At 37.5% G+C, this 72089-nt stretch overlaps 2 pseudogenes; one reads left to right on the forward strand and one right to left on the reverse strand.

Annotated features, from left to right (window-relative positions):
* Nucleotides 1-45120: 45120 nt before the first annotated feature.
* On the forward strand, nucleotides 45121-53156 carry LOC149251816 (cyclin-dependent kinases regulatory subunit 2 pseudogene; annotated as a pseudogene).
* Nucleotides 45343-48499, reverse strand: LOC149251817 (glycosyltransferase family 92 protein At1g27200-like; annotated as a pseudogene).
* Nucleotides 53157-72089: the final 18933 nt, after the last annotated feature.

A 72089-nucleotide genomic window follows, 5' to 3' on the forward strand; every position in this document is an offset into this window, starting at 1 on the left:
ATTTCTCGCCCATCACACCCCACAGAAGGGACTTTTGAAATGAAACACACCCTCTCAGTGTATTTGGGTGAGATGCAACGCACCTAGCCAGTGGAGCAGCTGCAATGATCCTGTTTTGACCAATTCTGAGTAGTTTCTCATGGAGAACTTCTGGGAGAAGCTGTAATCTGTTGACCTTGTTCCTTTAGGGGTTAGAACAACACTTTTAGGGACTTAGGATCCCTTGGTTTATGGACATTTCATGCTTGGGTGCAGGGCACAAAAATGTCTATAACACGTGCCTACACCTGAGACACTATACTTCTCATCATTACCCATCGCTATGAGTATCTGGAGATATTTCTCCTCCAAAGCACTGAACAAACTCTTGTCACCGGTCATGTGGAAAGAAGCTCCACTGTTAAGAAACCAACCACTTCCCACCATGGATGAAACCATGCATGCGAAGAGTGTGAAATCCAACTAAAACTGTGAAGCAAGTGCCTCACCTTCAGATCCTTCCCCGGATCCCTTCTTGGATTTCTTCTTTGGGCAATTAGTAGCATAATGGCCCAACTCATGACAACGAAAGCATCTCACGTTCGACTTGTCAACTTTCTTCCCATCATTGGAAGAACTGGATTCGGAAAGAGAACCCTTCTCCTTCCCCTTCTTCACCTTACTCGCTAAGGCACAGTTCTCCTCATCATGCATGCATGAAGAACTGTCTCTGGTGCTCTGTCTGATCTCCTCTTGTGAAAGATCCGACCAAAGTCTCTCCCATCCTGGAAATTTCTCCCGACCATTGACAGAGTCCTGATAGGAATGCCAACTCTTCGGAAGACCAAGGAGAGCCAAGCTCACCAAGTCCTCATCATCAACAGTCACCCCCACACTTCCCAGCTCATCCCGGCATTGGGTGAACTTCGTGAGATACTGGGGCATACTATCTCCATTCTCACATTTAGATGTTTCTGAGTTTATCCTTGAGCACCATTCCACCAGCTCAAAACTCAACCGCTTCTGATCTAAAATTCGTGAGAACAAAGTATTTCTCGTACAGAGATTGACTGTATGGGCATTCACCAGATATCTCACCTTCCAAAATAAGGATGAATCCAGAAGCTACCTGGCCCGATTACAGACTCTGCTTGAAGAAATAAAATGTAAACACTTTCTGAATAATAGATCTGATGATCAATCCTCGCTTTGATATCCTGTAGAACTTTTTCTACAAATCAACCAGCTCTGATACCATGTAGAAATTTTGAATAATAAACACTTATTCACAGAGATTATCCCGATTATACACTATTGCGGAATACATGCATAATACATAACCTCCTCTATGTTGATCATCAATTTAGCAACATTAAAATCAATGAAACATCAATCACATGCGCACATTAACATAGTATGTAACCCGGGGAAAGCTTACAGCTGAAAACCCCACACTATATGTATATTATAATGATTGAGAACATGTAACAATACATAGTACAATACTCCTCACAAGTATCCAGCACTATCTCCACCTGTTACACACAAAACTAGCTCAGATCTGATCAATCACAGCTCAAATCTCCTCCACTGCACAATCCTGCAAGAGAATGAATGAGTATGGCTGATCCAAACTCCTATTTACCTTGGCTGATCCAAAATCACGTGAGCACAAGCTATAATTGCCTTGGTATTGGCCCACACTGCACAGTCCTCATTAGCATTACTCAAATCCATGCATGTGCAAATCTCATGCACAACTGATAGTCACAACTCACCCTTTCACTTACCTCTAACACCTGTCTCTGTTGAACTGTCCATGCACTGAGTTAACTGATGTATTCTTGAGTTAGTTTATGAGTTAATAATTAGTGAATTAATTAATATTTAATTCACACAACTCATCACTAGAGTATTCTTTAGTTAGACTAAATACAACTAGTTCAACTAAGTCAAACTGAACACAACTCCATCAACTCCACATCCAACTCCACAGAACTCACATGCATGAGTTCTAACTGAAGTCCTCCATGCAATAGCTCAACTAACACATAAGAAACCACGTGATTCCTTTTTTCAGCTGCATGTGCCACATCCGTAGCTCAAACTGAAGTGCTCCAAGAGAATAAGATAATGTTTAGAGTCCAAATATTACTAAGGGCTAATAATATTTGACTGTTTCTATTTTTAGCCTAGCAGTCTAAACATAGACTCTGATCACTCCGCTGTGAACCAAAAATAGAAGTCCGTCTATTTTTCCCAACATGACCAATCATCCATAAACAGCATCCTGCAACTCATAGACCATGATCCATATGTCCAAAAATAGACATAGTTTAAAAATAGACTTTGCGCCAAAAATACCCTTCGGGCCCACTTAGTGAAGGCGACTCCTTTCCACTAAGCTCCATCATCTTGTTGCATTTTCAACACTTTGAACATGTTTGGGTACACTTTGGGATCCCAGAGTCCATTATCTCAGATCGTGAGAATAGGTTCCTAAGTACATTTTGGTCAAGCCTCTAGTTGATGTTGGATACCAAGCTCACTAATTCCATGACCTTCCACCCCAAAATCATGGCCAAACAAAGGTCATCAACATGATGATTGTGCACATTCTGTGCATGTACAAATCGAAGCATGCACACACATGGGATGAAAGCCTCCCATATGTACAAAAAAACTAAAACAAAGCTCTTCATAGCTCAACTGGCCACAACCCCTTTCAGGGGGGACTAGGATTCCATCCACTATGTCCCATTGATGTGGCCATACCGTTTGCAACTACTCAGGTAGATTCGACTCATGTCAAGTCCAAAGCTGACAAGGCTAACAACTTCATTGAGTGCATTCATTAAATCCACCAGTGGCCCATGATATATTGGACAGAGCCAATTCTAAGTATAAGCAACATCATGATCAACATCGGGTGCCACACAAGTACCAGGTGGTTGACAAAGTTTGGTTACATTTGTTGAAGGGGCGCATTGTTGAGCCCCACTACAAGCTTAACCATCACAAAGGCAGTGGGGGACAACACTTTCAAGTTCAATATTCCACCATTCCTTGGCATGCACCCAATATTTAATGCGGATTAACTACAACCATACTTTCCCCCATTGTTGGACACATCTGACGTTGTTGAGCAGCTGATACAAATAGAGATAAACCCAAGATGAATCGAAAAAGCCACAACTGACAAGATCATGGACACACAGATTAAGAACACTCACCAGCAGAGGATCCAACTATATCGAGTTGTCAAAGCAAGCCAACTCGTGAACCAAGGTAAGTGGTTCACCAAGGACCAGGTTCAACAAAAATTTCCTCACCTCATGGAGGCTCTACATGTAATGGGGACCACTGCTTAATAAGGTGGATATTGATGGCCACCCACCTATTCTATGAAGACCTCCAGTCGGTTTCATCAATTTCCTTTATTATAGCAACATTTACTATTTTTGGCAATTTTTTTCGGGTCCTGAACTTTCAGAGTTGTCTTGACCCCATAAACAATATTTTTTTATGTCTGCGATAAGCCTACAACTACATTCTTGTCGCAAATCCTATATTACTTGGAGATATATTTCCAATGAGGTATCATACACGCCAAACTGAGATCATATGACTAAGTTACGACCCCGGGAGGTTTGCTGCCCAACTAACCCTAAGGAGTCCCACAAAATCTTGGTGTTCCATCTCCTAGGGTTAGGGTTTTAGTAATTTATTGTTTCCCTTTGTTGTTCAATAATAAAATTCCCTTGAACCTCATTGTAACACAATTTAGAGGTATGTAGCTTCTACATATCTTCTCAGATACAAGCTACCATCGCCCGAGCTAGTTTATTTCCATTATGTTTGTAATCATCTTTCAATTCTTTGATATTGATGAAATGAAGATTTATTTCTGTTGCATCTCTGTGTTTATGTTTATATATGTATTCTATTGTGTTCCTGTAAAAGTTTGGATCATCCTATGAAAATGTGATTTGGAGTCCTGCCTGCTGCTGGATTGTCCTAGTAGGACTAATGCGTTGGATGATGAAATACGTATGACTCTTGATATTTGTACATTGTACCTTAGCTGAACATTTGATGAATATCTAATAGAAGAAGAATAATTTGATTATGGGTTTTCCCTCTTGTGGGGTTTTTTCCTGGTCTCCGACCAAAAATATTGGTGTCTCTATTTTGTATGCTTTTCTTCTATTGTTCCTTATTGTTTCATTGCATCGTTAATGTTATTTCTCTCTCTATATAGTTGACAATGTTAATATGGGGTAAATACAATGTGCAAATTGTTGAAAATGTTTAAAAATTCAATTATCTACAACAAAGAACAATCTAGCCCTAAAAATTAACAGTGATAGGTTTGAGGTCAACCCTTTAATCCACATGTGCTTTTAATAATAATGAAAATGGATGGGAAGGACTTCAGGGCAAGGATCCATGGTCATGGAACCAGTTGATGGAATCCCATCATCCTAAGTGTATATATGTAAATACGGAGAAACCATGGAGGCATGAGTCACCCCTTTTCTTGGCCAACTTTTTCCACCCCTTTGATAACGATTTGAATGAGAGCATAACTTAGGAGCCCAAGAGTTATTTTAAGGTTTTAAAATTTATTCACCCCTTAATGATGATTTAGTTACTTTCTCATCAGGGTTGGAATATGCAAGGGTTCATTTATTATATGATGGAGCATCAAATGCTCAAGGAACTATGTTATGGCTAATGAGGGGGGTAGAGCTCATGCTAGGATTGTTCCCACAAGATAATTAATGACTTAGTCATATTTTTTATTTTATCATTTTGGACATTTTATACTTTTAACATTCTTTTATTTGCATCAACCTCCAGGGAAAGTTTCTATCCTAGACTCGAGGATAAGGATAAGAGAGTGCCAATCCCAATGAACCAATTACCACAAGCCTGAAGAATAGAGATGAAACATGGAGAATCATGGATTGTAGTAAGTATGGAATATCATCGACACACTAATTCGATCCAAGTCTCCCAAGTCTCCCAAGTAGTGCCCCTCCTATAACCCCGAGGCCTCAGAGGAGGCCCACAGGAGTAGGGTAAAAAAACTAACCTCCCTAGTAAAGTGAGAGAACATGTTTAGATTCAAGATCATTCAATCATCCAAATCACCCCTAATCCATGTTAGAGTAACAAAATCATTAAGAAAAAACACATGATTTCAAGATGGTTAAAATACCTATCGAATGATGACCCATCTTCCTTCAAGAGGAACATTGGATAGTGAGAGGTGTCTGATTGGTGAAAATGGAAAAGGATCATGGTATAATTTCATGCATTGAGCAATGTAGGGTTATTGGTTGGTTGTCTAACTAAGGAGAAAAGTTTTTTCCTATGGGGTTACCCATATTTTTGTGGGTAACATCTAGCTCCAACTTAGGGACATGTGCTCACTATAGAGCACATGATGCATATGCTCGAATGGGGAGTGTATGGGAACCCCAACAATCCTTGGGCTCACCAACCTATTATGTGTACGCTCAAAGAAACTTGTTGATAGCATTTGAATAAGGTGTTGATCACCACCATTGCAATTATGGGATATAGATAAAATAATAACTTGAAATAAAATTTAGCTAAATGAAAATACAATCTAATCTGTTATGCTTACACATTAGCGTGAATAATGAATAATGTATGATGCACACATAATAATGCAAATGCACAAATTCAATGTAATCTAAACTAACATGTACTACATCATATGTTGAGTAAGTATAGTTCTATAACCAATGAAGCCAATGTTTTATCATATCAATATGACACCTCCTAAGCTTATGCTTAAACAAAAGATAGAACTAATAAATATCACAATCAACAACCACTATATCATAATAATCAACTACCATATCATAGCAACAAGGGTGGGTGGTGGAAAACTGCAAGAATGAAACATGTATCTTACTTGGTATCATTTGAGAAGGAAAGACGATGAAAAGGGAAAAGGAGAATTTTGCCTACTCCATTGGATCTTCTCTTGCAACAAAAATATGAAGTAATCAATGTTTAAATTCATGAACTCTTGCCCAATAGTTATCTTATGCATACAACTCTCATTGACATCACCTAGGACATTTTGCAAGTGGCATGAGTTGCGAGATTGTTGATTTTGTAGCTTCAGAAGGTCTTCTGCATAGGATGGTGCTTTGCATGCAGGAGAAGAAGTCCTCTTTAGGTGGTTATTCAAGAGGAGAAACTCATTTGATCTCTTTCTTAAATTTTAACTTAGAAAAAAGTACCTTGATTAATTAATAGTCAAGGAAGGAAAATCCACATATATTAGTATTGTTGTTGACATTTTGAAGAAACCAACTGGGTCCATTATCGAGACTTGAGCCATGATGAAGAGTAGGAAAATAATGAAAAGTTGCAGAGTAGGAAAAGAATAAAAAGTTGCACTTGGAAATAAGAACATACAATCATACACTAGGGCCTACTAGAGATGACATGATAGTAATAATAAGGATATTAATAAAGGAATAATGCTATAAAGGATAGTAGGGATAAATTAATAAGGTGTATGCACGAATAGAGTAATAATAGGATAAGGGAAAATAAAGAGTATATAAGATATCAATTAAATAAAGAAATATACTATATTATAATAATAAATAAACTATAATATCTATATATATATATATCAACCTCACCTGAACGATGGCCCAAAGCGGAGCTAGGGTTACACTGGGTGAGAATGGGTGCTTGGGAGAGCCCACCTGGAACTATTCTCAGGGTGGCTCGCTGGGCAACCAAGGACACTGGTTGGGAAGGCCGCGGTGGTTTCCCTGGCTTACTTTGGAGCGGTCTTTTTGGCGCCTCTGCGGTAGACAGTGACTGCATTTTATCCAGACTATAGACCACATGAATCTAGCAGAACAAGCGTCTCGGATCCCCGGCTGCGGTTTTTCTTATGGCTCCGATTTGGTACGAGGCACTCCCTCGACCGGATCTCTGTGGGCGCGCAGTTGGAATATTGCAGCGAGGAGGCGGCAGGACGTCTGTTACAGTTTCTCCTGCCCTTTTCAATTCAGGAGTTGGGCATTTTATTTTCCTGATTTCACCGACACCAGACAGTCTCGGAGCTGCCAGCATGCTGTCTTCTCGCCCCATGTATCTGATGAGACTCGTCATCATAATTTACCCATTGACAAAGTTGGCCCATGTGTCGTTTTTTGGCTCTGTTGCGTTGGACCTGACCCCTATCTACGCCATCCTTTGCTCCATCCTGACCACTGTGACTCGTGGGTTTCCCTCTGTTGAGCTGAATTTAGGCAACAAGTGGGAGTATGGATCACGGTACCTGGTAACTCCCAGTCGGTTTCAATTTTTTATTAAATCACCTGCTGGAGTTTCTTGGTTAATATGGGTTAATAAAATAGACTGTGAAAAAAATGAAGCACAACATCATGCTAAAGGCGGGCTACCCTGCACAAATGAAAAATTTGATATATGGAGGTAGAGATTTACAGGACACCAGGTTTTTGCAGGATTACCATATCTTGGCAGCATCCTCCTTAACCCTCAACCTTAGGCTACGTGGTGGTGTTGGCAACCAATAAAACATACAATGCCGAAAATGTTTATGGAGGCAGTACTTCGAAAATGGCATAAGCCAAATTGAAGCAAATGAAGAGAGGACTCTCTTTCAAGAATATACTTCAAGTAAAAAGAACAGCTTCAGAACCAAAAAGATAGGTTGGTACAACCCCTAGCCCGCATATTGTGGAGTTACTGAACTCCATCCCAGAACTTAATATAGACAATACAGAAACAAAGGAGCACTGTGCTTCTTTCGAATCACAAGCAATTATATTTTTAACTATTTCTGGCCAAAACCTGTGGAGTTTTTTTATTGGATTTTGACCAATTGCTCACTAGACTCTTAAGTACACCTATGCTCTAAAGGGTTATTCATTGTTAAATTTCTAGAGACAATATAATACACGTTGGAACATGGTTTTGGGGATCGATAGCCTTTTCATCACCCCATGGTTCTCAGATTTTGATGCAAACACCATGGTTGTCACCAGAATGTCGGTATGGGTCTGGCTATACAATCTCCCTCTTAATTTCTAGAATGAGAGAGTACTCACATGTATCATGAACATCATTTGGAATTATATCAAGATGGATACCCAAATATTAGATAAAGGATCTCTACACATGCTCGGATATGTATGGAAGTAGACCTCAACCATGGATTACCAGACCACATATAATTGATCCATAAATAGAGGAATTGGACTCAGCCTCGATTATGAGAACACAACCTTCAAATGTAGAATCTACAGGGAAAGAGGACATCTTCAAAATATGTGTCCAAAAGCCAAGAAAGACTCTGACAAAAAGAAGAAGAATGGGAAACAACCCAAAGGATGGAATTTCCCTCCACCCCAATTGGATGAGGAGGAAGATGAAACAGAGGAGGAAACCACACAAATTGAGATCAACCAGACACCACGGGTACCAGGAAAATAAAGGGGAGCACTCTCGGGACCCCAATGAAACACAGGAAAATTAGGCACAAACAACAAACATTCTAGAAGCAATGGAAACTATTGGGTATAAACGTATCCATTCATTAGAAAATTCAGACTAAGACAAAGACAATGCAAGACCTAACCCTGGTAATCAGCTTGCACTTGTCTCTTCGACGCCATCCCAAGGGGAATGGCGCAAGGTCGAAAAAAATAAAGGGAGAAAAGCCTAGCTTCTATCCTCTTTGTATATTAGTTTGAATTTTGTATGTTTGTGCTTATCATTAGTCATGGACTTGATGATGCTATGGTTCTTAGCAAATTTAACATGTAATTGTGTTTTCACTAATAAAATTACACCTTTCAGGAAAAAACATAGTATATTATAAGTATAGATGAATAATAAAGATATAACCTAGATTAAACAAAACACAATAAATATAACACAAGCAAAATAATAAATTTGAGAAATAAAAGAGGTGGGTTGGGGAGGGGTTGGATGTTTAGTTAAGGAGGAGAGAAGAAGGAGAGTGAGAGGAGAGGAAGGAGAAGAGAGGGGATAAGTGGAAAAACAAGGTAAGCAAAAGAAAGGAGAGTTAGGATAGAGGTAATGTGGTGTATTAGGAAGTGGAGAGAGGTAAGGGAAATAAGGAGGAAATGAGGGACTTTCCGATAATGTTTTTCTAAGGATAAAAAAATTAATTATTTAAGTGACTTAGATATAATCTCCACCATTGATCTAATAAGGTTCAGATTTATTTTTATCTCTTTATCACTTTGGAGATTAGGGATTTGGCCCATAGAGAAATTATAGAGATAACTGATGGAAGAATATGAAGACATAATTGCAGTGACTGTTGAGAGAGAGATTTTCTCAAGAAGTGAGATACTTTGGGATTGAAGATAAGGGAAAATTATTGTAGCAAGGGAATTTCAGGAGAATTTTTTAAGAAGGCTGAGTCTAGGAGAGAGAGGTTGAGTTAGATAAATAGGAGGGTCAAGTTATTGGAGGAGGATTGAAAATTCCAAGGGTCAAATTTCTCAAGTGTGCAGGGGTTGTACAAGAAGAAAAGTAGGGGTCAAGTTGTTGGTGAGGGAGGCTAAATTATACAAGGTCTGAATTATTTTAGGAGCGTCGATTTCTAGGGGACCAAACTACTTGAGGCTAATTTTTCAAAGGAGTCGATTTCCAACGTGCCTAACTCCTTGAGGTTGATTTTGCAGAGGGGCCAATTTCCAAGTGCCAAAAGTTGTACTTTTTTTGTGTATTCTTAGTGGGTCTAGGCCCTAATTTTATTGATTAATGTAAAGTGAAGGAAGTTTGTGTTGGGAAAATTTTTCTACTATAGTGTGATTAATTTCCCTATTTTATTTCTATTGCATTTTAATTTATAAAAATTAAAATAATAGTGATTTTATTTTTCAATAGTTTTTAAATTTTATTGAGTAAACGATTTATGGGTATAAAATAATTGTTGAGGTATAAATAAATCAGATATGGTATTAGAATATTAACATGGTATCATAGAAATAGAAACCTTGTGGGGGAAATCATTTAGTACAAGAGTTTTACAACAAAAAATATTTTTATCAGTAGATTTTTATTTTATTTTTGCAATAAGGGTTTTATGGCTAAATTGATCCAGTGAAATGGCATCATTAAGTATGAGATTTGAACATAGGTTGGAGGGAGATGCAAAAGTCATTCCATGGAAGGATAATATCACCATTTTTTTATGGAAAATAACTTATGGGAACTTGCAAGAAAAGAGATTCCAGTTCCTTCAAATCCTGCGCAAGCAACCGAACAAAGTCTGAAACACGTGAAGGTGAGGGGGATAATATTAGACAATGTGAAGGATCGCAAAATCCCTCAAAGTTTAGGGAAGCATGAAAATCACTAAATGTGCTTAACATTGATAAATATGTACCTAAGTAACAACTATAACAAGAAGATAGTACTTAGGAAGAAACTAAGAAACATAAGAATGAATAATTATGAAACCATAGTCTCACACTTCACAAGAATCCAATAGATTCATGATGTATTGTCAATTGTTGGGGAAGCCGTAGAAGGGGGTGAACTTGTTCCAATAAATGTACTACATTTGTAATAGGTATCCTTTCTAGAGATAGGCTTCTTGATTGGACTAGGTTGTGGGATGACTTGACCCAAATGGAGATATGGGAGAGTTTAATATTTTGTGGATAGCATAGAGGTGGAGGTGGACATGAGGAACTTTCTCTTGTTGAGAAAATAAAGAAGGGAAAGGTTAAATCCAAGCAAAACTATAGGGGAGGAGGATATTCACAGGGAAAGAAAAAGAAGGACATGAGAAAAGTCAAGTGCTTTGCATGTCATAAATATGGTAGCTATGTTAGGTGGTGCCCCAACAAGAAGAAATGCAAAGGGAAGACATAAATAACTACATTTGTGCAAATGGATGAGTTAGCTGAGAAATTTGAGGAGTTTGCATTGGTGTCATTTCTTTCAAGCACCTTGACATGTGGTGTATGTGATGATCCCTGGATTAACCCCATTAAGGGTCAATGCCAAAGCATCTAGTGGAAGTTTAGAAAACTTCCCCACTTTAGGTCCTAATTGACCTCTTGGACCATAGGGGGAAATCCTGGATATGTCACAAATGATAACCTAAAAATAATTCATTTAAGATTTTAGATGGCCATGCTCATGATGGTGGATAAGATGAAATGTAAATATTTAATAACAAAGTGGAGACAATGAAGCAATCAAAATAAAGTCCAAGAATCAAGGTCTGGCCCAACAAGTGTCTTTATTCCTACGATACAAATACTTTAAATTTAGTGGATGAAAGATTTAGAAGAAAAATGTGTCTAATGAATTCATACGTGTTTTCTAGCACAAAGAAACATAAACTTATTAAATGATAAGTAATAATGTATATTTTATTTTGTAATTTCATATGAGGAAAATGCATACAAACATATTAAATATTAAGTAATAAACTATATTTTCCTTAAAAATTTAATAAGAGGAAAACACATTAAGTTTGTATGCATAAACTTATGTAATGCATGAAAACCATAAATTAACCATCCAACTTAATAGTTCACAATAAATGTAAATCTTTATAACATTGACTATTTAAAAAACAAAAACCACAGGAATAATGAGTGATGATGTATATCTTTCTCATATAAAAATTCCAAAAAAATCATTTACGAAAACCCTATATCATCAAGTCTCTATAATATTCATTCTTTTGATGATTTTGAGCCTTTTTATTTCATTGAAAGTTAGTTTATTAATTTTCTCATTACATAACCAATCTTTAAACTTTTTGATGTTTTAAATTTTATTAAGTTATTAAATTAAACTTATAATCTCTTTTAATATCTCGCCACTTGTTAATTTGTATTTATGTGATTTAAAATTTATCGTGACATATGAACATAAAATGGAAATTAAGAGTAATGGGAAATAACCCAAGAAAAAAATTCACATTTGATAATATTAGTTACAATGTAAGTTTAAAAGTGGCTTTCTTGTTTCAAATAGCTTTTATAAATATATTTTAATTATTACTATTATTTTTTTATATTATGCCCTTGTTTCATTTTATTCCAACAAATTTAAAGTATTTTCAATCTCCCGGATGACATAAAAATGAGAATTAGTTTCTTAGAATTTACATAATGACTTAGACACAAAATGAAGTAAATTTATTTTCTTACCTCGTTACATCATTATTTTCTCAAAATAAGCTTGAAGTAAGATTAGTTGAGGTAAAATATATATTTTATGTGTCTCTCATTATATATAAGATAATTGGTTTATTTTTTTATGTTTATAATTGAGAGTAAACATTTTGGTTTAACAAAACTAGAATTTTGTTTTTATGTTAAAATTGCCTCCCATATTGACCTATATATGGAAAAACTTAAAGAATTGGAGGAGAAAGATGGATGGTTAAATTTTGATATCATGTGAAAATATACGTGAAATTTTAATGTGATTTGGGAGCCCGATGTATCAAAGGGCTTAGAACTAACAAGATTGATAGTGGTAAAATATATTGGGGAGAAACATGTCTCTATATTAACTCTTATTTTGATCTTGATAGAATTTCACATGTGTGGAGATCTTAAATCATGGGAATGGTTTATATCTCTAGCTTAATAGTCAATGCATTGAATGTTACATGAGTAGGTAAGGTAAATTTTGATGACAATGTAATATTATGACATGGAAAACTTCATGTTTAAAGTGGAATGACTTTTTTAGGCAACCTTTATGAATATTCCCTCACATTATTTAGTTATTAACTTGTCACCTTTTATCACGTGTTTATGGATTTTTGTATTATGTTATTCCTTTAATTTAAAGTACAATATTTCATCTCATTTTAGTGTTAGATATAAGTGTGTGGGTGTATATATATTTTTTACTTTTTATTTTAAATAATAGGAAAACCTATCATAACTCAGTTGTTAAACTAGCAGTAGGGACAATCATCATTGGTTGTTATCTGCAAATACAATTTGACTCATCATTGTTATTCAAGGAAAACCACACCACCTAGAATTATATGTTGGTGGTATGTAAGGGGGCAATATTTCACTCCTACCAAATTCCTCTAGGTCTTGGGTCATTAACTTGTTTCCTTACATTCAAGAAAGAAGAGCTCTTAGTCAAGCATAAGAAATTTGAGGGTATACTCCAGGCCCAAATGTCTCTGTGAGTATGTGTGTGTAGGTGTGTTTACATATATATACTTATGTATAATGTACAACAAGTTAAAAGTAGATTTTATGATTTAGGGGAGGATGATATTATATGATTAAGCACACTTATTGAAGAGATAATGAGTGAACCATGTTAATAATTAGGGATAAGAACAACATGCCTTGCAATAAATTTATGAAAACTCATTGATTGGATTTGAAATCCTCGCTTAATAGTAGCACATCAATGATAAAGGTAAATTTTGAAACCCTAGAATATGTCCCAAGAAGAGAGAATGTAAACATTTGAGTTTAATTGAATGGTGATGACAAGATTCATCAAAAGAGATAAGGAATGTATTATGATGATTAATAAATGCGAAGGGGATTTTTTTTAAGTTTCCAAGGTTAATTCATTATCCGATGAAATATGGGGAGTAGGAGAAAGTTTTTTGAGGGGGGTCAATTTGAGCTACGAAAGTATGTGTGGATAATAGATATTCTTGTCATATGATAGGATCTTGTGACCTCTTCATCAATATGACCAAGGAGCATCTTGATATTCATATGGAGCATGGTGATAATTCTAGGTAATCAGTGGAGGGTATTAGTAGCATACAATTCTAATTGGACTTTGGGAGACCTATGCAGGTGAAGGAAGTGTTTTATGTGCCTGGGTTGGAGAAGAACTTTCTCTCCATTTCAACTATGTAGGATAAAGTACTTGAGGTTAGTTTCACAGGAGGTGAGGTATCTGTTAGGCAAAAAAGAGTTTATCCTAGTGTGAGGAGAGTGATAGGCACAGAGATAGCAACTTGTATCGATTGAGAGGACAACTAGTGAAGGCCCTTGTACATGAGAGTGATATCCAAAGTCAACTTTGGCACAAGAGGATGGGGCATATACACTATAGGGATCTACCACTTTTATGGGAGAGGTTCACTGGTTTTCCATATTTCAGTTTGGAGTTGGGTGGTGTGTGTAAATGATGTGTACTTGGAAATAATTCCAAAGTAATGTTTCCAAACATTGGTATTAGGTCCAAGGGAGTATTCGACTTGGTGCATTCATATATTTGCGGTCCTATGCTAGTGGATTCTATCTCTTGTTGTAGTTATTTTGTGACTTTCATAGATAACTATTCGAGGAGGACATGGATTTACTTCCTAAAGGAAAAGTATGAGGTCTTTGGTTGGTTCCAAGAGTTTAAATCTCTTGTGGAGAACCAAACTAGGAAGAAGATCAAAGTCTTGGGATTAGACAATGCGGGTGAGTATATATCCAATGATTTCAAGGGTTTTGGTAGAGAGGTAGGAATCAAAAAATAATTAACAACACCCCATGATCTGTAGCAGAATGGAGTAGTAGGGAGGAAGAACAGGACCATAGTCAGAGTAGAAAAGACAATGATTCATAATTAGGACTTTCCTATTTTCTTCTGGGTGGAGGCTTGTAACACAACAATGTACTTATAGAATAGAATTCCTCTGGAGGAAAACACTCCTAAGGAGGCATTTATAGGATTTATACTAAAGGTGATCCATATTTGCATATTCAATATCCTAGTGTATGACCATATTACATTAGAGAAGAGGACTATGCTAGAGCCCTGATTTAAGAGAGAGATTTTTTAACACAATGAGATCTCAAATGCAGATAGGGTCTACATTATAGGGCAGAGGAAGATAATAATTAGTTGATATGTCAAATTTGAGGAGGGTAGGTCATTTAGGAGGTCATATGAGACAAGTCCAACATTAGCAGAAGATCAGGAGCAAGAGGCCTTGAAGATTGAGTAGGGACTAGCAACACCAATAATAGGATTACAACCTTCTGATAAGGACAATGAGAAAGATATTATTTTGAACTCTACCAAGAGGAGGATGATATGGGCCAACAAAAAATTGAGGGATGTTGTTGAGAAATGGCAACAAGAAATTCCAGTTTAATTTGTCCTTGAATTAAACTGAGAATTAAAATTGAATTCTATTCTCATAGCAACTTGTAAATATTTAATTAAGTTTAATTAAATTAATTATCAGAGGAATTTTAAGTTGGAAGTATTTTTGTAGTCATGTATATGTTCTCCCTAAGTTTTAGGGGTCCAATATGAGTTTAAATTGATTTGGAAATTAGATCACTCAGTTTACTGAGTTAAGTTCAGTTAGATTAGTTATAAATTGTTTTTGGAACTAATAGAGGACTAACAGTCAGTTGATGCACTAATGCATCCACTAGTGCTGCTCCAGTTAACTAAATATTTCCTCATGAGAAACTCATGCATGTCAGTTCAGAGAAAGATCCAGTTGAGACTAGAGTGCAGGGACAGTGTACTATTAGTTGTATGATCTACTGAGTTGTATAGATCATGCATGCAATGAGGAATTGGACCTAGTTTGGATTGCGCAGTTTTGGAAGCACAAGATTCCCATTAATATGGGATATTCAACCATAGGAATTGTGCAAGGAAATAGGGGCTTGGAGAGTAGCAGAAGAGGTTAAGGTTTGGCTTGAGCTTGCTTGTGAGCTAGGAAATTGATTATACTTGTGCAGGGATTGTTCTTATGAGAACAAGCATTGTATTATCATCTTAGATTTATGATTTAATGCAATACATATAGTGGGGATTTTCAGCTGAGGCTTTCCCTGGATATTTATTGTGTTATGTGCCATTGATTTATATTCTTCTTGTCTTATTGTTTTCATCGATCTATTGGCTTCCACTGGTATAAAGTAGAAGTATATTCTTGTCCTGTGCTTTAGTAAATTACATGAGCTTGTGAATCTACAAAAAAAAATTACATGGTATCAGAGTTGAGAACAACATACTAGAGGGGATTTTGAAGTTTCGAGTTTTGGGTTACAGGTGAAATTCAAATTTGCAATAAATACTTTAGGATCGATAGATGGAATTCTACGGTTTGTGGCTCGAGTATGCCTTGGAAGGTAGCTCAAATTTTATAGCTTGTGGGACAAAATGGAGATTGTGCCAAAGGATAATGGCTTGAAGGAATTTTTTGATCAAGAAATTCCTAAGCCAACATCATTGAATGCACAAAATTTGGCTGAATGGAAGCAGTGTGTGGTGAAGGAAAGGTGGATAATCCTTGAGGGAGTTAGAGACCACATTATCTCGAGTCTTCATGCAAGGAAACTCCATATGCTATGTGGAAATAATTTATGGACTTGTATTAGGACAACAGTGACCAAAGTAAATTTTTACTGAAGGACAAGTTTCAAAAAATCAAAATGGAGAAAGGCGAGACTATTCCAAAATACTTGATGAAGTTCACTCAATGTTGTGATGAACTTGGAAGTGCTGGAATCATGGTTGCCAAGGATGATATGGTGAGTCTTGCTAGTCTAGGACTCCCAAAGAGTTGGCATAGTTATCGGGACTCTATCAATGGTTGGGAGAAGCTGCGAGATTGGGAACGACTATGGTTGGATTTGATGCAGGAGGAGACCAAGAGGAACACTAAGGATGGCTCTTCATCAAAGATTGATGATGAAGAGAATTGTGCCTTAGAGATTAAGGCAAAGAAGGGGAAAGGGAAAGCTTCCCATTCCAAATAGGATTCTTATCATGGAGGTAACAAGAAAGACATGACAAAATTTAAGTGCTTTCATTGTCATGAGCTGGGCCATTTTTCTACAAATTGTCCACTCAAGAAGTCCAAGAAGAAGTCCTCAGGAGGAGCGGCGAGTGAGGTTTTGGCCTCTCAATTCGAATTGGATTTTTTCGTCATTGCATGCATGGTGTCATCAATGATGGAAAGTGTATGATACTTAGACAATGGAGCTTCATTCCACATGACTAGCGATAAAGAGTTATTCAATGACCTGGAGGAGAAAGATCTCCAGATGTATATTGAGATGGGTGATGACGGGAAGTATAGTGTTACTGGATTGGGCACAATTACTTTTTAGAGGGAGCATGGGCCTCCACTCACCTTGAAGAATGTTATGTATGTGTCCGGGCTGAAGAAGAACTTGGTATTCATTTCCATGCTTGAGGATAGAGGCTATGATGTGATCTTCTTGAAAGGAAAGGTATTCCTTCGACATATGGCCACGGGTCAGGTAAATAATATAGGGATTCTGGTGAAGGATATCTATAAGTTGGAGGTAGAGGAGTGTTCTGCTTTGAGCACGAAAGCAGAAAGGGTGCAGAGCTGAGACGTTGGCGAGTTGTGGCACAGGCGATTGGGCCACTTGCATCACGGAGCTTTGAAGATATTATAGCATACCTCTACTGGTCTTCGCAAAGGTATGCTTGAGAAAGTTGATACATGCAAGGGGTGTACTTTGGGAAAATACACCAAGTCTTCCTTTCACGATAGAGACAGTCGAGCAGAGGCTATTCTAGAGAGAGTCCATTCAGATGTGTGTGGATGATTCTCGATAGCATCCACGGCCAAACACAGGTATTATGTTATATTTTTGATGACTATTCTTGTAAATGCTGGATATTTTTCATGCAGAAAAAAGAACAAAATTTCACAAATTTTTAAGAGTTTAAAGCATTGGTGGAGAAAGAGTCGGGCAAGAAGGTTAAATCTCTACGGAGTGATAACGATGGTGAGTATGTCTCAAACGAGTTTAAGAAATTATGTGCAGCAGAAGGGATTAAATAGGAGTTGACGACACCCCATAACCCTCAGCAGAATGGGGCGGCCGAGAGGAAGAACATAAGCATAGTAGGGGTAGTGAGGGAAATGTTACATGATCAGGGCCTACCACTACACTTGTGGGTTGAGGAATGCAACACAACCGTTTATGTTCAGAACTGTAGCCCACATCAAATACTTGAGATGAAGACATCAGAGGAGGATTATTACGGTAAGAGGCCAGATGTTGGTCAATTCAGGATTTTTGGGTCATCGGTATATTTCCATGTGACTAAAGATACACGGAAGAATATTGAGCCGACAACAAAATTGGGGATATTTTTGGGGTACACTGATACACCTCACAACTATCAGGTGTCTTGTCGATCAACAGGATGACAGTAGTTTGTAGGGATGTCAAATTCGATGAGGAGAAGGCCATGCGAGTTTCCCTTGAGAGGGAGCTTGAGCTACAAGCAGATGAGAAGATTTTAGCTCCTAAGGTTGAGGAGCCTTGGATTGATGTGGAGGAAACACATGTAGAGGATCTGGGAGTGTAGACATCCACTCAGGTAGAGCCTTCCAGAGAGGGAAGAAAGCGCACCAGAGAGGCTGATAGATTGTTGGATGATGCACGAGAGAATGTGGGAGCACCCACTTCTCAGCGCAGGTGGAGGAGGTCACCTGAGAGGTACACTGGATACATGGCTCATATGGGCGAATGTGTTGTGACAGAGCCATCTTCCTTTAAGGAAGAAATGCAGCAGTCGGTTCGGGTTGATGCCATGGTGGAGGAGTATGATGCCATAGTGGAGGAGTATGATGCCATAGTTCGTAATAGTGTTTAGGATGTGGTCTCGAGACCGGAGGACAAGTCAATGGTGAGCTCTCATTGGCTTTACAAGGTAAAGCAAGTTGCAAATGGTAGTGTGGAGAACCACAAGGCTATATTTGTGGCCCATGGATTTTCCCAAGTAGAGGGTATTGACTATCATAAGACCTTTGCTCATGTTGCAAAGTGTAGAAATTTTGAATAATTTAACACATATTCAATGGAGATTATCCTGATCATGTACTATTGCGGAATACATACACAATACATAAGCTCCTCTACATTGATCATCAACATAGCAGCGTCAATAACAATTAAACATCAAGAGCATTCACACATTAACACAGTATGTAACCCGGGGAAAGCATCTCGCTAAAAACCCCACACTATCTGTATATTAATGATTGAGAACATGTAACATTACAAAGTACAATGCTTATCACAAGCAATCCAGTACCAGCTCCACCTGTTACACACAATATAGCTCAGATTTGATCTCCAAATTTATTCCACTGCTTGCATGCCTCTCCAGCTCAATACCTGCTCAAGAACTGATGAGAATGGTTTACCAAAGTCGTATTTCACCTGTAAAGAATCACTCACACTGTGTTGGACGTGAGCACAAGCTACAATTATTGATATTGGCCAATTCATTGGCATACTCAATCCCTTTGATTGTGCAAATCATCATGTACAACTATAGTCACAACTGATAGCAATCTGATCCTCTAACACCTGTCCCTGCTGAACTGAACATGCACTGACATGAAACTGAGTTAACTTATGTATTCTATAGTTGCATTATGAGTTAATAACTTGTGAATTAATTAATAACCAATTCACCCAACTCATCTCTAGTCTATTTGCCAGTTAGACTAAATACAACCAGTTTAACAAAGCTAAACTAAACACAACTCCATCAACTGCACCTCCAGTCCACTAAACTCAACTCACGTGAGTTCTAACTGAAGTCCTGCATGCAAATATTAGTCATCCCATAGGTAACCACGTATTTCCCTCTGGGATCTACATGTACCACATCCGTAGCTCATCCTGAAGTGCTCCAAGAGAATAAGATCAAGTTTATAGTCCAAATATTATTATGAGACAATAATATTTGACTTTTCTATTTTTGACAGCCAGTAAATAGACTTTGATCACTCACACTGTGATCACTCACACTGTGGTCACCCACACTGTGATCACTCATACTGTGGTCACCCACACTGTGATCATCCCTGCTGGGATCAAAAATAGAACTTGCGCCATAATTTGCCTGCGGGCCCACTTAGTGAAGGCGACTCTTTTCACTAAGCTCCATCATCTTGTTGCAATCTCAACACTCCCTCTCGACAAGATATGGATTATCAGCAACCCCTATCCTGCCTCGGTGGTACTCGAATTTGCTCATGGTGAGAGCCTTCATCAGAATATCAGCATCCTGATCCTCCGTTGGAATGTATGAAAGCAACATGATCCTCCGCTGCACACAATCTCTGATATGATGGTACCTGATGTCAATATGCTTAGATCTATCATGAAATACAAGATTAGCTGAGAGTTTAATGCAACTCTGGTTATCACAGTAAATCACAGTAGGATCCAAATGAGAACCGAACAAACCAACCAGGATCTTCCTCATCCATATAGCCTTGCATGCAGCCAAACTTGCTGCCATATACTCGGCCTCCACTGAACTAAGTGCCACGGATCTCTGCTTCCTGCTGTACCAAGAAACTGCTGTCGATCCAATACTGAAGACCCCTCCTGATGTGCTCTTTCTGTCCGTTGGGCTCCCTGCCCAATCTGCATTCGTGAAGCCACATAGCTTCACCTCATCCTCTTGTCTGTACCATAAACCATATCCCGATGTGCCTCTCAAGTAGCGCAATACATGCTTGCCCGCCTTCCAGAAGAGCTTGGTAGGCTTAACCATAGCTTGTGAAAGCTGGTTAACTGCATGGCATATATTAGGTCGTGTATTGACCAAATACATCAGCGACCCCACCAACTGTCGATAAACAGTGGCATCCACTTCTTCTCCCGAAGTGGCATCCTCCTTCCTCCAACCTCCAGGAAGAGGAGTATCAATAGGCTTGTAGCCATGCATGTTGAACTTCTCCAGTATCTCCCGAGCATACTTGCCTTGAGAAAAAAACAGTCCACCACTGCGCTGCCATATTTCCAATCCTAGGAAATAGTGAAGGAGGCCCAAATCCTTCATCTCAAACTCTGTAGCAAGATCCTTCTTGCATGACAGTATCAACAGCTCATCACCCGTTAGAATCAAATCATCAACATACAATACAATGATAAGCAACTTACCCTCCACCACAATCTGGTATAGGTTAGGATCCGCCTCGCTCTTGGAGAATCCAAGTCCTATGAAATAGTTATCTATCCGTGTGTACCAAGCACGTGGTGCTTGCTTCAACCCATACAGCGCTCTCTTGAGCCTGCACACATGCGACTCGCTGCTGAAGACCTCAAAGCCTTCGGGTTGCTCAATGTACACCTCCTCCTCAATGACTCCGTTGAGGAACGCAGTCTTCACATCCATCTGATGAATGTGCCATCCCATCTGTGCTGAGAGAGCAAGAATCGTCCGTATGGAAGAATACCTTGCAACAGGTGCAAAGGTCTCCTCATAATCGATCCCCTCTATCTGTGAAAAACCTCGGGCAACAAATCTTGCCTTGTACTTCTCCACACTCCCGTCAGCTGCCTGCTTAACTTTGTAGATCCATCTCGAACCCACCACTGATTTCCCTTCCGGTCTAGGAACAATCTCCCATGCACTGTTTCTGACAATAGAATCATACTCTTCCACCATGGCGTCTACCCATGCAGGATCCTCCACAGCTTCCTCGAAAGAGGATGGCTCAGTCACAACACACTTGCTCATAAGAGCCATGTATCCAGTGTACCGATCAGGTGACTGTCTCTGCCTGCGTTGGGCTGTAGGTGGTCCTACAACTTTCTCTGCATCTTGAGCCAGTCGCTCAGCTTCTGTCAAGCACTTTCACCCTCTGATGGTTGGCGCTACATGAGTGGTCTCTTCCACTCCATGAACCTCGTCTTGTGGCTGATCCACGTCCTGAAGCTCATCCTTAGGAACTAATAGCTCCTCATCTGCATGCAAGTGTAGCTCCCTCTCAAGCAAACACTTCATGGCTTTCTCCTCCTGAAATTTTATATCCCGTCGCACGACAGTTTTACCACTGTCTGGCAAATACACACGATAGTTTTGGGGTGTATTAGTGTACCCCAAAAATATCCCAACCTCTGCGGTCAGCTCCAACTTCTTCCTGGCATCCTTCGTCACATGCATGTAAACGTTAGCACCAAAAATCCTCAAATGAGAAAGATCAGGCTTCTTACCAGAATAAGCCTCCTCAGGTGTACTCATGCCAAGTATCCTATGAGGACAACGGTTCTGCACATAAACTGCTGTATTGCATGCTTCCACCCACAAGTGAAGGGGTAGGACCTGATCATGTAACATTGCCCGTACAGCACCCATAATCGTTCTGTTCTTCCGCTCAGCTACCCCGTTTTGTTGTGGGTTAGGGGGAGCTATGAGCTCTCTTCGAATCCCTTCTGCCTTGCAGAAATCCTTGAACTCGTCCGAGATGTATTCACCACCATTATCACTCCTAAGAGCCTTCACCTTCTTCCTTGAATCCTTCTCGACCAGTGCTTTGAATTCACAGAACTTTGAATATGTCTCGCTCTTCTTCCGCATGAAGAAGATCCAGCACTTACGAGAGAAATCATCAACAAAAATCACATAATACCTGTGTTTTATTGTCGAAGCAACTGAGAAAGGTCCACACACGTCTGTGTGAATTCTCTCAAGGATCTTCGTGGCGCAACTATCCTTCTCGTGAAAGGTGGCTTTCACAAACTTCCCCAAAGTACACCCCTTGCACTGATCTGACTGCGCAAGTGTGCCTTTAGGAAGCCCTGTAGTGATCTGTTGCAGTATCTTCAAGGCTCCATGGTGAAGGTGACCCAATCTCCTGTGCCACAACTCGCCATCATCCTGACTCACCAATCCTTCTGCCTTGCCTGCCATTGTTGCACATCCATCTACATGCAACTGATAAAGGTTCCTCACTCGAACCCCTATCTTCTGGGTCTCACCAGTTGTCTTGCTGCGCAGGAAAGCCTTTACCTCACTGAAAACAACATCATACCCCTTGTCTTCTAACATCGCCACTGAGATAAGATTCTTCTTCAATCCTGGAACATGCATGACTTCCTTCAATATGAAGGGTTTACCAGACTCCCTCTCAAAGGAAATGGTACCTATACCGATCGCACTGTATCTACCATCATCGCCCATCTCGATGTGCACTCCAAGATCTTTGTCCTCCAGATCAAAGAACAAATCTCTATCTCCCGTCATGTGAAAAGACGCACCACTGTCTAAGAACCACATTGATCCCATCACACTTGAAACCAAGCATGCAATCAATGAAAAATCAAGCTCAAACTGTGAGGCTAGAGCCCCTCCTGTTGAAGACCCAGCAGCCTGCTTGTTCTTCTTCTTCTACGGACAATTAGTGGCATAGTGTCTGTGCTGGTGATAGTGAAAACACTTCACCTTGGACATATCCTGCTTCTTGCCTTTCGCACTAGACTGAGAAGCTTTCTTGCTCTTCCCTTTCTTTGCTTTGGCAGCCAAAGCACAATTCTCTTCATTAGCTCCCTTTGACGAAGATCCATCCCTGGTACTCCGCTTGATCTCCTCCTGCACAAGATCTGACCATAGTCTTTCCCATCCTGGCAATTTCTCCCGACCATTGACAGAGTCCTGATAGGAATGCCAACTCTTCGGAAGACCAAGGAGAGCCAAGCTCACCAAGTCCTCATCATCGACAGTAACCCCCACACTTCCCAGCTCATCTCGACACTGAGTGAACTTCGTAGATACTTGGGAATACTGTCACCCTTCTCGCATTTGATGTTTTTGAGTTTATCTTTGAGCGCCAGCTTCCTCTGATCGCTCTTGCTTTGGAATAATTCTGTTAATGATTTCCAAATCAAATATGGAGTAGCCTTTCCATGGAGGCTGGACACAATGTGATCCTTCACGCCCTCCAACAGAAGCCTTCAACATTTCGTGGTCTTCTTTTGCCAAACTTCCGCCTCAGCAGCATCAGTAGGCTTTGGGATATCCGTATCTATGAACTCCTTCAACCCGTTATCATCCAATACTACCTCCATCCTGTCCTTCCATGCAATATAGTTTGAGCTGCCCTCAAGAGCATACTCCAATCGCAATCCGTTGAAAGACATTGCTGCGTTGTCACCAAGAAAACACTGCTGCAAATTCGAATTCCACCAGCAACCAACTCAACCGCCTCGGATCTAAGATTCGTGAGAACACAATATTTCTCGTACAGAGATTGAATGTATGGGCATTCACCGGATATCTCACCTTCCAAAGGAAGGATGAATCCAGAGGCTACCTGGCCCGATTACAAACTCTGCCTGAAGAAATAGAATGTAAACACTTCCTTAATAGTAGATCTGATGATCAACAGCTCCGATACCATGTAGAAATTTTGAATAATTTAACACATATTCAATGGAGATTATCCTGATCATGTACTATTGTGGAATACATACACAATACATAAGCTCCTCTACATTGATCATCAATATAGCAGCATCAATAACAATAAAACATCAAGAGCATTCACACATTAACACAGTATGTAACCCGGGGAAAGCATCTCGCTAAAAACCACACACTATCTGTATATTAATGATTGAGAACATGTAACATTACAAAGTACAATGCTTATCACAAGCAATCCAGTACCAACTCCACCTGTTACACACAATACAGCTCAGATTTGATCTCCAAATCTATTCCACTGCTTGCCTGCCTCTCCAGCTCAATACTTGCTCAAGAACTGATGAGAATGGTTTACCAAACTTGTATTTCACCTGCAAAGAATCACTCACACTATGTTGGACATGAGCACAAGCTACAATTCTTGATATTGGCCAATTCATTGGCATACTCAATCCCTCTGATTGTGCAAATCATCATGCACAACTTATAGCAATCTGATCCTCTAACACCTGTCCCTGCTGAACTGAACATGCACTAACATGCAACTGAGTTAACTGATGTATTCTATAGTTGCATTATGAGTTAATAACTTGTGAATTAATTAATAACTAATTCACCCAACTCATCTCTAGTCTATTTGCCAGTTAGACTAAATACAACCAGTTTAACAAAGCTAAACTGAACACAACTCCATCAACTGCACCTCTAGTCCACTAAACTCAACTCACTTGAGTTCTAACTGAAGTCCTGCATGCAAATATTAGTCATCCCATAGGTAACCACGTATTTCCCTCTGGGATCTGCATGTACCACATCCGTAGCTCATCCTGAAGTGCTCCAAGAGAATAAGATCAAGTTTATAGTCCAAATATTATTATGAGACAATAATATTTGACTTTTCTATTTTTGACAGCCAGTCTAAAAATAGACTTTGATCACTCACACTGTGATCACTCACACTGTGGTCACCCACACTATGATCACTCATACTGTGGTCACCCACACTGTGATCATCCCTGCTGGGATCAAAAATAGAACTTGCGCCATAATTTGCCTGCGGGCCCACTTAGTGAAGGCGACTCTTTTCACTAAGCTCCATCATCTTGTTGCAATCTCAACACAAAGTACTCGTCAATTAGATCTATATTGGTAATATCAACACATATGGGTTGGAAGATACATCAGATGGATGTGAAGACAACCTTCCTTAATGGCATGATTGAGTAAGAGGTGTACATAGAGCAACCTGAATGTTTTGAAACCTTTGACCATGATTCGCATGTGTGCCTACTCAAGAGAGCGTTGTATGGGCTGAAGCAAGCACCCCATGCTTGGTACACCAAGATAGATAGCTACTTCACCTGGGTTGGCTTCAAGAAGAGTGAAGCGGATGCGAACCTATACCAATGGTGGAAGGTAAGTTGTTGATAATTCTACTTTATTTTGATGATCTCATACTGACAGATGATGATCAACTAATCAAATCTTGCAAGGAGGACCTTGCAAGAGAATTTGATATGAAGGACATGGGGCTCATACATTATTTTCTTGGCATGGAGGTATGTTAGGGAGATGGGGAGTTTTTTGTATCTCAGGGCAAGTATGGCAATGAGATACTCTGGACATTCCACATGGAGAGCAGTAAACCCATGGAGACTCCTCTAGCAAGTAACTGGAGAAAGGAGGATGTTACTTTAGGGGAAGTAGTGGAATCTGTTGTTTACAGGAAGCTTGTGGGTTCACTCATGTACTTGGTGAACACATGACTGAGTATGTGCTATGCAGTTAACCAACTTAGTCAAGTGATGGTTAAGCCTACCAAGCTGTATTGAAAAGCAACAAAGCATGTGTTGAGATTCCTCAGGGGAAATTCTCAGTATGGATTATTGTACATATGTAAAGAGGGAGTGAAGCTTCAAGCCTTCACTGATGCAGATTGGGCAGGGAGTCCATCCGACTAGAAGAGCACATTAGTAGGGATCTTCAGTATTAGGTCAGCAATAGTTTCTTGGTACAACATGAAACATAGATCAATTGCACTCAGCTCGGCAGAGGCAAAGTACATGGTTGCAAGTCAGGCAGCATGTGAGGCCATCTGGATGAGGAATATCCTGTTTGGTTTATTTGGTCAGAAAATGGATCCAACTATGATTTACAACGATAATCAAAGTTATATCAAACTATCTAAAAATCCAGTTTTTCATGATTGGTCCAAGCATATTGATATCGGATATCATCATCGCAAAGATTGTGTATTGAGGTGGATTATGTTGTTAGAGTAAATTCCCATGGAGGAGCAAGATGCTGACATTTTGACAAAGGCATTGTCAAGATGTAAATTTGAGCTTCATAGAGACAGGATCGGGGTAGCTGATAATCTCTTTCTTGTTGAGAGGGAGTGTTGAGAAATGGAAACAAGAAATTCCAGTTTAATTTGTCCTTGAATTAAACTAAGAATTAAAGTCGAATTCTATTCTCATAGTAACTTGTAAATAGTTAATTAAGTTTAATTAACTTAATTAGCCGAGGGATTTCGAGTTGGAAGTCTTTCTGTAGTCATGTATATGTTCTCCCTAAGTTTTAGGGGTCCAGTATGAGTTTAAATTGAGTTGGAAATTAGATCACTCAGTTTACTGAGTTAAGTTAAGTTATATTAGTTCTAAATTATTTTTGGAACTAATAGAGGAATAACAGTGAGTTGGTGCACTAATGCATGCACTAGTGCTACTCCACTTAAGTGAAGATTTCCTCATGAGAAGCTCATGCATGTCAGTTTAGAGAAAGACCCAGTTGAGACTAGAGTGCAGGGATAGTGTACTATCAATTGTATGATTTACTGAGTTATATAGATCATGCATGAAATTAGGAACTGAACCTAGTTTGGATTGTGCAGTTTTGGAAGCACTGGATTCCCATGAATATGGGTTATTCAGTCATAGGAATTATGCAAGGAAATAGGGGCTTGGAGAGAAGTAGGAGAGGCTAAGATTGGGATTGAGCTTGCATGTGATTTGGGAGATTGATTATACTTGTGCACAGATTGTTCTTGTGAGAACAAGCATTGTATTATAATCTTGGATTTCTAATTTAATGCAATACAAATAGTGGGGGTTTTCAGCTGAGGCTTTCCCCAGATATTTATTGTCTTATGTTCCATTGATTTATCTTCTTCTTGTTCTTATTGTTTTCATCGATCTGTTGGCTTCCACTAGTTGAAAGTAGAAGTAGATTCTTGTCCTGTGCTTTAGTAAATTGCGTGAGCTTGTGAATCTACAGGAAATTTCTACAGATGTGGAGGAGCATGTAGAGGCTCCTAACAAGAACTTCGGGGACCACTAGTAATATTTTCCAGTTATGTGGCTTTGATGAGAAGCATCAATGAGTTTGAGCCTTCTACCTTTGAGGTGGTAACAACCCAAGAGGTTTGTAGGGATACCATGGTGGAAGAGTATAATTCATCATGAGGAAAAATGTGTGGGACATAGTACTTAGGCATCAGGGGAATTTTGTGGTCACTTCTCCATGGATCTATAAGATCAAGCATGTAACATATGGTAGTATCAAGAAGTATAAAGCAAGGTTTGCAGGGAGAGGGTTCTCTCAGAAGCAGAGAGTGGATTATGAGGAGAAATTTGCACCCATCTCTAGATATAAATATATTAGGATAGTTATATATATTTCCCGAGAGATGGGGTAAAGGATTCATCAAAAGGATGTGAAGACTAACTTCCTCAATGGGGTAATTGAGGAAGAGGTGCATATTGAGTAGCCTTAGGGATTTGAGGTGCATGGTAGGGAGTCCCATATATGCAGAATAAATAAGGCCTTATATGGACTTAAGTAGGAACCTCACACATGTTACTCTAGGATTGATTGGTACCTACTTGGATTGGGATTCACCAAGAGTGAGGCATATTCTAACTTGTACTATGTACTTATTGATGGTGAGCTACTTATCTTGGCAATGTATGTTGATGATCTCTTTATAACAAGATTAGAGAAGCTCATAGATATGTGTGAGGAGTATTTTTATTCAAACTTCAAGATGAAGGATATTGGATTAATGCAATGCTTTTTAGGACTGGAGGTGTGGTAGCAACTAGGAGAGATTTTCCTAGGGCAGGGTAAGTATGCAATTGATATTTTGAATAAATCCAAAATGGAATATTGCAGGATGATGTCTAAACCCATGATTATTAACTTGAAGAAGCTTAATGATTTTGAGAGTGAGTTGGTAGATCCGACATTGTATAAATAGTTGATCAGATCATTGATTTATCTAGTCAACACTAGGTGAGATATTTTTTTATTATTATGAATACACTCATCCAATTCATGGTGGAGCCAAGGAGGGTTCAATGGGTGCCAACAAAGCATGTTTTTAGGTAACCCTTTGGTGCAACATGCTATGGACTAAGATATGCCAGAGTTGGGGGAGTATAGTTGCAAGGGTATACAGGTTCAGATTAGGCTGGGAGTGAACTGTATAAGAAGAGTACATCCATATGTTGTTTTAGCTTGGGGTCAACAATGATCTTATGGTTTAGCAAGAAGTAACACTCAATGGAACTTAGATCAACAGAGGCAGAGTACATGGAAACAAGTCAGGTAAGTTGAGATGACGTATGGATTTACAAGATGCTCTTAGGGTTGTTTGTTCTTAATATGGGGCCTACAATGATTCACTATGAAAATCAAAGCTACATTAAGATTTCATAGAATATAGTGTTTCATGATAGATCCAAGAACATAGATATCATCACTTCATCAGAGACATTATTTAGAGAGGTGCTATAAAATTCTAGTACATTTTCATAGGGGAGTAGGTAGCAGATATTCTCACCAAGCCCCTAGAGAATGATAAATTTGTGTTCTAAAGGGATAACCTTGGCGTGGTGGAGAATCCCCTGCTAGGAGGGAGTGTTGATATTTTAGCTTCAGAATTTCTTCTGCATAAAGTGGTGCCTTGCATGCAGGAGAATAAGTTATCTTTAGGTGGTTGTTGGAGAGCAGAAACTAATATGATCCCTTCCTAAGTTTTAACTTAGGAAAAACTAAATTGATTAATTATTTAATTAATGTTGACTTTGGGATAACTTTTTTCTAAGGATAAATATTTAATTATTTAAGTGACTCATATATAATCTCCATTGTTGATCTAAGAAGGATGGGATTTAATCGTAGATGTCTATCACTTTGGATATTAGGGATTTGGCCAATGGAGTCATTATAAAAAGAACCTATGGGAGAAGATGAAGACACGATTATAGTTCTATTGTTGAGAGAGTGATTTTTTCAAGAAGTGAGAGACGCCATAGTTGAAGAGAAGGGAAAAGGATTGCAACAAGGGAACTCCATGAGAAGTTTTTAGGGAGGCCAAGTTTATGAGAGAGAGGTAGAGTTAGCTAAATAGGAGGGTTGAGTTATTAGAGGACGACTAAAATATCCAAGGGCCAAATTTCTCAAGTGGAATGTGACCGTATGGGAAGAAAAGGAGGGGAAACATTGCTGGTGAGGGTGGCTAAATTATCTAAGGGGAAAATTCTTCAAGAGGGCCAATTTTCAGTGGGTTGAATGCCTCAAGGCTGGTTAAAAGGTTCTAGTAGTTGTAATTTTTCTATGTATTCTCTATGGGTCTAGGCCCTAATTTTCCTAAGTAATATAAAGTGAAGGAATATTATGTTGTGCATAAATTTATGTTATAATGTGACTGATTTCCCTATTTTTTTTCTACTTCATTTTAATTTCTATAAGTTAAAATCCTAATGACTTTATTTTCCAACAATTTTTAGATTTTATTGAGTAAATAATTTCTAGGTAAAAAGAATTGTTGAGGTATAAATAAATCATATATTGTGTTCAAAAATTAGCATATATGATTGAGGGGAATATCTCAACAAATATGTTTCTCGGAATGAAAATGATATCCTAAACACGAAACCAAACATGGCTGATCACATTCAAAATTTCTAGAATTTGAATGTGATTAAGGCATATTAGGAGAAAGCAGAGATGGCTCAAAAAATTTAATTATCATGTCTCCTTGATCTTGATATGGTCTGTATATCTCATTGATAGCAATGTCCTCTCCTTCAACCTGAACAAAAATATCATGCTTTTCTTTAATACAGTCCATTTGGTAATCAAGGATGGCCTTATATTCTTTCCCATAGTGAGCCTCTTCATCAACTTCAATATCAGTGTCATAAATTATATATTTAGTAAAATGATGACCACTCACATCCCACCTCCCTTCATCCACATGTATAAATTCATCGATGTTGATCTCTAGGGGATTAATAATATCCTCATTTTCATGGGATTAATTAGAGGTATTATCAAACTGGATATCCATGAAAATGGTGAAACTTACCTCATCTTCGCATGGAAATGTATGGATTTTAGTATATATTTCTTCATAAACACCAAAACATTTTCTTGGATCATCTTCTTTATAATCTCCTTTAATACATTCTTCATGATGACTTGGAAAAGTATCTCCCTCCTGCTCATGATAATCCTCTTGGTCCAACCCCTTTTTGGCACCTTCAAAAGCTTTATGGGATCTTCTTATTCAAGGATCTTAATTAAATATTGAATATTTTAGTCATAATTATGAGATATTTATCTACAAAACTTGTTAAAATTATTAAATTAAACTCATTATGGAATATATCCTTTTTTGGCAGTGAAAAAATTTAAGCCTCTCTTTGATTTTTCTCAAAAGTTTCGACAAATAATCTTATCAATGCATATTCATAATGCACATTACGTTTTGTGGCATATTTCATGAATTTCACCATGTAGTCAATAGTTTATGACATGATACCATTGAATTTGGGACAATTTTTATAACAATATGAGAAAAAATGCTTTTGAAATCCCAAGACATCCTTAATATCCAATTAGTGTCACTTATTATGCAACTATTAGTGAATTGTTTCTTTTCCCAGAAGATTTTCATAATATGTGAATATTGAGTCGTTGAGGTGAATTAAGATTACCTTAATAAATGTCTACTTCGCCCTAAAAGCATGAAAACTATAAATTTTAATGAATAACTAAGTCTTAATTCTTCCAATGGAGTCACGAGATGAGAAAATTTATCCTTGTCTATGGGATAAGGTCAATTGATAAAATGAAGCTAAGAATTCAAATAATGAGGGGGTTGAATCAACTTCTCCCCCACAATGACATTATAAATGTTGCTGCAAAATGTAGTAGGCCTTGTGAAGGGACTCACAAGGCAAGGGATAAATCCTATGGAAACAATGAGGAAGGATTGCCACTGTCACATCAACAATATTCCTCACATTGTTTAGTGGAATTTTACCACAGGGGAATCTTCCCAGCATTCACCTATAAGGGTATTCTAATTAAATGGATCAAGGTGATATGAACAACCTAGGGAAAAATTCCTTAAAATTGAAATAGGCTTACATATTATGTATAAAGGTATAAGTATTCTAACTCTAAACTAACTAAGGACTTCTACAAGTTAGGATTTATTGATATGTAATGATAAAGGAGTGTCTAGACATGTAGAAGTCAAAGAAAATATTCCTTTAATGAATTAAATCAACAAAGGAATAGTGAAACCCTCATATAGGCTTCAGAAGCTTGGCTAACGACTAGGGTTTCAATGACACAAAGGAGCTTGGAAAAGATGATGTAAGCCATAATTAAGGATATTTTACAAAAAATAATATTATTTTGTATTTAAAACGTTTATGAAGGAAAACATTGGAGTTCCATCTACAAGAAACCACCCTAACTCAACTCTATGGAAAATTGACCATAAAAAATCCCTAACAACTCGCCTCAAAAATCCTAGGAGGTTTAAGAAAAGAAAAATATTTAGGTTTTGATAGTTTTTTATCAAAACAACCCTAGCCAATGCCTAATCCTACTTGGGATAATGGATTTTTAGGGAAAATTTTAAAGGAAGATGAAAATTGAATGGAGTAGGGGGGGATATTTTTCCTCTTGTAAAACCCTAGCTATCTTTTTGTGAGTGGGGAAATTAAATATAGAATATGCACCCAAGAAATTATTCTATATATTTCATGGAAAAATATTTTTTAAATGTGAAACTTCACCAAGATTTCCAACAAACAATATGCACTTAGTCATGGAACATTTAGAAACCCTAACATAAATCCATTTTCATACAAAATATAGAAAAATAAGAAATAAACTCACAAATTCTGCAAAGAAAGGCTTATATCAATATCGAAAATGAGTATCCAATGAAAAAATCAATCTCTGATATAAAAATGCTCCATAAAATCACATTTTTCCAAGTAGCGAAATAGACAAAGGAAATTCACACTCTTTGTATGGATGTTGAATTTACATGTGTGATGGTGAAAAGAAGTGGAGGAGTCCTATATTTATATGAGGTATATATCTTCACTTTTACAAAATAAGAAGCCTGTAATCCATAAAAGCAATTTTGAAAATGAGTATTTGACAAGAAAAGGGGATACAAGTCAACTCGATAGCTCAAAAAAAAAATAGTGCCATAAATGCCCACGCATATGGCTCAATATCCTCCAAAAGCATGATGTTGAGAAATAAATGTCACAACAATATGTGGAATGGGCTAAGAATATTCCTCATAATCATAATCAACACCAATTCTTAATGGGGAGCCTCAATAAGTTCCTTCATTACTAAGAACCATGCTCTAGGTGGCCTACATCACCCTCTTAAGGGATAGATGGGTGACATGGCACTATCTCTCTTTAACGTTTGGGCTCCAAGAATGAGTAAAAATCCTCTATTTTCATCCTGGGGATAACCATCATCATCTGGAATCCGAAAAAATCCATTCCCATCAAATAATATCAATGCTAACCTAGGGGTGCCCTGGGTCTATTGGGTATAATATTAAGTAAATCGAACACCAATTAAGAGGAGCTCAATGTTTGAACATCTATGGGCTCTCCTAGGTTTCAATCATCATATGGAACCATCAAAGTGCCAAAAATATTCTTTGGAGGGGCAACGCCGCATCTACAAGGTAATCACTGCTCTTTAGAAGGTGCAAAACGAATTGTACATGCTATGTAGTGGAGTCATGTAATGTGCCCTCAAATGCCTCTACTCATGTGTGAAGAACCACATAGAAAAACCATCTTAGGATCAAGTGAAAGTCACCAATAATTAGTGACAATGACCATAGATGCATCATAGTGGAGCATACTTAATTTGTAAGGGCATAATAACACTTCAAACTGAGATCACCCTCAAATATCTAGATAGACCAAGTCTCATACAATTTTTCCCTACTTGTGTTATGGATGGCTATATGGTTAACCCTATTAGGTGTTTCCAGCCACTAAAGGGAAGTGGCGAGTTCTAATTCAACCCTTCATTCCGTAGGTTCTTGTGATAATAGTGGAAATCGAGGGAAAGGAATTTAGGGCAAGGTTCCATGACCATGGAACCAACTAATGGAGGTCCATCGTCCTTAGTGTATAGATGTGAGGGAGAAATAACGAAGGCATGGGTTATTAATTTCCTAGGTCTAATTTTTCCACCCCTCTAGTGTGCTTTTAACTTCTTTTTTTATAATCCTTTGAATAGGAGCATATCTTAGGTGCCTAGGATTGATTTTAATGATTTAGCATTTATTCAACCCTCAATGATTAGCCAGTTCCTCAATCATAAGGTTTGGGACATGTGAGAGGATTTTTATTATGTGATGGGTCATTTTAGATGCATCAACCTCCAAGGAAAAGTTTCCATCCTAGACTCAAGGATGAGGATAAGAGAGTGTCATTCCCAATGAACCAATGACCACAATCCAAAAAGTTTGAGATGAAATCTGAGGAGTGATGGAAAGTTGTAAGTATGTAATAACATGGACATACTACTTCAATCCAAGTCTCCCAAGAAGTTTCCCTCCTATAACCCTAAGGCCTTAGAGGAGGTCCCACTTGAGTAGAGTAAAAAAATAACCTGCCAAATTGAGAGAACAAGATTATATTCAAGATCAATCAATCATCTAGATCACACCTTAATCCATGTTAAAATTCCCAAAACATTAAGAAAAAGAGCATGATTTTAAGATGGTTAAAGTACCTGTTAAATGATGACCAAATTCCTCCAAGAGGAATGTCATATGGTGTGAGGTATATGACCAGTGCAATTGGAGGAGAATCATGGCATAATATCATGCATTAAGCAATGTAGGTTTTAAGGATGGTTGGTTATCCAAATAAGGAGACATTTTTTCTCTTATGGGGTTACCCGCATTTTGTTGGGTAAGATGGCACATTCATCATCAAGTATGAAAGAAGCCAGTGAATGTTAGGAAAACCACCTTTCTCTAATAGAAGAATCTCATGTTTATTCCCTATTTATTCAGTGTATTTAAATGAAAGACATCTCTTGTTCAAGTATCAATCGATAGTAGAAAAAAAAATCATTAGGTTACATTATAAGAAGAATTTTTTAAAGTGTACTATGAAAGCAATAATGAGGAGAAGAACTTATTGCGTGGGCTATATCATTAGAACATTCTCCTTGACTTTGAACTAGAATGGAACCAAATCCCTTTTGTTGGTGACATAGAGTTAAGTGCTTTTACATCATTCTTGCAAAATTAAGTATTTTTGAAGACTGGCCAATTCATTTCTCAATAAAATCAGAGTTGCAACCCATAAGTATGGAATGAATATTACAAGCCAAAATATGTCTTATTAAGAATTTTACATGTGCCAACAATCCATGGTAATCTAGATTCTTGGAATACATTTGACAAGCAGCCATTTCTTACTGCATATAATGGATAGGGTTCTCGAAAGATGATGATACAGGGAGTTTGTAACCAAAGGTGGGAGAATGATATAAAGGCCATGAGGATCAAAGACTTGCCTTCAACTACTTCAATCATGAGTGGAAATGCATGAGTGGGCCTCAAGTTCCATTATCCAATGACATGGATCCCTTCACCTAGCTATCAATTTGATCATATTCTAGAAGAGAAAGAGGAAGCCAAGAGTTGGAGGGAGATCGCGGCAAATTATGGATTTTATCCAGCTCACAGTTAGGCACACAAAGATTTTACCTTCAACAACCTCCATCACAGTGCCTTACATTGGGACTCAAGTGACTACTTGGTTGCATGAAGGCATGGAACCCCTTCAAGTTGGTGGGAGATCATGGGTGGCTAAAATACCATATTTTTGCACCCATAGTTTTCCTTTTTGATCACTTTTTACCATCAGATTAGCCATCCTTTTTGTCTGAACCTATGCATAAAGATATATTTTTCTTAAGTTATGATTTCACATTCATGTAATTTTAATGGATTATGCTAGTGTAATTCAAGGAAAGCTAAACCTTTTACACTTATTAAAGAAGAGGTATGTGAGAATTAGTGTAAAGTAGGTCATAGGTGTTGTCACAATTTCTCTGACACCATTTTATCTTACCCTAAAATTGGAAAAAATGTTGCAACAACAATTGAGTTTTTGCAACACTAATTATTGTTGTGACATCATTGTTGCAACACCATTTGGGTTGTTATGACACCATTTTACATTTTTGTGACACTATTCTATGATGTTGTGACATTAACAGGACTATAGATGCAACAATGACAAATGATTATTGTTGCGACACCAAAGGTTGAATATTTTTGCAACTCTGGATATAGTCACCAATAGACATGGGTGGAAAATACTACAGTGGAATCTGAAGGAAGGGATAAAATTGGAAAAACAGTCAGAAGTTAAATGTATTTTTTTGTTTTTTTGTTTTTTTAAATCTTGACGATCATCGAATATTCGATGGGAGTTCCTTTACCATCAAATTCCAATGAGAGTTCTTCTATCGTTAAATATTTGATGTTTGGTCCAACATAAAAAAAGTGTCAGGGAATCGTTGTATAATAGCCAATTCCACCATTAATGGCTTCTTTCCATTGGACAATGTCTAATTTAGGACACCTTTACATTGAGTTTAACTAATTAAAATAAATATAAGATTAATATTATAATTAAATATAATAATATTAATATATAATTAGGCTATATTAATATCAATAATATATTTATTAATATAATATAATATAATTATAATATAAATCATATGTGTGTGTGTGCGTGTGAATATCTGATAACTTTGATATAGTAGGAAGCACGAGTAGTATTTTTTGAAAGGTTGTAGGCCTATTTTGAGGTTAATTTTTGAATAAAATCATCATTGAAAGTTTGGTGATGAAAAATGTCACATAACATTCCTCAAGGAGGCTAAAGAGACATGGGATCTACGTCAGGGGCTTCGAAGGATCGAAAATGTTATTTCCCTTGTAAAAGATGCAAGGGCTTGAGTTTAAGGAGACTTCTAATAAAAATAGCTAAAATGCATTATAGAGACTATGGAAACGTTGAAGGTAGGCATCAATATCATCCATTATTAATTTATTCATTATATGTCTTTGTATTGTATATTGTTTTTGTAAATGTTTATATCTATATTATATGTTAGATTGTCTATCTTTGTATTGTAAATTGTATTGTCTTTCTATTGCAAACATTTATGTTCTTTTGGGAGATATTTGACCTATGTTGTCATCTTGATGTGGAGAAATATTATTTGATTATTATGGTTAGGGTTGATTAAGGGGTTAGGTCGAGTTAGGGGTTAATTAGTTTATGGGCTTAGGGATAAAGGGTTATTGTTTAAGGGTTTAGGGTTTAGGGGTTAAGGGCTTAGGGGTTAGGGATTTAAGGGCTTAGGGGAATGGGGTTAAGATGTTAGGGGTTAATGTATGTTTAGGGGGTTTATTAAAAAGTTTAAATTTATAAACCACAATTTATTAAAATTTTATGTTCCTAACTAATACAATGTTTTTTACTGTTCCTAACCAATACAATGTATTTCACTCATAAAAGAGCCTCTTTCTCATTTTAAGGAAAAAAGTATGGGACACAAGCCTTTCACTTGGTGTTTCAAAATGTTTTAGGTGACAATGAACTTTTTAAGCCCAAGTGATATATAAGAGTGAAGAATTCTCTATATAAAGTCTCTTTTTGTGATAAGTAAAGGGTCTCATTTATTGTAAATTGTGAGAAAACTTGAAGTAATATCAAAGCTATAATGGTTCTATGAAAATGGTAGATTAATGAAATGTTTGATAAATAATTAATGGTTTTTTTTCCAAATTTATCTTATTATCACTCATGCAATATCAAACATTCAATTTTGAATGTCCTTTGAAGTAGCCACAATGTTTTTATTCTATAGCATTCACTTACCACTAAGTACAAAAGAGTAATTTTTTGACACTTCGGTCAAATATTCAACTAAGTAGTAAAAAAGAATGAATACCACATTTTTTGTAGAAGGAGAGATTGACTTCATGCCTTAGTAAAAAATGGTTTCCTATGAAAAATGCCTTTGGTGGGTTCCCTACCACTTGCCTAAAGAAAAAATGGGATCCTATCTAATTTTCCTACATAGGTTATTGATTTCAAATTTTATAAGTGAAAACATATGATGAAAATACAAAATAAAATTCAACTAATAAGTTAGATCAACAAACACATTGTTGCCTTAATTTTTATCAGCTAACCTAGACAATATGAGACCTACCTATTTAGGAGAAATGATGCAAAAAATAGGAAATTAGGAATAAAAGGGTATAGAAAGAATAATTAGAGACAAACACAAGGCCAAACAAAAAAGAATAAGAAAGACTTTTCTTCCTCTTGTACATTAATTCTAGTCCCATATAGACACCAAATAATTTTAGTAATAACTTTCATTGTGAGAATACCTCTCATGTAAGCTTAAAAGTCCACATCCTCCTTAGAAATAATTTTTTTAATTAAAAAATTATTAAACAATATAATATAAGATCCACCCTCCATGAAAACATATGAAAGGAAATGTTTATAAATCTTAGAGAAGAAAGACTGAAGTAGGGGTTCTGAATACTACCATCTGATCGCCCTCTAGCTGGCCGAACCTGACTCGTAAGCTCATGATCTTGTCAAATAGTGTAGCCTCTCCTTCCCTGGTGGTCTAGAAGGTGTCTCAATGAGTGGCCCCTCGCCTCGGCGTGAGGGGCCTCAGTGTTTCATGGATGCGATAAATAGAATGCCATTCATCCAAGGGGCTAAGTCCTTTGCAAGCGTAGTCACCTCTTCCTTGGCAGTAGGAGAAACCCCAACCATGGTCACGCAATGGAAAGCCAGAGAAGGAAATAGTCATTGTCTTCCCAAGGCAACGATTAACCCAAAGTTCATCATCCCTAATAATTTCCTGGAGAAATCCCGTCAATATATGAAAGATCACGCCATGATCTACAAGTTTCTAAGCATTTGGCCTAAGGAGCAAGACATTTTGATGTGGATCCTATTAGGTTCCTATATCAATAGGTGTCATAATTTTGAATTGACTTTTTCTCAAGCTTGTAATATGTACATACCTTGCTTTCAACAAATAGTTTTCCTATTTAAAAAATAAAAAGAGGGTATGTCCTAAAATAATAATCAAAGGACAAAAAAGAAACAAAAGGTCAAAAAATAAAGAAAAATTGAAAAATATATATATGAACCCCAAAATAAAATAGACCCTGAAAGTGTGCAAGTCCAAATACCACTACTATTTACTTTTTCATGCAAAATAATGATTGTGTGCGGCTTGTTAAAATTCCATAATCTATGATAGTCAAATAGTGTAATCTTGATTATTTCATGTTTTAAATTTCATGTTATAGATAGAGAATAAAGTCTAGCCAAACTGTTTAATCTTGGCAGATTAGTAGATAGGTAGAGAAATAAAAATGAGCTCAACAGTTTAATCTGAGCCATTGGAAGAAAAAAGGGTTAGATTTAGATAGTTTTATTCAAATAAAAAATAAGGTAATAAAGGGTTTTCTAGCTCAAGTGAACCCATGCCAAAGAAGAAAAATGTTAGGCTAAGAAAGGGTAAGAAAGGGTAAGTAGAAGAAAACTTGCAGAATGGACCATGTGGTCAAAATACTAAGCACATTTTACATGTTCAAATCATAATGTGCAGGTACATTCATCAAAGTACAAAGCTAAGAAAAGATGAGTTTAACTAACTCCCCCTCCTTTCATAAGCTTCTCCCTCTCATGTTTATTAATTTCCTCATCATCCCGTAAAATACCCCTTTTCCCCTCCATTTTTACCCTTACTTCATTATCCCATATTTTCCACTAGAAATTTCCTTTAAAATCCCTTCCCCCTTGCTAAAATCATCATTATGTTCCATAAATCCCTTTTCCCCTTTGTGAAAAGTTATTTTCCCCTTTTCTAATCAAAAAACCCATAAATCAACTTATCCTAAGTTGAAAACCCTTCCGCTTTGCAAAAACCCGCCCGATGGATCATTTAAGTTAATCCACGATTTAAAAGTTAATTAAACAAGATTAAGTGTGTTTGATTGGGCGGGCCCCTCCTTAACCATTCCCCCAATCCCCTCTGCTCATCTATTCAGCATGACCACCATCCAATCAATACCCATCTAATCCAATGGTTATTGCTCCATTTCGCGTGCATTCCATTTCTGAACTTTAACAACCTGATAGCACCCGAAATGGGCGGTTTTGCCCGGACCCAATTTCGTGACATGTCACCTTCACGGAATTTCACATCCCCTCCCAATTTTACCACCCTACACACAAAAGTGGTACGAAGAAGGGAAAAACCACCCTCTCGAAACCAGTCATTGTTCATGACCAATTTTCCCGCTTTTCCCACCTCTCATCCAATATAGCCCTGCGAACGCCATTTCTACTATTTTTTGACCATCCACACATTGAAATCTTGAGCTTTCTTGTGCACCAGAAATCTACAATCACCAATCAACTTCCAGTCGCCATCTTGCCTCCAACACTCGTCCAGAGCCAACACCTGTCATCTGTAACCTAAAACCTTGATTAAATTCACAACACCAACCTCCGGTTTCAGGTGTTCTGCAAAATACACCACATTTACCCCTTTTTAATATAAAAGTTCAAGTAATTCAAGATTGAATGAATTAAATAAGATTTCTACCCCTGAATTAATTGATTTGCACCCAGACCCTTAAAAACCCTAAAAAACCTAGACCACTAGTCAAACCTTGCGAAGTCAATTTCCAGTTTTTACCTCTATTTTCCACACAATGTCTACCCACATTTCCCTTAATGTTAAGCCCGTTTCAACCCCCCACCTTGACCAAGATCACCTACCTTTGGTTGATAAGGATTTTCAAATTAAAGATACATCTTCTGCCTCTGAAAGAATGAAGCTTCACTTCTGGAGCAAAGATAGATTTTTAAATCATGTTGATGGCATTCACCTCTAGGAGTCAAATCTACCCCTCTACTCATTCCCAAAAGTCCGCAGTCTCCCAGACATTATCCACTATTATCAGACCTGCTACATCCCTAGGCAGAGGGCTGTAGTAGCCCCCAATCAACATCTTCTCTTCACTATCACACCAAAATCCATCAATTAGATGTTACAAGTCCAACAAAGCCCAAATTTAGCTCCTTTGTCCATTGGAGGACTTCTAGAACTGCATAATTCTATTGATGAGGACAAATCTAAGCAAGTGTTCAAGAATTTCATATTTGCAGAGAAGCATACACCAAATTTTACTCCTCCATACATGGCCCCCATATTTTCACAAACTGCCAGGAATATTATCACCATGGTATATTCCATCCTTGGATACAGGATAGATGAACATGTAGATGAAGTTACTTTTGCATTCCTGTCCCTTTTTACCCTTGGTAAACCTCATGCCATCAAGTTTGATTATGCTCAGTTCATTGTAGACAAAATGCATGAACAACTCATCAGATTGCCCACTGAAAGAGTGTTTAAATTACCTGTAGTATTGTATTATTTGTTTTTGTACTACGAAACTAATAAATTCCCCATGAAGATAATAAAATGTGACAGTAGAGGAAAAGAGAGGTATGTGCTCTATTGGACACCTATTGTCCAGAAATATTCCATTGTCTCTGATTATAAGGTCTTCATAGATTCCTTTGTACACGCAGTGATGAATATGCTGACAGGGACTGTGCAACCTAGGATTAGTCCTCAGATCAAAAAGGTACTTCAACTAGCTAAAAATAGTAAGATAGGAGACTGGTACTTGTACCAGAATCATATGGAAATCAGAGTCTATCGCTGCCACTTGGCCCTATATAAGTTGCCAAAGTATCTTCCCTTGAGAATTTTTGCCTTGGAATATTTCAAGCAAATCATCAACTCAGATGATGTCCACTTCGTGGCTACAAAGAAGAAGACCCAATTCAAAGTCAAAAGTGAACTGGGCCCTTTGATTTGCAATAATAGGCAAGTTGGACCAGAGGCAGACAGTATGTTATAGGACTTGAAATTTACCAAGAGTTTTATGTGGCAGTATGACCCTCATGGAGTAATAAGAAAAATGAGAACCAGGGTTAAACTAGCTCCTTATGTACATTATTCAGTACCTGAAATTGAAAGATATGCCAACCAAATTGAATGGTTAGAAAACATTTTGGTAGATAAGATAGCACAATTATTGATGTTGAAAATTCTTTGTATGATTTTGAGCAACAAATTGACCTAAGTGATTTCCTGCAGGCCCCAGATCAAGGTCAAAAGATGGATGCTCCCTCTGCATTGCAAACACCTCTGAATAAGGAGAAAAACCCTAAAAACAGAGAAGAGACTTCTCGTTCCCAAATGGAAACAGTGAATGAGCAAGCAGACCCGAGGAAAAGGAGAAAACTGAATCATGTTTTTGAACAGGAGGAACACAGTGAAGCATAAAGGGCAGAGATAGAAACAGAGTCAGAACCAATGCTAGAGACAGTGCTAGACACAGCAAGTCAAAAAGGAAAAGAGGCAATCAATGAACCCACAACTTCTAACACTCAGCTGTTAGAGAGACAGAAGTCAGCAGAAGTTTCTTCCTTTGTCAGACCAGCTGACAAAGAAAGAACCATCAAAGATAGATATAAGGAGATCAAATTAAGAAATGAAAAATTGAAAGCTGAGACATATGCTCAGTATTTCAAGCATTCAGCTCCTAACCAGAGCAAACTAATGTCTGCATTTGATATTGAGGAAGGAAAGATGCAAATGTCATATATGCATCCAACAGTGCCACAACCCAAATCTTCAGCAGATTATAAGAAGGCCACATTTGAAGTGTTGGCAAAGGACATCCATCCCTTGGACCAAATAGAGTTTCACAAACAAGCTAGAGAAATGATATACTCCACCTTGATTGGTAAGGCCATGGATGGATACAGATTACAAGAGTCCTTAAATAATATAATTTCACAAATGAAGCTAGAAAAGGCCTCCTCTTAGGCCAAGGACTACAGGATTAAATTCTTAGAAGACTTGGTCATAGAAATGGGCCATGATCCTACAGATATTAAGGTAGCAGAACAATTGATCAAAAAGAAAAATGAAGATATAACAGCTTTGAAGAAGCAATTAAAACTCCCTGCTCCATTACACCCACAGACCACCAAGGTGTTAGAGAGCCAAACTAACCATGAGGAAATTCTTGACTTGGTGTTACAATTGAACACCCAGATGAAAGAAATGGAGAGAGAAATGGATAAGTTGACCAAGCAGGCCAACCTCTAGGAAGTTGTAGCCACTTTCATCCCAACAATCACCACAGCAGTACCATCTACATTGGCTAAAACATTAGCTCCTACAGCTCCATTGACCGCTGGATTGCCTGCAACAACACCTTCTACTTCAGCAACAGGGTCGACCACAACAGATTCCACAGGCGAAGAATCTAATAAGTTTGCTAAAGCAATGGAAGAGATGTCCCTCAAAGCTATTAAAATCAAGAAACTGGAAGAGAAAGTAAAGAGTCTAGAGATAGACTGTAAACTTGCTCAAATCATGAATAAAGAGGAACTGTAGCATAAGGTAGCAAGGTTAACAGAGAGGACAAAGAAACTAGGGAAAGAAATGACTCTAGGTGAGCCATTGGGACAGGCAAAAGAAAAACTTTGGACCAATATCATTGACTCTGTTAATGATATTTGGCCATCCATTCAAATAATTTTTAGTAGATTTACCTGGTTAAAGAGGCCACAGAGGCCATTCAAAAAGTTAGAACAGAGCTAGAAGGGATGCCAGAAGAGGCAACCAGAATCATTAACTTCTTAAATTCTAAGAACAAATATGAACTGAAAGAATTGAATATTGATGATAGGATAGGGACAATCCTAGAAGTAAAAAGATTCCTTACTAAAAGGAATTCGATGCACAACTTAGAAGACAAGTGTCAGACCATGTAGCTTTCCATGGATAGATTAAAGTTCAAGTTTGACACTTTGATACAGAAAGGTTTACCAAGTCCTTTGGTAATTAACTACAAATTGATGACACAGGAGGACTACGACAGGAAGCTCATGGAAGTGGCTAAAGATCAAATCAACAAGGCAACCATCCACAACACAACAAAACAGGGGTTGCCCTTTGGTAAAGTCCTTTACCAAGCCTTGGAGAACTTGTTTTACCTCCAGCATGAGGTAAAACACATGTTTGTAAATAAGCCTACATTTGCTAAGTACACAGAGGCTAATGAGGTCTTCAGAAAGTTGAAAAACATTCAGTTACCAACTGAAGAGAGATGGGAGTATCTAACTGACTTACTTTAATTCCAAGTAAGTCCAACAATTAACACAGTTTGGTAAAAACATAATGGTGAAAGTAATGGGCAGTTGTCCCAGTCAAATAGTATCAGTGAAAGAAGATAAGTCGAAGAGTATCATATGACAGCTAAAATATCAAAAAGAAATCAGATATAATAGTACCAGAAATAAATCAGTTAGAAAGGTGGCATTACCATTTTAGAATTAGGTATTTTTTCCCTAAAATAAATCCCAAGTCAGTTTGGGATATTTTGTAAATAATTCTGTATAAATACTTCATAATTCGAAGTATGTAGGGTGGATTTTACTAGACATTTCTATAGACTTTTTTATCAGAAGACCTAGAGGGTTATTGTATCATTTGTTGAGCCAACAAGCTGGATTGATAAGTAAAGATCAGATATTTCATAGAATTCATGTGTTGAGCGAACTTCAGAGAAGTATTCTCATGTGTTATCGTTATTTTTCTCAAGTTATTCATAATATTTACGCCGTAAGGCGTTTCCCTTTGAAAGGAATTGCCCCAGCCGACGCCGTGTCTTATTGTTGACCGTAGATTTATGGTGTTAGATGATTAAACAAAGTTTGATCGTTGATCGTAGGAAGCCGAACGATTAAAAACAGTTTCGTTGATCGTTGGAAGCCGAACGATTAAAAGGAGTTTCGTTGATCGTTGGAAGCCGAACGATTAAAATCAGTTTTCCTGTCATTCACCTGTTGTATTCCTTCTGCCCTTGCGAGCTGCTTAGTTTATTCCTTGTTAAGTTCATCATTTTGACCTTTTACGCGCCGTCCCATTTGCCCAATCTCAGGTTCTCGCTCACTAATTTTCGGTTCAAAGGTTTTATCAGAGCTTTCCACGGCTGTTTGCAGGGCATTTCAAGTTCTCAGGGCGGAATTCGACCTATCTGTTATCCACCAGGGTGGCATTAACTAACCCTTTACCCACATTTTTCGGATCTACAAAAAGCCTGTTTAAATTTCTGTATTTCAGGCTCTGAATTGATCACGGTAGAACAGATTCCTTCATTTTATATATTTAATCAGGCTTTACGGGGATTACTTCTGGGTTTATCGTTATTTTGTCTTAAATGCTAGTCCCCGTTATCTGGGTAAAAATACTGTATCGTTTAATTGCAATTTATGGATGGATTTGAATCATTGGCCCTTATTTCCTTTCTTTGGGTTCAGATCATTCAAGCCTTTAGTTCGCTTGACCAGGATGCCTCAAATTCAGTACTCAGATAAATACACTGATGATACTTATGAATACAGGTTTGTAACTCAAAGCTTGCGCTATTTTTTTTTGTTAAATAAAATATTTGTTTTGCTTTTTGGCTGGATGCTGGACTTTCAGATCCACTCAACGAACTGCATACTACATCTATCATTAACAACCTCCTATTGATTTAACCCTATACATACATACAATTGCAGTTGCCCTTCATTGCCACTGTAATTTGGAGCCTGGTTCTTTATTATTCAAAGAAAACACTCTACGTGTAAACTCCTTCAATGCACTGTCATTCACTTGGTAGAACATATTCTCCCATTCATGGGGTTTGATGGCCCTGTTACCAAGGCCTAGAGCTCGATCTTTGGACACAACATTCCTCGACTCTTTCCAATCCACAACATACATAGACACCCTCCTCCGAAACTTAGCCTTGAATTCACTCCAAGCCTGGTACTTGTAGTGATTGATCACTGTCCTCTGGGCCTTCACATACACTGTTCTGTATGCCTTCTTCAATTGAAAGCGGTGTATTACATTGAGCAACTTAGGAGAGGCAGCTTCCAAAAGAAGTATGGATTTGTAGTGCTTCAGCTTCCTTTCCCTGCAAGTGTACCCTTGAGTAACCCCTCTCTGCGGGTGCTCCCGAAGGCCCGAGGGTCCAAAATTTCTGCATCTCAAAGAAATTTTCCCTGTCAATGCAGCCCCGGTTTACTAAGATTTATTACTAATCGCCTCAAAGCTGCTTTTGATGCAGTATTCTTTAATGGGTACCCAATATTGGCATTGGCCTTGAGTTGCTTTAGCCACGAAGGAGAAAATACAAACTCGTCAACGTCAGTGTACATCATCCATTGACACTTCTGTTTGGCCATGAGAGCACAGTGTGAGAATCCAGATTCCTGTGTCTTGGCCCATGGCCATGGATGCCTGCTTACCTTGTAATTTTCTGACAGTAACCCTTCAACAGTTTCTGCCAGATCGTCTTCACTATTGTTATCGTACAGAAAGAAGTGTTCCACACCCAGATGAGAATGGTAGATAACCCATTCTCTTATGTATTTTTCAACATTGAACACCATGGTGCAGGCACAGAGTAGTCTCATTTTCTGTGCATTATCTTGAGTACTACTTTTGCTTGAATGATGAGATGGCGGGATTTCATAATAAGCGACGGAAGGAATGGATTTCCCATGGATTCAGAGAGTGATTTCGAAGGCAATGAGATGATAACGAACTGATTCATTGGGATGCTCGCATCTAAAGACTTCTTGTCCAGAGTGTGACCATAGTTTCAATGGTATTGTTGAATATGCAGCGTAGATATTTGGTTTCAATGTTCAGTCCTTGTCTATTGTTAATCCCTTTGGCAAATAAAACAATATCCCTCTCTGTGGCCAAGCTCTCATATACCATATAATCCCATTTGATGGGTCTGGAATGATCAAAGTAACCCAATTTTGCTGTGATGATCTCTGGTAAATCTGAGCTATAATTAGCTGTGTCCACTAGGGCAACTGATGTTGCAGACCAGTGGGTTGCAGGGGGAGGAGCCTGGCATCTGACTGCAGCTCGTGGTTGGGTAGAATATCCAAATTGTAAATACTCGATGGCATTCACTGGTGTATGGATTTGTTGCGAGAATGAACAGCTGGGGGATGATTTGTGGGATATCAGATTGGAGTTTGCAGAAGACAGGCGTACTAAGAAGAGGACTTCCTCAAGAAGAAATACAATGTCTTGGATGAAGGAACTCCTGTTAGTTACTGCCCGGTGCTCTACGTTTTTTTATCTCCCGTTTCTCACTACCTGCATACAGCAATGTCGATATAAGGCAATGTTAGAAATGATAACTATAAGAAGATAAGGAAATGATAAAATTTATAGCAATGAGTACATGTAAATAAATTTTTTATTAATGGGTTAGATTTGAGTACTCATTGCCAACTGCCAAAGTAGAAAATATTTTACTTAGTTGGAATGAGGTGTACTGTTTTTTTAAAACCCAAATTTTCCAACCAGAATGGAGTATTCCAAGAGGTGTGAGGAAAGTAAAGATAAGTAAGTGATCGAAAAGACTCCAAAATGGTGAAAGAGGTGATCAATATGCTGAGGACATGAGACTCATTCGGGGTATTGAATTATGAAGAGATCGTTGAATTTATTTTTGATAAATTCACAATTGGCTCGGCTATGGTTTCTAATGGCGTGAGCAAGAGAAGACTGAATATGAATAGTGCGGCGGTTTCGAGAGAATTCGAGTTTGATATACCCCACCGAGGACTCAAACCTGTCTAGGCCGCCTCAATCGAGCTAGATTCCGTTGGTTCTCCCGCAGACGAGCTCTTTTATAAAGGCCAGCCACTTTCCTTCCATGCCCCCCCTTCGTATTCAGATGGTAGAGAAATGAGCTCTTTTATAAAGGCCAGCTGCTTTCCTTCCATGCCCCCCCTTCGTATTCAGATGGTAGAGAAACTGGAAAAATCCGTATGCTTTGAATCTCAACAAAAAGTATTGGAGGCATACGCTGATTCAAACCGAAAATATTTGAAATAGTAACAATTTTTTTTTGGCTATTGTTGCTGTATTGAGCACATATTTGTTTTTGTAGTGAGAATATACAGGTGGGATTATTTATTTTAAATACCAAAACTTCCAGAAGCTGGAGTTGGTGATGAGATTTCCTTTTATATTGTTTATATCCTCTTAGCTGGAGTTGGTGATGAGTTCCAAGCCTGGTACTTGTAGTGATTGATCACTGTCCTCTGGGCCTTCACATACACTGTTCTGTATGCCTTCTTCAACTGAAAGCGGTGTATTACATTGAGCAACTTAGGAGAGGCAGCTTCCAAAAGAAGTATGGATTTGTAGCGCTTCAGCTTCCTTTCCCTGCAAGTGTACCCTTGAGTAACCCCTCTCTGTGGGTGCTCCCGGAGGCCCGAGGGTCCAAAATTTCTGCATCTCAAAGAAATTTGCCCTGTCAATGCAGCCCCGGTTTACTAAGATTTATTACTAATCGCCTCAGAGCTGCTTTTGATGCAGTATTCTTTAATGGGTACCCAATATTGGCATTGGCCTTGAGTTGCTTTAGCCACGAAGGAGAAAATACAAACTCGTCAACGTCAGCGTACATCATCCATTGACACTTCTGTTTGGCCATGAGAGCACAGTGTGAGAATCCAGATTCCTGTGTCTTGGCCCATGGCCATGGATGCCTGCTTACCTTGTAATTTTCTGACAGTAACCCTTCAACAGTTTCTGCCAGATCGTCTTCACTGTTATTATCGTACAGAAAGAAGTGTTCCACACCCAAATGAGAATGGTAGATAACCCATTCTCTTATGTATTTTGCAACGTTGAACACCATGGTGCAGGCACAGAGTAGTCTCATTTTCTGTGCATTATCTTGAGTACTACTTTTGCTTGAATGATGAGATGGCGGGATTTCATAATAAGCGACGGAAGGAATGGATTTCCCATGGATTCGGAGAGTGATTTCGGAGGCAATGAGCTGATAACGAACTGATTCATTGGGATGCTCGCATCTAAAGACTTCTTGTCCAGAGTGTGACCATAGTTTCAATGGTATTGTTGAATATGCAGCGTAGATATTTGGTTTCAATGTTCAGTCCTTGTCTATTGTTAATCCCTTTGGCAAATACAACAATATCCCTCTCTGTGGCCAAGCTCTCATATACCATATAATCCCATTTGATGGGTCTGGAATGATCAAAGTAACCCAATTTTGTTGTGATGATCTCTGGTAAATCTGAGCTATAATTAGCTGTGTCCACTAGGGCAACTGATGTTGCAGACCAGTGGGTTGCAGGGGGAGGAGCCTGGCATCTGACTGCAACTCGTGGTTGGGTAGAATATCCAAATTGTAAATACTCGATGGCATTCACTGGTGTATGGATTTGTTGCGAGAATGAACAGCTGGGGGATGATTTGTGGGATATCAGATTGGAGTTTGCAGAAGACAGGCGTACTAAGAAGAGGACTTCCTCAGGAAGAAATACAATGTCTTGGATGAAGTAACTCCTGTTAGTTTGATTGTTTAGCAACAGGGGAAAGCTCTTTGTGAATTTTGCAGCCTGTGGTTTATACAGATTGGGTTCTTTCTCCATTAAGCTTTCTTGCAGGCTTCCATATTGAAAAAAAGAAACATTCCTTGACCATGTCTTGGTATTAACCCGGTATGATTTAACTGCAGAGCCAAGAACAAAGTATCTATTAGCTACAAAATCCATTCTGCTATTCAACATTTTACAGACATCTATGCATCAAGCATTAATGCCCAGAAAAATGGGGCTCTGCAACAACCTTGTAAAAATGAGGGTAATAAGTTGTTTCTGGCTATCTACATCAACATATGCAGCGTAACAAAGCCACCGAAATTCAGATTTTACTTGTTCAGGATTGTACTGTATAGATCAACATTCAAGAAGATAGTAATTATATATACCTTGGAAGATGAGATCTGAGACGGTTGCGCCTGCAATGACGAAAACCAGAAAAACTAGGAGAAGAAGAAGGAACCCAGAATTTCTATTGCCGATTCTAGAGAAAACAGATCCATTTGATGCCCATAATAGTTTGTAGTCTGTAAAATCATTGTTTATTAATGATTCCTTACTATTACTTCTGCGGTTTCTGGACATTATTGATATATCTTTAACAGCAGCAACTTGCAAGGCGTCAGAGTTGTTCCGCTGCTGCACTGTACCAGAGCTTTTCTTTCAGAATGAAGTGCTACAAGAAATAACGCAACTATAAATAATACAGAGCACAGACATAGAGGGGGCCTGGAAGAAGTTGCCATTGAAAATCGATAAATTGTGCATCGACCGTGAGTAACCTGAGAAATCTGAGTGGAGCTGTGCCTGAAGTATCCAGAGACTAAAGTGCCGGAAATCTTTTTTGTTGTCTGAAGTAGAATTTTCTTTTTCCTATTTTTAACGAAAATTCAATGGTAAAATTTTGGATTTAAATTTATTTCAAATTTGATTGATAAACTGTTCTAAATATTTTACTAAAAAAATATATTAAATTTTATAATATAAGAAATATTTCAATATATAGTTTTTAGGGGTAACAATAAAATTTGGAAAGATTGAAATTAAAAGAAAAATAAATCAATACATTATCTACCTAAAATGAAGATTAAATGTCACCACGTCAACTTTATAAGCTGTGATTTTTGTTCTAGTGTCATTTTCTAAGCCAAAACCCAAAAAAGTCAATGAATTTTAAAAGGTTCTAGAATTCATCTTAATAAATTGGAAATTAATTTTAAAACAAGTTTTTAATATCTATTTTTTCATTTTTTTTATTAAAAAAACAAAATAATTAATAAATTATTCACTAATATATATTTAAAATTTATCAAAATAAATAATAAATAATGCTGAATTAAAATTGAATATAAATATAAATAAATTAAAAATATTTTTTTTCAATATTAATATAAAAAATTAAATAAAAAAATTATATTAAAAAATAGCGTTTCCCTTTGAAATGAATTGCCCTAGTCAACGCCGTGTCCTATTGTTGACCGTGGATTTGTGGTGTTAGACGATTGAACGAAGTTTGATCGTTGATCGTTGGGCAAAATGATAGTTTCATCTCTCAGATACCTAGTTTATATGGGGTTAGGTGCATTCTTCAAATATTGTAATACTTTTCATGTGTGGATTTATATGATGGGGTTAGGTTATGTTGCGCACATACAGAGGCTTGGTCATGTACTCACTTTCTGTCTTTTTCTATGGAATAGACGTATGCTTAATAATCAACACTATCAAACCGTCTTAGTGATGCCTGTCATGAATTTACATGTATTCTTAGTCGTAGAATAGGCCTTAAGCCAAGGGCAGACCCTGCATCCAATTTTGTGCTTTTCATTCTTTGTTGGACAAGCCTTTGTTTTTAGACCTGCTTGATTTCTATCAAGTGAAAATAAGAACCTCACAGTCAGTATATAAAAGGATGTAATGTCAAATATCTTAATAAAATTGAAGGAATCGTTGCCCATGATATCTGGAATTTATTAAGAAATTTGCTTTTGCCGAGCTAAAGGATCGACGACTGTTCCAATCCTGCAATCATATTTGTTAACCTCAAAATCTCCTTATAAGATGTATTCGAAATTCTCTGTCATCATGGCCCTCCACCCAAGACAACCTATTGATGTCTAGATTGAAGGTTTTCCATGAATTTATGTAGGTCCCTTTAAAGTTAGAATGCCAGGTAATTAAATAAATGCAGAGAAGGAGACGATGTGTCCACGTTGTTCTTACATTGCAAATAATTTCTTGGAAGTTTGGACATATATTAAATAAATGCCCGATAACTGCTTTTGGTTAGTTACAATCAGATGCATATCAAAGTTTCTTTGAGATAATGCATATTAAAGTTTCTTTGAGATATTTATAGTTTTATCTTAGAGTGTGGGTATGCTTGATTGCTGGCTATCTAGGTGGTGAGTTGAATATCTGTAATTAGAGTTTTATTTAACCCAAATGGATTATTTTGATGATTGGGCATTATGTGTCATCTCCAGACATGTGGTTCTCCCTTCGGAAACTGCCAGATTGCTTCCCAAGAACCGACTTCTCAATGAAGTAAGCACCGCATTTTTGTTCTCAAATGCTATTTTCAATGCAAATGCATCTGTTCTGCCAACTTCCCTATGTGGTAATGAGCACCTAGTTTGTTTTCAAATGCCATTTTTAATGCAAATGCATCTGTTTTGCCAACTTCCCAATGTGTAATCAGCACCTAATTTCTTTTCAAATGCCATTTTTAATGCGACAGAGAACAAACTTACTCCAAACACTTAAGCGATAAAAGCAACACAAGGTTTCAAGTATTAAAACTGTGTTAGTGATGCCTGTCATGAATTAACATGTATTCTTAGTCGTGGAATAGGCCTTAAGCCAGGGGCAGACCCTGCATCCAATTTTGAGCTTTTCATTCTTTGTTGGACAAGCCTTTGGTTTTAGACCTGCTTGATTTTTGTCAAGTGAAAATAAGAACCTCACAGTCAGTATATAAAAGGATGTAATGTCAAATATCTTAATAAAATTGAAGGAATCATTGCCCATGATATCTGGAATTTATTAAGAAATTTGCTTTTGCCAAGCTGAAGGATCGACGACTGTTCCAATCCCGCAATCATATCTGTTAACTTCAAAATCTCCTTATAAGATGTATTCGAAATTCTTTGTCATCATGGCCCTCCACCCAAGACAACCTATTGATGTCTAGATTGAAGGTTTTCCATGAATTTATGTAGGTCCCTTTAAAGTTAGAATGCCAGGTAATTAAATAAATGCAGAGAAGGAGACGATGTGTCCACGTTGTTCTTACATTGCAAATCATTTCCTGGAAGTTTGGACATATATTAAATAAATGCCTGATCACTGCTTTTGGTCAGTTACAATCAGATGCATATCAAAGTTTCTTTGAGATATTTATAGTTTTATCTTTGAGTGTGGGTATGCTTGATTGCTGGTTGTCTAGGTGGTGAGTTGAATATCTGTAATTAGGGTTTTATTTCACCCAAATGGATTATTTTGATGATTGGGCGTTATGTGTCATCTCCTGACATGTGGTTCTCCCTCCGGACACTGCCAAATTGCTTCCCAAGAACTGACTTCTCAATGAGGTAAGCACCGCATTTTTGTTCTCAAATGCTATTTTTAATGCAAATGCATCTGTTTTGCCAACTTCCCAATGTGGTAATCAACACCTAATTTGTTTTCAAATGCCATTTTTAATGCGCTAATCTGTTTGTTTGTTTTATTTTTTATTTATTAATAATTTTAACCAAATTGATATTCTTTTTGGTCCAGAACAAATGGCGAGCCATTGGAGTTCAGCAGTCTCATGGATGGGTGCACTATGCCATTCATCGTCCTGAGCCACACATCATGTTATTCAGAAGACCTTTGAATTACCAGCAAAACCAGCAGCAACAGTCTGGGGTTCAATCTCAACCTATGGGTCTGAAAGCCCATTGAGTTCTATTGTGGGCAAAGCAAGGGCTCAATCTCAACCTATGGATCTGAAAGCCCAATGAGTTTTATTGTGGGCAAAGCGGACTGGCCTGCCTGATGTGCTCAATTTTGAATGATTGATTGGATTTTATTATATAAATAATTGAGAGAAACGAAGAATAATAATTTGTATAATTTTGATTAAGGATTTATTTTATTTTAGGCAATTTATTGACTAGGTTTAGTTTGAATGATTGAATTATTATAATATTTATTATTTTGAATCAAAATACAATTCTTTCAATTTAACATTTCTATCGGCCTCTCTTTGCACCTTTTGGGGCAATTTCTAGTTATATTAAGTTACTTGAAAAATCATTCTCCTACAATGTATTTTAGGTATCAGAGGAGGGAAACAGTTATTTCCATTGATTGAGGAATCATTTAGCCAATTTCAGTCTTGTAGAAAAGATTCGTGTTGGTTCAGCCTGGGCTCGAAACTTTTTCGTTGTCATCTAATTAATGAATGCATTAGATTGACCATAACAAAATATCCATTTTCAAAGTACACATAACTAACTATTGCAATTGTAACTCATTATCATCCACCCTTGCTTTCAACAATGTCCATTCACATGTCGCTATTCTTCTCCACTCTATGCCTTATGGCGTTTCCTTTGCAACATAAGGTGCAAATGCTAGTTAATGTGTTTCTAAATCTAAATGTTATAACTGGAATGATAATTCAGACTTTGTTTAATTACACTCTGTCTTAACAGTTATACATTTCAATGTTTTCTTTTGATATCTAAGTTAAGGAATTCTTAATTGCTCCTTGGTTTAGGTTGATTTCTTGAATATCCAAGTTAAATGATTCTTAATTTCCCTTTGATCCTGATTACCCCTTCATTCCTCTTTCATTATTTGATCTAAGAACCCTTAATTGCTCTCTCACCCCTAGTGAAACCCTTTCACCCCTCTGTTTCAAAGATCTGAAAAACACTCTGCTATCTTGCCCTTTGAACGTTCCCTTTATTGATTTAATCTAGTTTTTCTTCCTTATTGTTTGACTCCATAGCCCAATGGTCTAAAAGACATCAGTCTATCCATTTGTTTAAGTAATCCCACCATCCAATCTCAAATACAAATCAAAATCCCAAGAACAATCATAATTAGCCTAAATCAAAACAAAAAAAGTTAAATCATATAAAGAGAGCCCTCTCTGAGTTTAGGATGGCTAGAACCTATGCTCCAAAGTTGTTTAATGGTTACCTCGAAAATTTATTTCTTATGACAACTTCTAGAGAAAATTATTGAGTGATAACATAGTGGCGACCATACTGGGGAACAGATCCTCAGTCTAAATAAAACTTTAAGAAAATTCTAATTTACATTTTAAGCCTCTTAAAGTCATTTGTTATAAGATGTTCTCAAAAAATTCCACAAAAAACACTTAAAATTTTGAAATTCTGGCTTCTAGGAAGACTCATTATACTAGGGCTAATCCAAATTCAAACCCTGCCCCAGCAGTTGATAATCCAAACCTAATTTCAAGAAAATCTAAAAAGGAAGAAATTTAGGTCAGCAATACACCATTATTTAAAGCTAATTCGTGCCCAGATAATTGGTTAGTTTTAGAAGAACTTCCATTTGATGTACCATTTGATTTATCATTGTTTAGAACAAAATATGAAAGTGCAATTTATGAAATTGTTTCAGATCTTGAGTTTATTGCATATATTGAAGTTCAACAAGCTAATAAATCAATTGATGAATACATTCTAAAATCTCCTCAATCATCTATCATTACTGCTGCTACCCCTGAGCTTTCTGAACAATCTTCCATTACTTTAGATTCACCATTATTCACTTCAACTTCATCCATAATATCCTCTGAAATTCATTATTCACACACATCTATACCTACACTCCCTCGCCAACCTATCATTACTCATTCATCATCTACTAGCCCCAATACATATTCCACCATAACTGGTACATCCGCCAGTATTACTATTGCATCCACAAACACAACTATTGTATCATCTAGCATCCTTATTATATCTGCAATTTCATCATCCACTGTTGCATCATCTACAACTACTGCAACCCCACATCTCAGTCAATCCCAACGTATAATTATGGCAACTAGATATGCTCCCTTGAACTTTAATGTAGCCCTGTCTCTTATGCCAGCAGATTACCAAAGTAAAATTGTTCAATTTGATGGCACAGGAAATTACACTAAACAACAACATGTTAATAAGATGATCGATTACTTTGAGTTACATGAAATTGACATAGATGATGTTCAAATGAGGTTGTTTGTCCAGAATTTAGCCGGTGATGTTAGGAAATGGTTTAGAGCATTGCCTGCTAGTAGTATTGATAGTTTAAATATGTTTTACCAGCAATTTTTGAACAGATGGGAGAAGAAAAAGAATCCCCTGCAAATACTTTCAGAATATGATAGTATTAAAATGGGACCTAATGGAATTGTTCAAGGTTACTGCACTAGATTTAATAACATATATAATGTTATTCTAATTAACCTTAGACCCCCACCAGATTTAGCATTAATAAAATTTCCTGATGGTTTTGACACTGACATGGCATTCCAACTTAGGGAAAGAAACCCCCCAACATTAGAAGAAATGCAAAGTGTAGCAGTTAGTGTAGAGGTTAATCTATTAGCTAAAAGAGCTAGAGTTAGAAATGAAAGAAGAGTAACTATAAAAGAGGAAACTTCATCATCAGACATTAAAATATATAGTTTAGCCAAAAGTATGAAAGATTAATGGATAGGTTAGATAACATAGAAAGGAAACCCCAATGGGATAACCAGTAAGGTCCTCAAGTTAGAAACCCAAATTTTAGGAAAGCCCAAAACACTCGAAAACCTAGGGAAACTCGGCCGGATCTGAACATCAGGCCACCTTTTCAAGAAAACTATGCTGAGAGTTCCCATTAAGAGGATATAGACTAAGACACGCAAATAAACTTAATGGGAATAAACAATGAAGACCCTATTTTTCTAACCCAAGATGAACAGGAACTGTATAGGCTACAGTAATTACAGTTGCAATCTGGTGAGTCATTTGTCTACAAACATGGATATGACTCTGCCATCTTTGAGGTTCGTAAACAATATAACCTTAGGAGCAAAAATAATGCTAATGTCCCTGATCAAACTAAGAAAACAACGCAGAATCAAACTAAGAAAATAAAAGAAGCGCCTGCTTCAAAAATACTCCAAATTCTCCCTAGAGAAAACCAAAAACCCTCTAGCCCTAGAATTGTAGACATAACCCCTGATCAACCTTCTGCATCCACTTCAAATCAAGTTGTTCCACCTAAGAAACCAATAGACAAAGCTCAAAACACTAGAACTGAAGTCTCACAAAAGGAGGTACCCAATGAAGAAAAAGAAGACAAATCTACTCAAACCTCTGCCCCAAGAATTCAAAACCTGCAAACAGAAAAAATCTCCCTGCCATTCAATTTAAGAATAGAGATATCCAAACTAAAAATATCAGTTCCTTTAACAGAACTGATCAAAAATGAAAATTATAAATCGCAGATAACCCAAACTTTAGACATTGCTGAAAATGAGGATTCAGTCAACCTGTTTGATGACCAACTAGAACTCATATTTGGTCCAGATGTTAATGGAAAACCACAAGAAGGATGAGTTCCACCTTTTTACATTAGTCTTAATGTCCATGACAAAATTCTACATAACACAATGTTAGATTCTGGGGCATCTCACAACTTAATGCCCAAAACAGTGATGGAGAAATTAAACCTAGACATTACAAGACCTTACAAAGATTTATTCTCATTTGACTCCATTTAGGTAAAATGTCTAGGATTGATTAAAGATCTGTGTGTCACTTTAGTTCAGTGTCCTGCCAAAAGCATCCTTATGGACAATGTAGTTGCTGATATCCCACTAAAGTATGGCATGTTGTTATCTAGATCATGGTGAGCCAAACTTCAGGGATATTTACAACTCGATATGTCATATGCAACAATCTCTGTTTTTGGTCAACCCAAGAAATTATACAGAGAAACCTTAATGAAGTATATGGTAAGTAGCTAGAATAGGCCTCAAAACTTTCCTATCTACTCCATACACTCTGATATGGATTCTTTTATCCTGTATAATGCTGATCAAACACAAGAGAAAATTATAGACAGTGCTAATCAAGAACCAAATGAAATTGAAATTGCTACAAAAAATGAAACAAACCAAACTACGGAATTATTAAACGAACAAAACAGTCAGATTGTTATAATTGATGAAAAGTTTGTTGCACCGGATAGTGTAAATATAGATCATGAAATGATGTGGCATTTAGATTTTGATGGATCAGTCAATAGATTAGAAGTAGGAGAAGGAGTTTGGATATATAATTTAGAAAATGATTACTCAAAAGGTCATGCATATAGATTAAATTTCAAATGTAATAATAATATGGCTGAGTATGAAGCCTTAATTTTAGGTCTTAGTTTAGCTAAAAATCTAGGAGCTAAAATAGTTTCTGTCATGGGAGACTCTGAACTAATTGTAAAGTAGATTAATGGTGTATATATGACGAAATACCCTAGATTAGTTTGTTGTAGGGAAATTATTGTAGAATTACTCAACACTTTCCTTGAAACAAAGCTTGCAGTAATTCCTAGAAAACATAATATGCAAGCCCATAGTTTAGCTATGTTTGTCAGTACCTGCAAATTACCTTTCCAACCCAACCATCAGTACACTGCTAAAGTTAGGCATAGACTTGCAATTCCAGATAATTTAAAGAATTGGCAAATATTTTCTGATGATAAACAAATAAATAACTTTTTGATTTTAGAGGAGGAATTTAGCAATAACAATATAGACACTAATACATCAATAGATCTTGACATTAAGAACGAAATAGAAAAAAATGAGATAGAAGGTGATGAAATAAATAGATTTAACCCTACTAAATTCACGAAATCAGATGTAGATAACTTAGAAAAAATTGAGATTGATGAAATAATCAGTGAAGAAACTGAAGTAATTAATCTCAAAGATAATTTCTTACCTAAGGGATTAACCCCTCTGGAAGACTTATTTGATTCGAATGATGTTCCTAGGAAGCCTAAGATGGAACCTTTAAGGTCTAATATCGAAGAATGTAATATAGGCACGAATGAAAATCCTAAACTCATTAGACTTTCAAAATCATTATCCCCAGCTAAGAAAGTGAAATACCTTGAACTATTGAAAGAGTTTCAGGATGTCTTTGCTTGGAGTTACGATGTCCTTAAAACCTATGACCCCAACATCATCCAGCACACAATTCCTATTAATGAAAATCAAAAGCCTTTCAAACAAAAACTTAGGAGGATTAATCCTATCTTATTACCTGCAATTGAAAAAGAAATACAGAGGATGTATGATGCCAAAATAATAGCACCAATTATATTTTCTGATTGGGTCTCAAACTTAGTACCAACTAGGAAGAAAACTGGTGAGATCAGACTCTGTGTTGATCTCAGAAAGCTCAACAAAGTGTCACTGAAATACAACTAGCCTCTTCCCAAAATGGACCACATTTACAGAGAGTAGTTGGAGCAACAAGAATCTCACTATTGGATGGGTTTTCTGGTTACAACCAAATCTGGGTACATCCTGATGACCAACCCAAAACTGCCTTTACTACTCCTTGGGGCACATTTATGTATGTAAAAATGCCTTTTGGACTAATGAATGCAAGAGCCACTTTCCAGAGGGATATGGATATAGCTTTCGCAAGAGAAATCCGTGACTTCCTTGTAATTTATCTAGATGATATTCCTGTGTTTTTAAAACCTGAAAATGAACATCCAGATTATTTGAGGCGAGTTTTTATTAAATGCAGGAAATTTGGTATTTCCTTAAACCCCAGAAAGTCACTGTTCGGGTTAGAAGAAGGAAAGTTGTTAGGTCACATAATTTCAAAAGATGGTATAAGAATATACCCTGCTAGAATAGAATCCATCTTGCAAATAAAGCACCCTAGGAACATTAAAGAGTTACAAGATTTCTTAGGTAAAATTAATTTTCTTAGAAGATTTATATCTAATTTAGCAGAATTAATTAGATCACTAAATAACATGCTGAAAAAAGATTCCACCATAAAATGGACTGTTGAGGCTAAAAAATCTTTTGAAGACATTAAACTAGCCTTGACCAAAACACATGTGTTAATCAATCCTAAATTTGACAGAGATTTCATCTTGTTTTCCTTTGCTTCTGAGCATACAATTGTTGCAGTTTTGTTGCAGAAAAATGACCAGGGCTATGAACAACCCATTTCTTTCTTTAGCAAAGCCCTTAGAGATGCCACCCTGAAATATAATATAATGGAAAAACAAGCTTTGGCTTTAGTCAAAGCCATTAAGGACTTTAGGGTATATGTCTTATATTCTCACATAGTGGCCTACGTTCCCAATTCAGTCATAAAGGACATCCTAACTCAGGATGGTCCTGACGTAAAGAGGGGAAAGTGGATTGCCACTATTTTAGAGTATGATATAGAAGTCAAACCCACTAAGTTAATCAAGGGCCAAGGTTTACCCAAACTCATGGCTGATTCGAATTGTCAGGCCTTAGATATAAAATTTATTGCAACTATAGATAATGAAGAGGAGATGGCGACTCGACTGATCAGTCAGGATTTTCTTGATTCACCTTGGTATGCTAATATTATTTATGTTTTACTGAATTTACAAGCTCCTCCTGAATTATATAGAACCAAAATTAGGTTTTTGAAGATGAAATCCTTAAAATTTTGTATATTAGATAATGCTTTGTTTTGGAAAGATCATGAAGGTATTCTTCTTAATTGTTTATTAAAAGATGAATCTAATAAAGTTATGGAAGAATTTCATGCAGGTGATTGTGGAGGACACCTTTACTGGAAGACTACGACAGATAAAATCCTTAGAGCTAGTTTTTACTGGCCTACCTTGTATGCTGATGTCAAAAAGTATGTGACCTCCTGTCACAAATGCCAAATATTTGAGGGAATGAAAAAGCTCTTACTTTACCCATCAAACCTATCCCTGCAGAAATACCTTTTCAACAATGGGGTTTAGACTTCATTGGTGAAATTCACTCACCCTCCTCTACCCAGCACAAATGGATCCTCACTGCCACAAACTACTTTAAAAAATGGATAGAGGCCATACCTTCAAGACAGGCCATAGATATTGTAATCATAACCTTCCTTGAAGCCAATATTCTATCAAGATTTGGATGCCCAACTAAGCTCATTACTTATAATGCAGCAGCCTTTAAATCCAAGAAAATGATAGATTTCTGCAATAAGTACCATATCACCCTTGGCCATTCCACAACCTATTACCCTCAAGGTAATGGACTAGAAGAATCCTTGAACAAAAGACTAGGAAAAATTATCAAGAAATTACTAGAAGACAACAAGAAAACATGGAATAAAAAGTTAGTCAATGCCTTATGGGTAGACAGATTAACTACAAAGAAATCAATTGGTACTTCTCCCTATCAACTTGTATATAGGATGTAAGTTATTTTTCCATCCTTCTTGGGAGTACCAGTGATGAAAATACTTCAAGAGTTGCAAGTTGAACCAAATAGTATTCAAAGAAGAATCAATCAAAGTATTCATCTGCAACAAACCCGAGAGGAGGTCTAACTTAGATCTCAAATTGTGCAGGAAAAAATTAAAAAGATATTTGACAAAAGAACCAAGGCTGAAGATTTCTACATTGATGACAAAGTGCTCAGGTGGAACTCAAGGAGAGAAGATAAAGGTAAACATGGGAAGTTTGATTTCCTATGGAAAGGCCCTTATTTCATTTATGCTTACAGGGGTAATAATGCTTTCTTCCAAAGAGAACTTGATGGTACAGATGCAAGCAGTGGGCCAGTGAATGGTCGAATGCTAAAACATTATTTTCCACCAGGTTAATCAGCATGTTACTAATTATCATTTTCCATTGTACATACCTTGTTAACAAACTCTAGTTTGGAGTGGATGATTATCTTATAAATTTTAGATTAAAATCTAAAGTTATTAAGGTATAACATCATCGAGTGAAAAATAAAACCATTTGCAAGTTAAGTCATAGTCAATCATTTCAAGCCCACTGATCTTAAAAGTTCTTGACATCTTCCAAAATATGCCATCCCCGAGTGGAGCCATTGTTAGGTTCCTATACCAATAGGTGTCATAATTTTGAATTGACTTTTTCTCAAGCTTGTAATATGTACATACTTTGCTTTCAGCAAATAGCTTTCCATATTTAAAAAATAAAAAGAGGGTATGTCCTAAAAGAATAATCAAAGGACAAAAAAGAAACAAAAGGTCAAAAAATAAATTGAAAATTGAAAAATATATATATGAACCCCAAAATAAAACAGACCATGAAAATGTGCAAGTCCAAATGCCACTACTATTTACTTTTTCATGCAAAATAATGAATGTGTGCAGATTGTTAAAATGACATAATCCATGATAGTAAAATAGTGTAATCTTGACTATTTCATGTTTCAAATTTCATGCTATAGATAGAGAATAAATTCTAGCCAAATTGTTTAATCTTGGCAGATTAGTAGATAGGTAGAGAAATAAAAATGAGCTCAACAGTTTAATTTGAGCCACTGGAAGAAATAAGGTTAGATTTAGATAGTTTTATTCAAATAAAAAATAAGGTAATAAAGGGTTTTCTAGCTCAAGTGCACCCATGCCAAAGAAGAAAAAATGTTAGGTTAAGAAACGGTAAGTAGAAGAAAAATTGCATAATGGACCATGTGGTCAAAATATTAAGCACATTTTACATGCTCAAATCATAATGTGTTGGTACATTCATCAAAGTACAAAGCTAAGCAAATATGAGTTTCACTAACTCCCCCTCCTTTCACAAGCTTCTCCCTCTCATGTTTATTAATTTCCTCATCATCCCGTAAAATACCCCTTTCCCCTCCATTTTTACCCTTACTTCATTATCCCATATTTTCACCTAGAAATTCCCTTTAAAATCCCTTCCCCCTTGCTAAAATCATTATTATGTTCCATAAATCCCTTTTCCTAGGGTAAAAAACCCTTTTCCCCCTTTGTGAAAAGTTATTTTCCCCCTTTCTAATCAAAAAACCCATAAATCAACTTATCCTAAGTTGAAAACCCTTTCGCTTTGCAAAAACTCGCCCGATGGATCATTTAAGTTAATCCATGATTTAAAATTTAATTAAACAGGCTTAAGTGTGTTTGATTGGGTGTACCTCTCCTTAACCATTCCCCCAATCCCCTCCACTCATCTACGACCACCGTCCGATCAATACTCATCTCATCCAATGGTTATCGCTCCATTTCGCGCGCATTCCATTTCTGAACTTTAACGACCCGAGTTTTTCCTAGACCCAATTTCACGATGTATCACCTTCGCGTCATTTCGCGTCCCCTCCAAATTTTACCACCATGCCCCCAAAAGTGGTGCAAAGAGGGAAAAACCACCCTCTTGAAACTAGACATTGTTCATGACCAATTTTACTGATTTTCCCACTTCTCACCCAATAAAGCCCTGCGAACACCATTTTTACTATTTTCAACCATCTGCACATTGAAAGCCTGAGCTTTCTTGTACACCGGAAATCTACAATCGCCAATCAACTACCAGTCACCATCTTGCCTCCAACACTCGTCCAGAGCCAACACCTATCGTCTGCAACCCAAAACCTCGATGAAATTCACAACACCAACCTCCGGTTTCAGGTATTCTGCAAAATACACCGCATTTACCCCTTTTTAATATAAAAGTTCAAGTAATTCAAGATTGAATGAATTAAATAAGATTTCTACCCCTGAATTAATTGATTTGCACCCAGACCCTTAAAAACCCTGAAAAACCCAGATCACTAGTCAAACCTTGCAAAGTCAATTTCCGGTTTTTACCTCTATTTTCCACACAATGTCTACCCACATTTCCCTTAATGTTAAGCCTGTTTCAACCCCCCACCTTGACCAAGATCACCTACCTTTGGTTGATAAGGATTTTCAAATTAAAGATACATCTTCTGCCTCTGAAAGAATGAAGCTCCACTTCTGGAGCAAAGATAGATTTTTAAATCATGTTGATGGCATTCACCTCTAGGAGTCAAATCTACCCCTCTACCCATTCCCAAAAGTCTACAATCTCCCAGACATTATCCACTATTATCAGACCTGCTACATCCCCATCCAGACGGCTGTAGTAGCCCCCAATCAACATCTTCTCTTCACTATCACACCAAAATCCATCAATCAGATGTTACAGGTCCAACAAAGCCCAAATTTAGCTCCTTTGTCCATTGGAGGACTTCTAGAACTGTATAATTCTATTGATGAGGACAAAGCTAAGCAAGTGTTCAAGAATTTCATAGTTGCAGAGAAGCAGACACCAAATTTTACTCCTCCATACATGGCCCCCATATTTTCACAAACTACCAGGCATATTATAACCATGGTATCTTCCATCCTTGGATACAGGACAGATGAACATGTAGATGAAGTTATTTTTGCATTCATGTCGCTTTTTACCCCTGGTAAACCTCCTGCCATCAAGTTTGATTATGCTCAGTTCATTGCAAACAAAATGCATGAACAACTCATCAGATTGCCCACTGAAAGAGTGTTTAAATTAACTGTAGTATTGTATTATTTGTTTTTGTACTACGAAACTAATAAATTCCCCATGAAGATAATAAAATGTGACAGTAGAGGAAAAGAGAGGTATGTGCTCTATTGGACACCTATTGTCCAGAAATATTCCATTGTCTCTGATTATAAGGTATTCATAGATTCCTTTGTCCACCCAGTGATGAATATGCTGACAAGGACTGTGCAACCTAGGATTAGTCCTCAGATCAAAAAGGTACTTCAGCTGGCTAAAAACAGTAAGATAGGAGACTGGTACTTGTACCATAATCATATAGAAATCAGAGTCTATCGCTGCCACCTGGCCCCATATAAGTTGCCAAAGTATCTTCCCTTGATAATTTTTGCCTTGGAATATTTCAAGCAAATCATCAACTCAGATGATGTCCACTTCGTGGCTGCAAAGAAGAAGACCCAATTCAGAGTCAAAAGTGAACTGGGCCCCTTTATTTGCAATAATAGATAAGTTGGACCAGAGGCAGACAGTATGTTACAGGAGTTGAAATTTACCAAGAGTTTTATGTGGCAGTATGACCCTCATGGAGTAATAAGAAAAATGAGAACCAGGGTTAAACTAGCTCCTTATGCACATTATTCAGTACCTGAAATTGAAAGATATGCCAACCAAATTGAATGGTTGGAAAACACTTTGGTAGATAAAGATAGCACAATTATTGATGTTGAAAATGATTTGTATGATTTTGAGCAACAGATTGACCTAAGTGATTTCCTGCTAGCCCCAGATCAAGGTCAAAAGATGGATGCTCCCTCTGCATTGCAAACACCTCTGAATAAGGAGAAAAACCCTAAAAATAGAGAAGATACTTCTCGTTCCCAGATGGAAATAGTCAATGAGCAAGCAGACCCGAGGAAAAGAAGAAAACTGAATCATGTTTCTGAACAGGAGGAACACAGTGAAGCAGAAAGGGCAGAGATAGAAACAAAGTCAGAACCAATGCCAGAGACAGTGTTAGACACAGCAAGTCAGAAAGGAAAAGAGGCAATCAATGAACCCACAACTTCTAACACTCAGCTGTTAGAAAGACAGAAGTCAGCAGAAGTTTCTTCCTTTGTCAGACCAACTGACAAAGAAAGAACCATCAAAGATAGATATAAGGAGATCAAATTAAGAAATGAAAAATTGAAGGCTGTGACATATGCTCAGTATTTCAAGCATTCAGCTCCTAACTAGAGCAGACTAATGTCTGCATTTGATATTGAGGAAGGAAAGATGCAATTTCATATATGCATCCAACAGTGCCACAACCCAAATCTTCAGCAAATTATGAGAAGGCCACATTTGAAGTGTTGGCAAAGGACATCCATCCCTTGGACCAAATAGAGTTTCACAAACAAGCTGGAGAAATGACATACTCCACCTTGACTAGTAAGGCCATGGATGCATACAAATTACAAGAGTCCTTAAATAATATAATTGCATAGATGAAGCTAGAAAAGGCCTCCTCTCAAGCCAAGGACAACAGGATTAAATACTTAGAAGACCTGGTCATAGAAATGGGCCATGATCCTACAGATATTAAGGTAGCAGAACAATTGATCAAAAAGAAAAATGAAGATATAGCAGCTTTGAAGAAGCATTTAAAGCTCCCTGCTTCATTACACCCACAGATCACCGAGGTGTTAGAGAGCCAAACTGACCATGAGGAAATGATTGACTTGGTGTTACAATTGAACACCCAGATGAAAGAAATGGAGAGAGAAATGGATAAGTTGACCAAGCAGGACAACCTCCAGGAAGTTGTAGCGACTTTCATCCCAACAGTCACCGCAGCAGTACCATCTACATTGGCTGAAACATTAGCTCCTACAGCTCCATTGACCACTGCATTGCCTACAATAGCACCATCTACTTCAGCAACAGGGTTGACTGCAATGGATTCCACAGGTGAACAAGCCAATAAGTTGGCTAAAGTAATGGAAGAGATGTCCCTCAAAGCTATTGAAATCATGAAACTGGAAGAGAAAGTAAAGAGTATGGAGATACATTGTAAACTTTCTCAAATCATGAATAATGAGGAACAACACAAGGTAGCAAGGTTAACAGAGATGATAAAGAAACTAGAGAAATAAATAACTCTAGGTGAGCCATTGTGACAGGCAAAAGAAAAACTTTGGACCAATATCATTGACTCTATCAATGATATTTGGCCATCCATTCAAATAATTTTTTAGCAGATTGACCTGGTTAAAGAGGCCACAGAGGCCATTGAAAAAGTTAGAACAGAGTTGGAAGGGATGCCAAAGAGGCAACCGGAATCATTAACTTCTTGAATTCTCTGAACAAATATGAACTGCAAGAATTGAATATTGATGATAAGACAGGGACAATCCTATAAGTAGAAAGAGTCCTTACTAAAAGGAATTTTATGCACAACTTAGAAGACAAGTGTCAGACCATGCAGCTTTCCATAGATAGATTTACATTCAAGTTTGACACTTTGATACAGAAAGGTTTATCAAGTCCTTTGGTAATTAATGATAAATTGATGACACAGGAGGACTACGACAGGAAGCTCAGGGAAGTGGCCAAAGATCAAATTAACAAGGCATCCATCCACAACACACCAAAATAGGGTATGACCTCTCGTAAAGTCCTTTACCAAGCCTTGGATAACTTGTTTTACCTCCAGAATGAGGTAAAACACTTGTTTGTAAATAAGCCTAAATTTTCTAAGTATACAGAGGCTTATGAGGTCTTCAAAAAGTTGAAAAACATTCAATTACCAACCGAAGAGAGATGGGAGTAGCTAACTGACTTACTTTAATTCAAAGTAAGTCCAGCAATTAACACAGTTTGGTAAAAATAGAATGGTGAAAGTAAATGGGGAGTTGTCCGAGTCAAAGAGTATCAGTGAAAGAAGATAAGTCGAAGAGTATCTGATGAAAGCTAAAAAATCAATCAGCTAAAATATCAAGACGAAATCAGATATAATAGTGCCAGAAAGATATCAGTTAGAAAGGTGGCATTACCTTTTTAGAATTAGATATTTTTTCCCTAAAATAAATCCCAAGTCAGTATGGGATATTGTGTAAATAATTCTGTATAAATACTTCATAATTCGAAGTATGTAGGGTGGATTATACTAGACATTTCTATAGACTTTTTGATTAGAAGACCCAGAGGGTTATTGTATCATTTGTTGAGCCAGCAAGCTGGATTGATAAATAAAGATCAAATATTTCAAAGGATTCATGTGTTGAGTGAACTTCAGAGAAGTATTCTCATGTGTTATCATTATTTTTCTCAAGTTATTCGTAATCTTTAATGTGTTTCTAAATCTAAATGTTATAACTAGAATAATACTTCAGAATTTGTTTAATTACACTATGTCTTAATAGTTATACATTTAAATGTTTTCTGTTGATATCTAAGTTAAGGAATTCTTAATTGCTCCTTGGTTTAGATTGATTTCTTGAATATCCAGGTTAAAGGATTCTTAATTTCCCTTTGATCCCAATTACCCCTTCATTCCTCATTCATTATTCGGTCTGAGAACCCTTAATTTCTCTCTCACCCCTAGTGAAACCCTTTCACCCCTCTGTTTCAAAGATCTGAAAAACACTCTGCTATCTTGCCCTTTGAACATTCCCTTTAGTGAGTTAATCCAGTTTTTTTTCCTTATTGTTTGACTCCATAGCCCAATGGTCTAAAAGACATCAGTCTATCCATCTGTCTAAGTAATCCCACCATCCAATCTCAAATACAAATCAAAATCCCAAGAACAATCATAACTAGCCTAAAATCAAAACAAACAAAGTTAAATCATACAGAGAGAGCCCTCTCTGAGTTTAGGTTGGCTAGAACCTATGCTCCAAAGTTGGTTAGTGGTTACCTCAGAAATTTCTTTCTTCTGACAACTTCTAGAGAAAATTACTGAGTGATAACAAATCCAGCATAAATGTGCACCCCACGGGCAATTCAAGCTCCGCCTTCAGCCCAAAGGATTTTTTACCATCATTTTTGAAGATCTAGAGGACAGGAAGAATATTTTTGTGATCGGGCCATATTTTATGGGCAATGCAGGATTATTCCTCAGATATTGGGAGGAATGCTACAACCAGGACAAGGAATAATTTCAGGTGGCCCCTATTTGGGTTCAGCTCTATTCATTCCTAGATGATTTATGGGAACCTGCATTTTGGAAGGCATAGGCAACTCCATTGGGCAGTTTGTCAAGATCTCATAAATCACCAAATGGTGATGACATGCATCTTTTTCCCGAATATGTGTGCACATGAACATATCGCAACCATTGTCGGAATACATTGAGCTAATCTACCATGATTCTACCTATATCCAACCCTTGTACTATGAACATGTCCCATTCAAATGCCAACGATGTCACAAATATGGTCATTTATTCTGAGATTGTCCTGAGACGATTACGAAAGAAGCCCGGTTTGTAGCTCATCACCGAGATGAGGATGGTTTTCAACAAGTTGGTGGATGTCGGTCCTACCAAAATTTCCCTCAAAAATGTCCGCTAACTTCCCTCCCCATGCTCCGGAGCCATCTCAGCCTAGATTGGTGGTTGCCTCTAAGGCCCCTGGTTCCAATAATCCTTTTGTTGGATTGGAGTGATTGGACCAAGTTTTGGACCACCCGGCTGATGCCTTTCCTTCCTCATAGGCGTTGCTCCAGGAAATGGAGGTTAATAAGTTGTCCCCTCCTCAAGGGGATAAGATGCCATCCAAGCGAAAATTCCAAAATATAATGAGAATGATCGTAGAGTGAAGGAGATTCTTTCACATAGCATAAAAATCTTGGAAATAGAAGAGAAAAAAATAGATAGCAGAGGAGAAGAAAATGATAGATATCTTCAAAACATGGATCAAATTGGATGTCAAAGATATCCCAATGAACCAATTGACACAATTTTCCATCTTTATTCCCAATGGACTTCAAAATTATCTAAGTCAAAAAAAGATCTGCGAGGGGCAGGTAAGGAGAGCAAGCTCTTGGCTCTCACCATCCCTGACATGGGATGCCAAAGGAAGGGCAAGAACGGTAGCAAGTCAACCAAAGAAGTAATACGAGAAGCAAGTGAATTAGTTTTGAATTCAGGACAAATGGGTCAATTGATGGATTACTTTCCTAGATCTATCCCTCCCTCTCAATGAGGATCATCTCATGGATTATCTGGGGCTTCAATAACAAAGGTAAGCTTTGATCCCTAAAAGATAAGATAGCCAAGTATAAAAAAGATATCATTATTTTTCAAGAAGCAAAAAATATAGCTAGCAAAGTCACCGAGAATAGTCATAATTGCTCGAAGAATACTGAGGTTATGTTTGTAGATGCAGTAGGAGTAGCGAGAGGACTTGAAATCATTTGGGAACCTGACAAAGTCTCCTTCAAAGACTTTATTAGTTTCCAATGTACTCTCTCTTCCTACTTCCAATCTCTTGTATCAGATGAATGGACTAGCCTCACAGTTTTCTACAGCCCCTCTATCCTGCATGATAAGGATCTCTTCCTCTTGGAGCTCCAAGCCCTGGGTCACAAATGGGACACAGAAGATTGGATCATCGGAGGTGATATCGACATGATTTGAAATCTGGAGGAGAAGCATGGATGAGTCAGAAGACTTGACCTTTCATCCATGGAATTTAACAAAACAATAAAGGATCTTCACCTTGTAGATATTTCCCCCAAACACGGAATTCACAGATGGAATAACGAGAGGGGAGTTCCACATCAGGTAGCCTGTTGGTTGGATAGTTTTATACTCTCAGAGCATATCATTTTAAAAGATCCAAACGTGGAAGAATAAATCCTGACCTCCCTAGGATTGTATCACTCGCCACTAAGTCTCTCTTTGGCCGCCTCTGTTGTACCTCAGAAGAAACCTTTCCATTTTGAAAGTTTCTAGCTATGGCACCTAGGCTTTACAGAGAAACTAGAAACCTGGTCGACAATGATGGAGGATCCTCTAGCAAACCGGATGCAATCCTTTAAGAAGAATCTCCAGGCTCTAAAACTAAAAATCAAAACTTGGAATCGAGAGGAGTTTGGAGACATTTTCGAGGAAAAATATAAACTGGAAGAATTCTTGGAAAATATTCAGATGGATATTATCCAGGAAGGTCGCTCCCCCGTGTTGGCAAAATAAGAGGGACTCTTGATTCGATAGTTGGAGGAGAGAAGGCACCAAGAGGAGGTTTTGTTGCAATAGAAATCGTGCATCCAATGCCTCGGGGAGGGTGAGCAGAATTCCAAATTCCTCCACCAATCCATGATCAATCACCGGCAACACAACCAAATTAATATGCTTCAATCCTAGGATGGATCTTGTCTTGAGTGTCATGAAGACATTGAATAAGAATTGATGACCTTCTCCTCCTCTCTCTTGAGTGATGAAGGCCATGATAGATTGGAGGACATCAAGAAAGTCACTCAACACATTCCATCCTTGGTCTATCCAATGAAAAACGAGCCCCTAATAAGCCCCATCTCATTTACGAATGTTAAATAAGTGTTCAAGTCCATGCCATCCAAAAAAGCTTTGAGCCCAGATGGTTTCACCATTGAATTCTTCAAGGCGGGATGGCCCTTCTTGGGTCACGATATTTGGGCCATGTGGAAGATACACAATGCCTTAAACATATTTGGTCTAGCCTAAATGCTTCATTACTCTCATCCCTAAATCTCAGGAGGCCACATCCCCATGAGGTTTTAGGAATATTTCTCTCTACAATGTCATATATAAAATTCTCTCCTCTATTATGGTTAGATGCCTGAAGCCCATCCTTGATCCAAATGGATCTTAGAAAACCCTCTAAGTCTTCAAAATCTTCTAAACATTCAAAATTGTTACCTAAGAAAAACCTTTAAAGAAGGCAGATAATACTATCGGGAGGCAAAAACATAGAGAAAACATTAAAAAATAGGCTTATTGGCATTCAAAGCAACTTTGAATCAGAGCCGTCGGATCTGACCGATCAACGGTCTAGATCCAATCAACAAATCGCAATCGGTGATGGCAAAGGGAGGATATTGACAGAGGCCGCATGCGACAGCAATCAGTGGTGTCAACGAGGACCGTCGATCAAGCGCGCAGATCGACGGCCCAAGTTGCATCGCAGTATCGCTATCGGCAAACACAAAGGAGCGCTTACAACGGCCCAGGGTATGTGTGATATGTGATTGTGATCAATCACATCGCAATATTGGGTCAGCACATTTCAATGGAGCGGAGTCGATAATAATGATGACAACGATAGCCGGACCTGATAAGATTATAGGTGATATTCTATATATTTTGAAATCCAGAAAACGACAATTTCCTTTGTATTTCGCATTTCTGCCAAATAAATGGATTACAAAGGAAATGTGCCCGATGCGATATTACGGACCCGATGGAACTTATAGATGTGATATTATAATATTTCAAGTCTGTCAAAAGCCATTTTTTGGGTTTTTTTAGTGTTTAATGTATTTTTAAATATAAAAGGAAACCACGAAAACTAGTAGGATTTCGGGAGGGCCAAAGGCAGTAAATGGTTTGGGCTGGGCTCCGCCCGATCCCATACAATGGCTTCCACGTGTCTAGGATGAGGAGAGAGAAAACCACCCTTATCGAGCTATTAACCCCCGTATGAAAGGGCCGCCCAAAATGAACCACAGCCGTTGGATCTGGATCTCCCAGATCAATGGTGGAGATGCGATGTCGGTATACAGGTGGACCCGATAGGACTATAAGGCAGATTTATGGATATTTGAATTCCGATAAATAGTGTTTGGTTGAATTTTCCTATGTTTGAACATATTTCTCTATGTAAACAGAGAATGGCGATTTCGAAGGATTTCAAAGGTCCGATGACCCATTCCGTTACAGTACAGGTGGCCACCATCCCTAAAAGCATTTAGCAATGATTTCTAATGCTCAAAGGGGGATCTGAGTGGACAGAGGTCGGAAGCCAGAGAGCCCGAGAAGGAGAAATGAATAGACATTGCCGATTGGCTTTAAATCCACATACAGATGGCAAACAAAGACAGGCAGTGCTGAGACAGAGCAAAGACAGAGACAGAGAGTGATAGAGATAGTCTATGTACTCAGAGAGGCTTGAGGGTTCAAGAAAAACTCTTGTTGTTGTATTTGTTGTGTGTTGAGACTCAAATTGAGCTCATACTTTTGTAAAACTTTGTTTTGAAGACATAATAGAGAGGTCACCACTGAAGGTTGGACCAGGAGACGTAGCCCAGGAGTGTTGGGTGAACTCCTTATTAAACTTGTTGTGTTTA

Source organism: Pinus tabuliformis, chromosome 7 (assembly GCF_031772625.1).
Source record: "Pinus tabuliformis cultivar Carrire ecotype Pingquan chromosome 7, CPIR1, whole genome shotgun sequence".
In the NCBI taxonomy this organism is placed as follows: domain Eukaryota; kingdom Viridiplantae; phylum Streptophyta; class Pinopsida; order Pinales; family Pinaceae; genus Pinus; species Pinus tabuliformis.